This window comes from Trichosurus vulpecula, chromosome 1, assembly GCF_011100635.1.
Source record: "Trichosurus vulpecula isolate mTriVul1 chromosome 1, mTriVul1.pri, whole genome shotgun sequence".
In the NCBI taxonomy this organism is placed as follows: domain Eukaryota; kingdom Metazoa; phylum Chordata; class Mammalia; order Diprotodontia; family Phalangeridae; genus Trichosurus; species Trichosurus vulpecula.
This window is the reverse complement of record NC_050573.1, coordinates 319,532,526-319,604,614: the sequence shown is the minus strand read 5'-3', so window position 1 is coordinate 319,604,614 and position 72,089 is coordinate 319,532,526. Positions and strand designations below refer to the sequence as shown.

The window sequence follows — 72,089 nt, the reverse complement described above, 5'->3', positions numbered from 1 at the left end:
AGAGAAGCACGAAAAGATAATCAAGAAACGGAAATTGCAAGGGACTTACTAAAGTTGAACTGTTTTGTTTACATTCCTACATGGAAAGATGATGTGTATGATTCATGAGACCTCAGTATTAGGGTAGTTGAAGGGAATATGCATATATATGTATATGTTTATGTATATATATATGAGAATGTGTATGTATGTATATATCTATGTGTATATGTATGTATGTCTATGTATGTGTATATATATGTCTGTTTATATGTGTACGTATATATATGTATATATATACATATATATATATATGTAAAAGAGAGAGAGCAGATACAGGGTGAGTTGAAGATGAAGGGAAGATATCTAAAAGGAATAAAATGATATTAAGGGATGAGAGAGCAACATACTGAGAGAGGGAGATAGGGAGAGATAGAATGGGGTGGATTATCTCACGTAAAGGTGGCAAGAGGAAGCAGTTCTGTGGGAGGAGGGGAGAGGGCAGGTGAGGGGAGAATGAGTGAACCTTGTTCTCATCAGATTTGGCCTGAGGGGGAATACCATACATACTCAGTTGGGTATCTTACCCCACAGGAAAGAAGAGGAAGGAAGATAAAAAAAAATAAAAGGGGGGGGATGATGGAGGGGAGGGCAGATGGGGGTGGAGGTAATCAAAACAAACACTTTGGAAAGGGGACAGGGTCAAGGGAGAAAATTCAATACAGTGGGATGGGTTGGGAAGGAGCAAAATGTAGTTAGCCTTTCACAACATGAGTATTGTGGAAGGGTTATACATAATGATACATGTGTGGCCTAGGTTGAACTGCTCGACTTCTTAGGGAGGGTGGGTAGGAAGGGAATAGGGGAGAGAATTTGGAACTCAAAGTTTTAAAATCAGATGTTCAAAAAAAAAGTTTTTGCATGCAACTAAAAAATAAGATACACAGGCAATGGGGCATAGAAATTTATCTTGCCCTACAAGAAAGGAAGGGAAAAGGGGATGAGAGGGGAGGGGGGTGATAGAGGGGAGGGCTGACTGGAGAACAGGGCAACCAGAATATAAGCCATCTTGGAAGTGGGGGGAGGGTAGAAATGGGGAGAAAATTTGTAATTCAAACTCTTGTGTAAATCAATGCTGAAAACCAAATATGTTAAATAAATAAATTTAAATTTAAAAAAAATAAATAAAAGGAATACAAAATCGAAAAAAAAATATTGAACACAACATGCATTTCTGCTATAAATCACACCTGGTCATAGTGTATTATCCTATAGTTAAACTGCTGTAATATATTTGCTAATATTTTATTTAAAATATTGCCTTGACGGTGGAGTCAAGATGGCAGAGTAAAAGCAGGAACTTGCTTGAGCTTTCCCCCAAATCCTTCCAAACACCTGTGAAAGTGACTCTAAACCAATTCTAGAGCTACAGAACCCAGAAAATGACAGAGTAAAAAAAGTCTCCAGCCCAAGATGGCCTGGATGGTCACTGGGAAGAGTCTATTGAACAACGCTGGGAGAAGAGTAAAGTCCAGCATTGGCCGCACCAGCACCGACCGGATCATAGCAGACCATGCAAAACAGGCCTCAGGGCACTGAAATACTGAGCTGTGGTCATTGCTAGACTTCTCAAACCACGATTGCCAAAGACAACTTAGCCGGTCAATGAGAAACCTCCTTTGGACCTGGGTGAGAGAAGTGGATGGTCTGGACCCATGCCTGGAGTGTCAGAGATGATGCCAGTGGCAATGACAGCAGCAGTAGTGACTGCTTCTTGAGTTCCAGGCCCACAGAGAGTGAGGGTAGTCAAGTGGCTGATCAGTGTGGGATTAGAGGGATATTTGCTGGCACTGATGAAGAATTCTTTTGCTTTGCCCTGCTTGCATCTGGGTCACAGTTTTCAAAGTGGGTCCTGGGGTGAGAGGGAGCACTGGTTGGGGCAGAGCTTGGGGTGGACTGTGGAGAAGGAGTCCTCTTGGCAATTCCAAGGCAGAAAAAAGTGATTGAAGTCACTCACAGACTAGAGCACAGGGCAGGAGAGGAGTAAACATCTCTCCTTTGATCATACGACCTCAGAAAAACTGAAAATGTATATGTCCCTACAAGTTGCTCAGAAAACAGCCCTACGAAACCCCTGAAGCTTGAGACAGAGCAATCTCCGATTTGGCAGCAGAGTCATACCTTGACAAAGAGCTCAAAAGTCAAGTAACTCGCGGGAAAATGAGCAGACAGCAAAAAACCCTCAGACTATAGAATCTTAATTTGGTGATGAAGAATGTCAAAATATACACCCAGAACAAGACAACAAATTCAAAGATCCTACATCCAAAGCTTCCAAGTAAAATATCAATTGGTCCCAGGCCACAGAACAGTTCAAAAAAGGATTGTGAAAATCAAGTAAGAGAAGTAGAGGAAAAATTGGGAAAAGAAAAGAGAGAGATTCCAGTCCTGAAAAATGAGGCAAAAGCTTGCTAAAGGAGACCCTGCCCCCGAAACACTGAAGAACATAACACATTAAAAATGAAGTAACTCAAATGGCAAAAGAGGTCCAAAATGCCAATGAGAAGAATGCCTTAAAAAGCAGAATTGGCCAAATGGAAAAGGAAGTCCAAAAACTCACTGAAGAAAATAATTCCTTATAAATTAGAATGGAGCAAATGGAAACTAATGACTATTTGAGAAATCAAGAAATTATAAAACAGAATCAAAAGAATGAAAAATATGAAATACCTCATTGGAAAAACTGCTGACCATGGAAAATAGATCCAGGAGACATCATTAAAAAATTATTGGCCTACCTGAAAGCCATGGTCAAAAAAAGGTGCCTAGCCACCTTTTTTTTTTTCAAGAAATTATCAAGGAAATTGCCCTGATGTTCTAGAACCAGAGGCTAAAATAGAATTTGAACAAATGCACTGATCACCTCTTGGATAAGGTCCCAGAAGGGAAACTTACAGGAATACTGTAGCCAAATTCCAGAGTTCCCATGTCAAATAGAAAATATTGCAAGCGGCCAGAAATGAACAATTCAAGTACTGTGGAAACACAATCAGGCTAGCACAGGATCTACCAGCTTCTACACAAAAGGATTGAAGACCTTGGAATACAGTATTTTGGAGGTCAGAGGAGCTAGGATTAAAGCCAAGAATCACCTACCCAGCAAAACTGAATATAAAACTTCAGGGGGAAAATGCATTTTCAATGAAATAGCAGACTTTCAAGCATTCTTGATGGAACGCAGGAGCTGAATAGAAAATCTGATTTCCAAATACAAGAATCAAGTAAAGCATGAAAAGGTAAACAAGAAGAAGAAATCGTAAGGGACTTACTATAGTTGAACTGTTTACATTCCTACATGGAAAGATGATGTGTGTAATTCATGAGACGTTTCTCAGTATTAGGGTAGTTGAAAAGATATACATACACACACACACACACACACATTATATATATATATACAGAGAGACAGAGAGACAGAGAGAGACAGAGAGACAGAGACACACACACAGAGACAGAGACAGAAACGGAGAGAGATAGGGCATATGGTGAGTTGAATGTGAAAGGATGATATCTAAAAAATAAAATTTAGGAGTGAGAGAAGAATATATTGGGAGGAGAAAGTGAGAGATAGAATGGGGCAAATTATCTTACATAAAAGGGGGAAGAAAAGATGCCATAATGGAATGGAAGAGGCGGTAGGTGAAACGGAATGAGTGAATCTTACTCTTAATGGATTTGGAATAAGAAAGGAATAACATACAAACTCAATTGTTTTTCTTGCCCACAAGGAAAGGAGGGGAGAAAGGGATTAGAGGGAGGGGCATGATATAAGGGAGGACTGATTGGGGCAGGAGGTAGTCAGAAGGAAACACTTTTGAAAAAGGACAGGTTCAAAAGAGAAAATTGAATAAATGGGGTAAGGGACAGGATGGAGGGAAATATAGTTAGCCTTTCACAATATGATTATTATGAAAGTGTTTTGCATAATGATATGTATATAATCTATATTGAATTTCTTGGCTTCTCAGGGAGGGTGGGTGTGGAGGGAAGAAAGGAGAGAACTTGGATTTCAACATTCTAAAAGTGAATGTTATAAACTTTGTATATGCAACTGGGGCACAAGATATATAGCCAATGTGGTATAGAAATATCTCTTGCCCTACAAGAAATGAAGGGGAAGGGGGGTGAGGGTGGGAGGGAGTTGTGTGATAGAAGGGAGGGTAGACTGGAGAAAGGGGCAATCAGAATATATGCCAACTTGGGGTGGGGGGAAGGGGAGAGATGTGGAGAAAATGTGAACTCAAAATTGTAGGAAATGAATGTTAAACACTGAAAATAAATAAATTAATATTTTAAAAAATAATAAAATGTTACATGATTTTGTTTATTAGATAAATTGGTCTATAATTTTAGTCCTCTGTTTTGACTTTTCATGATTTCAGCATTAGCACCATATTTGTAACATATAAAAAATTTGTAGGACTTTGCCTATTTTTCACAGTAGTTTATATAGTATTGGAATTCATTGTTCATTAAATATTTTGTAGAATTCATTTCTAAATCCTTCTTACCCTGAATATTTTTATTTTGGCCTCTCATTGATTGTTAGTTCAATTTCCTTTTTGCTAAAATGTTGTTAATCTGAGCAAATTATATTTTTGTAAATGTCATCCATTTCACTTAGATTGTTAGATTTATTTTTATATATTTGGCAAAATACCTTCTAATTATTACTTTAATTTCTTCTTCATTGATGGTGAATTCACATTTAGAAAATGATGCTGGTCATTTGGTTTTCTTCTTTTTTAAATTGCATTAATGAAAGTTTTATCTATTTTATTTTTGTCATGAAACCAGCTCCTATTTTTAATTATTATTTCAATAACTGTCTTTCATTCAATTGAATTCATATCACCTTTGATTTTCAAAATTTCTAATTTGGAATTTAATTGGGGATTTTTAATTTATCTTTTCCTAGTTTTTTTTTTAGTTGCATACCCAATTCATTGATCTCCTCTTTCTGCATTTATTCATGTAAGCATTTAGAGATACAAAATTTTCCCCAAGAATTGCTTAGGCTGCATCCCATTAATGTTGTTATGGTGTCCCATTATTGTCATTCTTTTGATGAAATTATTATTTCTTTGATTTGTTTTTTGACCCATTCATTCTTTGTGGTTAAATTATTTAGGTTCTAAGTAATTTTTTGAGGTATCTTTCATGGCCTCTTATTGCATATAGTTTTTATTACATCATGATTTGAAAAAGATTGTTGTCTTTCTGCACTGGACTGTGAGGTTTTTATCCCCTAATACATGGAATTTTTTTTTTTCTGTGTAGGTGCTGTGTACTTCTCAGAAAAATAAAAAGTGCATTTCTTTCTATTCCTATTCACTTTTCTGCAAAGATCTATAATATCTAACTTTTCTAAAATTCTATTCACCTTAACTCATTTCTTGTTTATTTTGTAGTTAAATTTATCAGTTTCTGAGAAGCAGATGTTGAGGTCCCCACTAGCACAGATTTGCTATCTATGTTTTCCTGTAACTCACTTAACTTCTTTTCTAAGAATGTGGATGGTATTCCATTTGTTGCATTATTTGTAGTATTGATTACTTCATTGTCATTTTAGCCTTTTAGCAATGGGTGATTTCCTTCTTTCTCTATCTTAATCGAATCTATTTTTGGTTTTGCTTTGTCTGGCATTGATTGCTACTGATTTTTTTTTTCTCCAGCTGAAGCCTAATATATTTTGCTCCAGTCTTTTACCTTTACTCACTGTGTATCTTTCTGTTCAAATGTGTTTCTTATAATCAACATATTATAGGATTATGTTTTTTTTAAACAACTTCTGCTGTCCACTTCCATTTTATGGGAGAGTTCATCCTATCCATATTCACAGTAATGATTACCAACTCTCTCTCTCTCAATCCTATTTCTGACCCACTTATATACTTTTCTCTCTCCTTTCACCCTTTCCCATCTCAACAGTGTTTTCCTTCTCACCACTGCCTCCTTCAGTCTGCCTTCCCTTCTATCAGCCCCCCTCTGTTTTCTTTCCTCCTTTGTTCTCCTCCTTTCCTATAGGGTAAGTTAGATTTCTTTACTCAACTTAATGTGTATATCATTCTCTCTCTGAGCCGGTTCTGATAAGAGTAATGTTCTAACAATGCTAGTACTTCCCTTCTTCACTGTAATATGATAGGTCTTTTATGCCTCTTCATGTCATGTAATTTATGCTCTTCTGCCTCCCCCTTTTCTCTTCTTCCCATAGAATTTTTTTTCGCCACGTAATTAATTTTTGTATCACATCAAAGTCAACTTACACCAATACCCTCTCTCCATATATTCTTCTTTTAACTTCCCTAAGAAAAATAGAGTTATCAAGAATTAGAGGCATCAACTTCCCATTTTGGGCCATAAACAGTTTAACCTTACTGAAAAATGTACTTTTCTTCCCTGTATGACTTTCTAAGCTTCTCTTGAGTCTTATATTTGAAAATTTGTTTTTCTGTTCATCTCTATTCTTTTCATGAGAAATGATTAAAAGTCCCCTATTTCAATGAATATCCATCTCCTCCCCTTAGAAATTATGATCAGTTTGGCTGGGTAGCTGATTCTTCCTTGCAATCAAAGTTCCTTTGCCTTACAAAATACTATATGCCAAAGTGATGATCCTTTAAAATACAAGCTACTAAATCCTGTGTAATCCTAACTCTGGCATCACCATTTTTAAATTGTTTCCTTCTGGCTGTTTGTAATATTTCATCCTTGATCTCATAATTGTGTCATTTAGCTACAATATTCCTTGGAGTTTTCATTTTGGGATCTCTTCAGGAAGTGATCAGTGGATTCTTTCAATAGCAATTTTACCCTCTGGTTCTAGGAGACACAGGACAGATTTCCTTGATAATTTTTTGAAAAGTAGTGTGCCAGCTCTTTTTTTGATCATGGCTTTCAGGTACACCAATAATTTTAAAATTATCTCTCTTGGATCTATTTTCCCAGTTAAATGCCAATGAGGCATTTTACATTTTCTTCAATTTTTTTCATGCTTTTGTTTTTGCTTGACTGATTCTTCGTGTTTCATAGTCATTAGTTTTTATTTGCCCAATTCTATTTTTTTGATTCATTTAGTGTTTTATTTCTGCCCAGTTGTGTAAAAATAACTTCTAACATTTATTTTTAAAACCCTGAGTTCCAAATTCTATTTTTCTTCTCTTTCCACCTACCCTCACTGAGAAAGCAAGCAATTTGATATACATTATACATGTGTAGTCATGCAAAACATATCCATAATAGTCATGTTGAGAAAGAAAATATAGACAAAAAACTCGAGAAAAATAAAGTAAAAAAGTATGTTTCAATCTGCCTTAGTTCTTTCTCTGGTTATAGGTAGCTTTTTTTTTTTCATTTTAAGTGCTTCAGGGTTGTCTTGATCATTATGTATGGCTCAGAATAGCTAAATCATTCACAGCTGATCACCTCATAATATTGCTTTTATTTTGTACCAAGTACATTTCCCTTTGCAGCAACACAATGCAAGCCTTTCCATGTTTTTTATTTTTTTTTCTGAGAGCATCCTGCTAATCATTTCAAAGAGTCCAATACTACTTCCAACATAATCCCTCACAACAACTTTTTAAGCTATTGCCCAACTGATGGGCATCCTCTCAATTTCCAATTCTGTACTCCCAGATAATGGCAGCTATAAATATTTTTGTACATGTAGGTTTTTTCTTTCTTTTTTAATATCTTTAGGGATACAGACCTAGTAGTAGAACTGCTAGTTCAAAAGGTATGTATAGTTTTACACCACTTTGGGCATAGCTCCAAATTACTCTACTAGAATGATTGACAACCCAACCAACAATGCATTAATGTTTCATTTTTCTCACATCCCACCATCATTTGCCATTTACCTTTTCTGTCCTATTAGCCAATCTAAAAATGATGAGGTAGTAACTAGGAATTGTTTTAGTTTGTATTTCTCCGATTAATAGTGAATTAGAATTTTTTTTTTCATATGGCTGTACATAGCTTTGATCATTTCATCTGAAAATTGATCATTTTTTATCATGTGTCCATTGGGTAATGTCTCCTATAAATGGATTTTTATAAATTTGACTCAGTTCTAAATATACTTGTGAAATAAGGACTTTATCAGAGAAACTTGCTTCAAAATTTTTCACAGTTACTATTGTTAACTGTATATCCCTAAATTCCATTCCCTTACCATTTATTCTATTCTCTTTCTCTTTTCCATGTGTCCATCCTCAAAATTGTTATGCTTCTGACCACCCCATACTTCAATCTGCCATCTCTTCTATTAACCCTTCCTTTCTCTTATCCCCTTTCTCTCCTATTTTCCTGGACAGTAAGATAGATTTCTACTGGCAGAGCAGGTCTCATGGCACTGAATCGCTGGCAGATTTGAGAGTTGCCAGACTTCCCAACCCACAAATGTAAAAGAAAATTTAGTAGGTCAGTGGAAAAACTCTGTTGCATATGGGTGAGAGAAGAGCATGGTCTGGCCCCAGGCCTGGGGTGGCAGAGATGATGCCAGTACCAGTGGCAACAGTAGCTATTCCCAGAGCTCCAGCCTCACAAACAGTGGGGTAATAAAGTTGCTGATGAGAAAGGGAGTGCAAGGGTCTTTTTGCTGGCACAGAAGCAGGATTCTCTTGCTTTGCCCTACTTGCATCTGGGTCACAGTCCTTGCTGATGCTCCTGGGATGAGGAGGAGCACTGATGTGGCAGAGATTGTGGTAGCTGTGGAGAGGTAGTCCCCCTGGCAATTTCTAGGCAGAAAAGAGTGCTTGAGGTCACCCATAGAGCAAAGCACAAGCCAGGAGAGGAGTTAATACCTCTCCTTGGATCATATCACCTCAGAAGAACTGAAAAGTTACAAGTGCCTACAAGTAGCTCAGAAAACAGCAGCAAAAAACCTCTGAATCTTGGGACAGAGCACTTTCCTCTCTGGCAGCAGAGTCATACTTTGACAAAGAGCTCAAAAGTCAAGTACTTGGCTGGGAAAATGAGCAGACAGCATAAAAATACTCAGACTATAGAAACTTATTTTGGTGACAAAGAAGATCAAAATATACAGCCAGAACAAGGCAAAAAAGTCAAAGATCCTACATCAAAAGCCTCCAAGAAAATTAGGAATTGATCTCAGGCCACGGAAGAACTCAAAAAGGATTTTGAAAATCAAGGAAGATAAGTAAGAGGAAAAATTGGAAAAAGACCTGAGAGGGTTGCAAGAAAATCATGAAAAATAAGTGAACAACTTGTTAAAGGAGATGCCCAACAAATATTGAAGAACATAACACCTTAAAAATAGACTTGCAAAGATGGCGGCTGGAAAGCAGGAACTTGCATGAGCTCCCTGCCAAGTCCCTCCTAAAACCTATAAAAAATGGCTGTGAACAAACTCTAGAACTTCAGAATCAACAAAATAGTAGAGGGAAGCAGAGCTCCAGCTCAGGACAGCCTGGATGGTTGCTGGGTGAGGTCTATTGTTCACGGAGTTAGGAGCAGAAGGGGAGCAGAGCCCAGCATGGGCTGCGCAGGCCAACCAGACAAGCAGCTGGGCAGAACAGGGCCTACCACCCTGAATCAGTGAGCTGTGGCAGTTACCAGACTTCTCAAACAACAAACACCAAAGAAAACAGAGAGGAATTGCGAAACCCAAGAAATAGCAGAGGGAAGCAGGGCTCCAGGACAGGACAGCCTGGATGGTCACTGGGTGAGGTCTATCACACATGGAGCTGGGAGCAGAGGGCACCAGAGTCCAGCATGGGCAGGGGCAGAACCAACCAGACCAGGAGCTGGGCAGAACAGGCCCTAGTACCCTGAATCACTGAGCTGTGGCAGTTACCAGAAATCTCAACCCACAAACACCAAAGACAACAGGGAAGGTTAGTGGGAAAAGCTGCTGGGGACAGAGTGAAAGGAGTTCACAGTTCAGCCACCACCCTGGGGACAGCGGGGTTGTGCAGCTACAGAACTACAGCTGCAGGTCATTCTAGTCCGAGGCCCACCTGGTGGGAGCAATTAAGTGGACTGATCAGACTGGGAGTGTAGAGCCTGCTGAAGATCTGAGTCAGGTGGTCTGGGTTGGTGATTCTTGGGGAAGGAGGAGGGCTGGTGTGGCAGAGCCAGCTTTATAGAAATAGCTCTGAAAACAACAGCACATTCCATAAAACTTGGAATAAAGTACTCTTTACTCTGCAAGCATTCATACCCCGACAAAAAAATCAAGGGCTAAGTAAACTGGACGGGAACACAGCCAGGCAGTGAAAACGGACTCAGATTCAGTCTCAGACATTGGAATCTTTCTTTGGTGACAAAGAAGACCAAAACAATACAGATAGAAGAAGTCAACAAAGTCAAAGTGCCTACAACAAAAGCTTCCAAGAAAAACATGAACTGGTCTCACACCATGGAAGAGCTCAAAAAGGATTGGGAAAAGCAAGTTAGAGAAGTACAGGAAAATTGGGAAGAGAAATGAGAATGATGTGAGAAAACCATGAAAAACAAGTTGACAACTTGCTAAAGGAGACCCCAAAAATACAGAAAAAATACTGAAGAAAACAACACCTTAAAAAATAGATTATCTCAAATGGCAAAATAGCTCCAAAAAGCCAATGAGGTGAAGAGTGCCTTGAAAGGCAGAATTAGCCAAACTGGAAAATGAGGTCCAAAAATTAGATTGGAGCAAGTGGAGTCTAGTGACTTTATGAGAAATCAAGATATCATAAAACAGAACCAAAGGAATGAAAAAGTGGAAGACACCGTGAAACATCTCATTGGAAAAACCACTGACATGAAAAAATAGATCCAGGAGAGATAATTTAAAAATTATTGGACTACCTGAAAGCCATGATCAAAAAAGAGCCTAGATATCATCCTTCAAGAAATTATCAAGGAGAACTGCCCTGATATTCCAGAGTCACAGGGTAAAATAGAAATTAAAAGAATCCACATATCGCCTCCTCAAAAAGATGCCAAAAAGAAATCTCTTAGGAATATTGTTGCCAAATTCCAGAGCTTTCAGATCAAGGAGAAAATACTTGCAAGCAGCCAAAAAGAAATAACTTGAGTATTGTGGAAACAGAATCAGAGTAATACTAGATCTAGCAGCTTCTATATTAAGGGATCAAAGGGCTAGGAATACAATACTCCAGAGGTCAGTGGATCTAGGATTGAAACCAAGAATCACCTACGCAGCAAAACTGAGTATCATGCTCCAAGGCAAAATATGGATTTTCAATAAAATAGAGGACTTTCAAGCTTTCTAAGTGAAAAGACCAGAGCTGAATAGAAAATTTGACTTTTAAACACAAGAATCAAGAGAAGAATGAAAAGGTAAACAAGAAAAAGCAATCACAAGGGACTTATTAAAGTTGAACTGTTTTGTTTGCATTCCTATATGGAAAGATGATGTGTATGATTCATGAGACCTCAGTATTAGGGTAGCTGAAGGGAATATGCATAAATATATATATATATATATATATATATATATATGTGTGTGTGTGTGTGTGTGTGTATGTATATATGTATGTATATATATATACATGTGTGTAGGTATGTATGTATGTACATGTATATATAAATAGACAGAGGGCACAGGGTGAGTTGAATATGAGGGATGATATCTAAAAAAAATAAAATAAAATTAAGGGATGAGAGAGGAATATATTGAGAGAGGTAGAAACAGAGAGATAGAATGTAGGTAAATTATCTCGCATAAAAGTGCCATGAAAAAGCAGTTCCGTAGGAAGGGAAGAGGAGGCAGGTGAGGGGGAATGAGTGAATATTGCTTTCATCAGATTTGACCTGAGGAGGGAATACAATGCACACTCAATTGGGCATCTTACCCCACAGGAAAGGAGGAAGAAGATAAAAAAGGGGAGGTGATAGAAGGGAGGGCAGATGGGAGAGGAGGTAATCAAAAACAAACACTATCAATAAGGGATAGGGTCAAGGGAAAAAATTCAATAAAAGAGGACAGGTTAGGAAGGAGCAAAATATAGTTAGTTTTTCACAACGTGAGTATTGTGGAAGGGTTTTATATAATGATACACGTGTGGCCTATGTAGAATTGCTTGCCTACTTAGGGAGGGTGAGTGGGAAGGCAAGAGTGGAGAGAATTTGGAACTCATAGTTTTGAAATCAGATGTTCAAAAACAAAAAAAAAAAGGTTTTTGCATGCAACTAGGAAATAAGATACACAGGCAATGGGGCATAGAAATTTATCTTGCCCTACAAGAAAAGAAGGGAAAAGGGGATGGGAGGAGAGTGGAGTGACAGAAGGGAGGGCTGACTGGGGAATGGGGCAACCAGAATATACACCATCTTGGAGTGGGTGTGGTAAAAATGGGGAGAAAATTTGTAAATCAAACTCTTGTGAAAATCAATGCTGAAAACTAAATATATTAAATAAATTAAATAAATTTAAAAAATAGACTGACTTAAAACCCTGATAAAGGCCTCATATCTAAATTATACAGGGAAGTGAGTGAAATTTATAGGAATTCAAGCCATTCCCCAATTGAGAAATGGTCAATGAATATGAACAGGTAGTTTTCAGAGGAAGACATTGTAGATATCTATAGTCATATAAAAATGTTCTAAATCTCTATTGATTAAGAGAAATGCAAATTGAAACAACTCTTACATACCACATCTCTCCCATCAGCTTGGTTAATATGACAAAACAGGAAAATGATAAATGCTGGGGAGGATGTGGGAAAATTGGAACATTGTTCCATTTTTGATGTAGTTGTGAACTGATCCAGCAATTTTGGAGAGCAATTTGGAAATATGCCCAAAAGGCTACAAAATGGTGCATATCTTTTGACCCAGCAATATCACTTCTAGGACTGTATCTCAAAGAGATCACACAAGTGGGAAACAGACCATTATGTACAAAAATATTTATAGCAGCTTTTTTTGTGGTGGCAAAGAATTGGAAATCAAGGAGATGCTTATCAATTGTGGAATGGCTAAATAAATTGTGGTTTATAATGTAACGGAATACTACTGTGCTATAAGAAATGAGGAGCAGACAGACTTCATTATAACTTACAAAGACTTACACAGCTAATGCTGAGTGAGGGAAGCAGAACCAGGACATTATACATGATTACAGACACAGGACATCAGTAATGACTAACTTTGATAGATTTGACTCTTATCAACAATGCAAGGTTAAAAGACAGCTACAGAAGACTCACAATGGAAAAACCCATGCACATCCAGAGAAACAATTATAGAGTCTGAATTTAGATTGAGGCAAACTATTTGTTCTCTTTTCTCCCCTTCCATTTTGGTTTCATTTCTTCTTTCTCATGTTTCATTCCATTGGTTATAATTCTTCTTTGCAACTGGAGTGTTATGTAAATAAGTTGAATGCAAAGGTATAGGTACAAGCTACATTGTATTAGATGCCATCTTGTCAGGGAGGGGGTTGGTGAGGGAGGGAGAGAAATTTTGGAACTCAAAAACTTGTGGAACTGAGTGTTGTAAACTAAAAGTAAAAAATAAATTTGAAAAATTAGACTAGCCGAAATGGCGAAAGAGGTCCAAAAAGCTGATTAGGAGAAGAATGTTTTAAAGAACGGTATTGGCCATATGGAAAATGAGGTCCTAAAGTTCACTGAAGAAGGTAATTCCTTAAAAATTAGAACCAGCAAATGGAAGCTAATGACTTTATGAGAAATCAAGCAATTATTAAATAAAATCAAAAGAATGAAAAAATGGAAGACAATGTGAAAAATCTCATTGGAATAAAGCACGGAATTGGAACGGTATTGGAAAATACATGCAAGAGACAAAATTTAAAAATTTTTGGACTAAAAAAGCCTTGATCAAAAAAAGAGCCTTGACATCATCTTTCAAGAAATTATCAAGGAAAACTGCCCTGATATTCTAGAACCAGAAGGTAAAATTGAATTGGAAAGAGTGCATTAATCACCTCTTGAAAAAGATCCCAAGGAAAAAAAAAACTCCTAGGAATATTGTAGCCAAATTCCAGACTTCCCAGGTGAAGGAGAAAATATTGCAAACTGACAGAAAGAAAAAATTTGATTACTATGGAAACACAATGAGGATAACACAAGATTTAGCAGCTTCTACATTAAGGCATCCATGGACTTTGAATATGATATTTTGGAGGTAAAAAGAGCTAAGATTGAAACCAAAAATCCCCTTCCCAGCAAAACTGAGTATAATGTGTGAGGGCAAAATAGATTTCCAATGAAACAGAGGACTTTCAAGCATTCTTAATGAAAAGACCCAAGATGAATAGAAAATAGACTTTCAAATACAAGAATTGAGAGATGCACGGAAAGGTAAACAGGAAAGAGAAATTATAAGGGACATATTATAGTTGAAATCTTTACATTACTCTAAAGAAAGGTGACGTTTGTAACTCATGAGACCTTTCTCAGTATGACGGTAGTGGAAGGGAATATTCATATATATAAACAGAGGGCACAGGGTGAGTTGGATATGCAAATATGATATCTAAAAAATAAATTAAGAGGGATATATTAAGAGAAGGGGAAAGGGAGAAACCATATGGGGTAAATGATCTCACATAAAAGAGGGAAGAAAAATATCAGAGGAATTTTCCTTTATAATTTCTTGGAAGAAAGATGACGTCTAGGCTCTTATTTTGATCATGGCTTTCAGGGTGTCCAATAATTTTTAAACTATCTCTTCTTAAGTTATCTGTTTTCCCAGACAGTTGCTTTTCCTATATGATATTTCACATTGTCTTCTGTTTTTCTGACTCTTTTGGTTGCATTTTATATTTTCTTAATGGTGGCAGTACCCTGGCTGGTTACAGAGGTCTTAGTCCACAGACAGTAAGGGGATCGAACAACTTAACAGAAGATTACATGGTTCTCTTTGCTGGCTCTGAGGCAGGATTCTGTTAATTTGCTCATACTTAGATCTGTGTCCCAGTCCTGGGTGGCAGTCCTGGGGAAAAGAGGTGCCCTGGCAAAGCAGAGCTTGTGGCAGCAGGGAGAGAGAGCCATTCTCACAGTTCCAGGACAGAAAAGAGTGCTTGTGATCACTCACAGATCAGAGCACAGGCCAGGAGAGGAGTAAACACTTATCCTTTGATCATAGCACCTTGGAGGAACTGAAAACTTATAGTTCCCTAGAAGTATCTCTGAAAACAGCTGAACAGAACCCCAGAAATACACACTCCATATTGGAAGCAAAGTCCTATCTTAATAAACACTTAAAAAGTCAAGTATTTGGCTTGGAAAATGAGAAAACAGCATAAAAATCTCAGACTATATAATCTTAATTTGGTGAACATACAACTACAGGAAAACAACAGAGTCAAAGCTCCTACATCAAAAGCCTCTGAGAAAATATTAATTCATCTCAGGCAATGGAAGAGCTCAAAATGGTTTTTGCAAATCAAGTAAGAGAAGTAGAGGGAAAATTGGGAATAAAAATGAGAGTGAATGAAGAAAACTATGAAAAATGGCTCAACAGCTTGTTAAAGAAGACATAAAAAATACTGAAGAAGATAACACCTTAAAATATAGACTATCCCTCATGGTAAAAAGGTCCAAAATGATGTAGGAAAGGCTTGGGGATGGCTATGCTCCCTGCATTGATAATGTCTATAGATTTCTTTGTTGCTGTGATGGACTTGGTTTTCTGGTGTTGGAATAAATGTTTTGGTTCTGTCCTCCATGAAGAGAGTCTGTTATATTTTGTTATTCAGAGATATGCCAGTATATTCATAGCAGCCATAGCCACTCTGGTTGTCACATTGGTGCTACACTAATAACATCCCTACAATCTAACAACAAGTTACCAAGTATAGATAACATACTTTTATTCATAGTCTAACCTATATTTACTCTCATCCAAAAATGAAGACAGATGCTTATTGAATTAAGATGTCTTTTTCTGGCATATTTTCCTTTGATATTCCCCTGTGAAAGTTTTGTTTTTTAATACACACACATGTATATATATATATATATATATATATATATATATATATATATATATATATATATATATATATATGAGAGAAAGTTTTTTAAAATTCATTTTTTGAAATTTATTATTATAATTCCTTCACTTGAACTATATCATGTCATAACATCAAGGGAAAAAATGGTATAATTTAAAAACTTGAGGTCAAGACCTATGAGAAAAAGACAAAGTATCAGGTATTACACATCCAGGAAATGAGAAGTATATAAATTTAATTCATATTAACTTTGTGTAATCAGTCTTTTACACAGTAATTTTTGGTCAGTTAAGCACAAATCAATTAAATATTTCTTTTAAAAATAGTTAGAAAATAAGGAAAATGTAATTACACAGTAGAATCAGGACTTAGCTCAAAATACATAATGATTTCCAAGCAGTAGTATTTGTTATAAACTGCTGTTAGTTGATAAGAGAAGTAATATAATTGTCTTCTCTAGAAGACTCTAAAAATCAGAATAGTTTCTCATCAGTATAATAGTTTTCATTTGTGGTATTGCCTGAAGGCTGGCTGATGGTATTATAAAACCTTTCAATTTAGCACTTTGGAGAATTTTCAGCTTTCAGCTTTCCCATCAATGTCTAATAAAGAATCCTTTATCTGACCTTTATTATCTACTGATCATGTGAATCACTAAATGTTAATTGCTTTGAATTATTTAATTAAGTTGCATTCCATTCAATATAATAGTTAACATTATCAGTAGATTCTGAAGTTTGTACTCCAGATATTGGGAAAACGAATATAATATCTGATTGATAGAATAAAGATTTTTCATGCCCATATTTTGCAATTGCTTTTAACTTTTTTTGCATGACTTTTTGAAAAGGTAATGTCATTAAGTGGTAATCTATATAATTACAGAAACATCAATTCCTGTTTTTCTATTACTTTAGTAGACTTACCCACATTAATAGTGGTAGCTTTAGGCTCAATTGCTTCCCCTTTCTATTTTTAATTTAATCATCCTAGCTATAATGCTGAGTAAACATGGAAGTATGTGTTTTTTTTCTTCCTCAATCTCCTATTCATTTGCTTTCTTCCCCTACTACTCCACCATAAAATATAATTAGATGAAATCTTGCACTTCAACTCTCAGGAAAAAAAAAAAAACCTGCTGATTGTGACTTTAGTTTTTACTCAAGGTAAATTTGTAATTGACCCTTACGTGTTTCACTCCTTTATCCTTTATCATATTTCACACAGAAATATACATACATTATTTATGGATTTGTCTACTTAGAAAAGGGGTGGGCATCCTGTGCCCTTGAGGCCACATGTGGTCTTCTAGGTCTTTTAGTGAAGCATTTTGACTGAGTGCAAGTTTTATGGAACAAAGCCCCTTATTGAGGGAATTTGTTTGTCAAGTTTGGATTTTGTCTTGTTTAGACCAAAGGGCAAATGCACACATTCAAGCATGAGGACCATAAAAAGTGCTATAAGCAGGGATACTGAGTAAAATAATTTGGTCATTTGGTTCTCAGAAGGTCACTTTGCTCACTGAACACATTGAGTAAATGAATAGTTTCATTTTTCTGTTTCTTTATTTTCATCTTTAGAAAAACAGTAAATTTCTTGTTAACTTATAGCTCTAACAAAGTACTGCTCTTACTGTATATTTTAGGAAGCTGCAGTTTGACTTATTAGGGGTCTATAAGGAAAATAAGATCAATAACTTGTCACAGCAGGAGATGCTTTACTGTCTGCAGGATCCTATAATATACTACTGTGGATGGAAAAAAAAAAGTGATACTATTCTCAGCTTGTCTTTGTGCAATTGAGCAAGTTTCTATTAAAGCAAGTTAAATGAGTTTTCCTGGGAATGTAATGTCCAGATCATTAGGCATGAGTGTCACTTTGTAGTTACATGTTCATGTTAAGGGTACTTTCTAAATCCGGTTGCAGAAGATATGTTTAACATCTTGATTTATCTCTGACAATTTCCCCCTCGGCAAGTTCTTATATACAATCAATACATAGAGAATCTGCAAGGGAACAAAGACCCTAAGGCTACTAGAGTTTGGTAACAAAATGGCCTATGAAATAAGGCAAAATGCTTTCTTCTGTTATTGTCATGATACATTTTTTCTCCTTGGATTTTCCACTTGGCGATGTGGATGGGATATATTTGGCTTAGGATTTGTGTAAACAGATCAAAAATATTAAAAAGAGATCTGGGTGTTAATCATAATCCTTTAACTCTTACTGTCACCCTTTGTAATGTCTTCTTGATACTTTAATTGAAACTTTGAGTTAATCCTTCCTCAGGAGTACCTAAAATTTTTGTTTTCATTTCCAGAATTGGATGATTTTATACCTCTCAGATACACTGACCCAACTTTTTGCTAAAAAAAGTATACATGTTATGAAATCTGTCATTTTCTATTTTTTTGCTTCTCCTATAAAGTCTTCTGAGCCAACAAGAACTTTAAGAGATTCTGATATATAAATCACAATACAAAGGAAATGCCAGTTTTGATTATTTATTTTTTAATAGTGGAATCCTTATTTCAATTTTCTCTTTTTTACTAAACCTAAATTAAACTTTCAAGATAGCAGAATTCTTAATTTTACATATTATTGGTCCAATATGCTTGCCAGTATCATTGAGGGTATCCAAAACTAAATTCAAATGGATACAGAAGTTGTAATTAAGACATGTGACTAATAAAAGAGACATGTCAGTCACATGGTTACATATAGTAGGATAATCTATAAACAACCTTGATGCTACACTTAAACCAGTTGTCTTAAAGGAATTAAAAGATGTCTCCCTGAAGGTAGGGCAGATTATCTATGGATGATTTGTTGTTGTTCTGTTGTTCAATCATGTCTGGCTCTTCATGAGAGAGTATGGGTTTTTCTTGGCAAAGATATTGGAATGCTTTGCCATTTCCTTCTCCAGTGAATTGACACAAACAGAAGTTAAATGACTTGCCCAGGGTCACGTAGCTAGTGAGTGTCTGAGGCCAGATTTGAACTCAAGTTTTCTTGAATCCAGGCCCAGAGCTTTATCTACTCAGCCAGCTAGCTGTCCCTGTGGATAATTTACAGTAAGGCAATGACAAGAGCTCTACAAAATAAGTTGAGAAAAATGGGATTTGATCTGCCTTGTATTTCAGTAAAAATCGTGACCAGTAAGGCCATAGATTAATTGAAGCAATGGTTCATGAGTTCATAAACAATAGATTAGACAGGAAGACTGTAATTAAAACTACTATGAAAATTTGTGAATATAAAAGAAACTATCTAAATTTTAGTTTCTAGGATGGGTTAGATATGACCCTATCTGACCATGATAATGGCCTCTAAACAGTGATTTCCAAAGTGGAATCTGGGTCCCCTGGGGAAGTATGATCCATTACCCATCCCCAAGGGGGCATCTTATTAACTAACCAGAGTATGGTAAAATGAGCTACATACACTCTTCACAATAGTCAATTATGGGACTTATCTCCATGGAAGCAACATTCTTATCCTGCATACTGAGCCCACTCCAACCCTTCCTTTCACTGTGCAACCTCCATTCTGAACCATATTGCCTTTTAATTGTAACCTACACAATACTTAAGCATCAACCTATACAGGTGCTATTAGGAAAATTCTTCATCCACAACAAGTCTTGTTCCTTTCTCATTTTCTCTACACAATGAGCTGCAACTGTAGTCTAGTCCCTCATTACTTTTCACCTGAACTATTGTAATAATCTCACAATTATTTTCCTTGCCCCAAATCTCTTTCCTAATGTAATCTACCTTCCACACAATCCTGAAATACTTTTTTCTTTCTTTCTTTTTTAATATGAAATCTTTCTCAACTATTTTTTGATTAGATGCAAGTGCTCTAACAGTATTATTCTCCACCATTTTTCATTGTAAATGCATGGAAAGCCAACTTTTTCCTTCCATATTTCATTTATATTGGTCTTGCCCAATTAATCTACTTTCAAGGCACATAGGACTATTCTATTTCCAAACAATCTTATGCAATCTATCACCTGTGTGCCTTTTCTGATGTTGTTCAATATACCTGAATGTCTTCACTCTTTCCTTCAACTACTGATTATCTATTGATTGTTTAAAGCTCAATTCAAAATGGATATCTCCATTATTTTTTTCTTTTCCTACATTTTTCTTAGGGAAGGGTGAAAAAACAATTATATGAGACCTATTTTATGCCTGGAATTATGCTAAGTACCTTACAAATATCTCACTTCATCCTCACAAGAGCTCTTTGTGGTATATGCTATTAGCCCTATTTTATATTGAGGAAACGGAGGTAAATGGAGGTGAAGTGATTTGTCCACTGTGTTAAATCCACTGAGATGCCAAGGCACCTGCTGTAATTAGTAACCAGGGACAGATGATTCCTACATTTATATAACTTTCCTCTGAACTTTGAGCTCACAGCTCCAACTACCAGCTGGATTTCTCTACCTGTATCATTCATGGATATTTCAAACTCAACCTGCCTTTTAAGGTATACTTATATTTATATTGCTTTATATAGCTATATTTATATAGTTTTATGTAGCTATATTTATACAACTATATTTATATTTATATAGCTTTATATAGCTATATTTATGTAGCTTTTCCCTTAAATCAGGGATTTTCATTTGGCAGTCCATTTAGGGAAAAAATGTATTTTTAGTATAACTGATTTTCTTTGTAATTTTAGATATTTTCTTCTGTGCATTTGTGATAAGTTGCTGCAATCTTTTTTCTAACATTTTATTTAAAATTTTTGCATGGATATTCATTAAGGAAATTGGTCTATAATTTTCATTTCTCTGTTTTGACTCTTCCTGGTTTGGGTGTTAGTGCCATACTTCTGTCATAAAAAGAATTTGGTAGGACTCCTTCTTCACCTATTTCCCCAAATATTCTATAAATTATAGGAATTAATTGTTCTTTAAATGTTTGACAAAATTCACATGTAAAAGCATCAGGCCCTGGAGATTTTTTCTTAGGGAGTTCATTGATGGCTTGCTCAATTCCTTTTTTTTGAGATGGGGTTATTTAGGGATTTTTACTTCCTCTTCTGTTAAACTGGGGAATTTATATTTTTGTAGATATTAATCCATATCCCAAATGTTGTACAATTTACGAACATGTAATTGGGCAAAATAATTCCTAATTATTGTTTTAATTTCCTCTTCATTGGAGGTGAATTCACCCTTTTCATTTTTGATACTGGTAATTTGATTTTCTTCTTTCTTTTTTAAACCCAAATTGATCAAAGATTTATCAATTTTATTATTTTTAATAATTTGTTTTTAATTTTAATTTTATTAATCTCTCCTTTGATTTTCAGTATTTCTAATTTGGTATTTATTTGGGGATTTTCATTTTGTTCTTTTTTTAGCTTTTTCAGTTGCATGCTCAATTCATTGATCTCCTTTTTCTCTATTTTATTCATGTAAGCATTTAGAGATGTAATACTTCCCCTGAGGACTCCTTTTGCTACATCCCATAAGTTTTGGTATGTTGTATCATTATTGTCATTCTCTTAAATGAAGTTATTAATTGTTCCTATGATTTGTCCTTTGGCCCACTCATTCTTTAGAATTAGATTATTTAGTTTCCAATTGATTTTTAGCTTATTTTTCATGGTTCTTTATTACAAACAATTTTTATTGCATCGTAATCTGAAAAGGATGCTTTGACTACATCTGCCTTTTTGCACTGGATTGTGAGGTTTTATGCTCTAGTACAATGTCAGTTTTTGAGTATGTTCCTTGTACCGCTGAGAAAATTTATAGTCCTTTTTATCCCCATTCGGTTTTCTCCAGAGGTCTATCATTTCTGCGTTTTCTAAAATTTTGTTCCCCTCTTTAACTTATTTCTTGTTTATTTTGAGGTTAGATTTATCAAGTTCAGAGAGGGGGAGGTTGAGTTCTCCCATTATTATAGTTTTGCTGTCTATTTCTTCCTGTAACTCCCTTAACCTCTCCTCTAAGAATTTGCATGCCATACCACTTGGTGCATATATGTTAAACAATGATATTGCTTCATTGTTTATGATGCCTTTTAGCAGGATGTAGTACCCTTCCTTATCTCTTTTAATTAGATCCATCTTTGCTTTTGCTTTGTCTGAGATTAGGATTGCTACCCCTGCTTTTTTTTTTTACTTTAGCTGAAGCACAGTATATTTTACTCCAGCCATTTACCTTTACCCTGTGTGTATCCCCCTGTTTCCGATATGTTTCTTGTAAACAGCATATTGTAGGATTATGGTTTTTAATCCATTCTGCTATCTGCTTCCGTTTTATGGGAGAATTCATCCCATTTACATTCACAGTTATGATTACTTTCTGTGTCTTTTTATCCATCCTATTCCCCCCCTTTTATGCTTTTATTTCTCTCTTTTCCTTTCCACTTCTCAACAAAGTTTTGCTTTTGACTGCCACCTTCCTCAGTTTACCCTCCCTCTTTATTGCCCTCCCTTACTTTACCATTTTCCACTTGCCACTTTTTCCCTCCCTTTTGACCACCCTCTCCCTTTTTTTCCCTTTCCCCTTCTACTGCCTCTACTACAATTTAGATTTCTATGCTTATCAGGGTATGTTATTTCCTTCTTTAACCAGATCTGATGAAAGCAAAGCTCAAATACTGCTCTTCTCCATCCCTTCTTTCCCTCTTCTACAATATGTCTTTGTGCTTCTTCATGTCATATTATTTACTCTTTTCTACTACATATTATTCCTTCTCCCAGAACCATGACTTTATATCTCTTAATTGTATTTTTTAGCATAATATCAGTTATTTTATACTGATATCCACAGTCTATGAATATCCCTTTCAGTGGTCATAATGATTATACTGTTCTCAAGATTTATATCTATATCTATATATAACATAGAGAAAACTAAGTAATCCTATATAAGGATGTAATTAATCAGCCTTATTAACTCGGAGTTTCCCACCCCCTCCCCATTTATCTTTTTTATGTCTCTCTTGAGTTTTGTATTTGGAAATCAAATTTTCTATTGAGCTCTGGCTTTTTCATCAGTAATGTCTGGAACTCCCTTATTTCATTGAATGTCCATCTCCTTGCCCGGAAAATTATGCTCAATTTTGCTGGGTACTTCATCCTTGGTTGTAGTCCAAGCTCCTTTTCCTTTTGATTTCTCCTGTCTTTTAATATAGAAGCTGAAAGATCCTGTGTAATCCTGACTGTAGTTCCATGATATTTGAATTATTTCTTTCTAGCTGCTTGCAGGAATTTCTCCTTGACCTGGTAGTTCTTGAATTTGGCTATAATATTTTTGTAGTTTTCAATTTGGGATCTTTTTCAGGGGGTTATCAATGGATTCTTTTGATGACAATTTTACCCTACGGTTCTATGACCTCTGGGCAATTTTACTTAAGGATTTCATGGAAAATACTGTCCAGGCTCTTTTTTTTCATCATGGCTTTCAGGTAGATCAATAATTCTTAAATTGTCTCTCCTGGATCTATTTTCCAGGTCACTTGTTTTTCCAATCAGATATTTCTTGTTTCCTTCTATTTTTTTTCATTTTTTAGATTTTGTTCGGCTGATTCTTGATGTCTCATAGAGTCATTAGCTTTTACTTGCCCAATTCTAATTTTTAATGTTTTGTTTTCTTCCTGTATCTTCTCTATCTCCTCTTCCATTTGGCTACTTTTACATGAGACATTTCTCCAATTATATCTTTCTTTTCCTCAAGCGATTCCCTGATTTTACCTTTTTAAGATTTGTTTTCCTCATTGAATTTCTTTCCATTTTTTCTTTTACCTCCCTAATTTGGTTTTTAACGTCCTCCTTGAATTCTTCCAGTAATGCTTTTAGGTCTGGAGACCAGTTCACTTTCCCTTTTGAGGTTTCAGATGTGGGTGTATTGTCCATGCTGTCCTCTTCTGAATTGGTATTTTGATCATCCCTGTCTCCATAATATGAATCTATCATCTTTGAAAGCTTCTTGCTGTTCTTTTTCATAGTGCTTTTTTTTTCTTCTCAGTTTCTGAAGTGGATCTCCACTTCTGGGGCTCAGGGGGCTCTGTCCCAAGTTTCTTGTGTTGGGATCTAGCTTCATGTGCTATGGCCTCTGGTTTTGTGAGGTGTGGAGGAGGCGTGGTCTGACTGCTGGGTGGGTCTCCTCTTCCCCAGGACTGTTCTACAAAATGGCTGATCTCAACTCTTGTCTGTGCTGGTGTCTGCCACTTCCCCTGGCTGTGCAAAGCCAAGTCTGAGGTCCTGGAGTTGATGCTAGTTAGCTTCACCTCCTGGGACTCACTTACTCTAGTTCCGGAATTGTTTTAATTTGCATTTCTCTAAATGATAGTCATGTAGAGCATTTTTATATGACTTTAAATAACTTTGTTTTTTTCTGAAAATTGCTTGCTCCTATACTTTGAAAATTTGTCAGCTGGGGAACAACTTGTATCCTTTTAAATTGTATTCAGTTCTCTATATATTTGAAAAATAAGGATTTCTGTGGAGAAACCTGCTATATTTTTTTAGTCTAAGTTTTCTACTTTTCTCCTAATCTTGGCTTCATTTGTTTTGTTTTTAAAAATCAAAATTATCAATTTTATCTCCTGTAATCCTCCCTATATCTTGTTTGGTCATAAATTCTTCTCTTTTCTATAGATATGGTAAATAAACTATTCCATGTTCCCCTACTTTGGTTACAGTATAAGCCTGTATGTCTAAATCATATATCCATTTTGCCCTTTCTTGGTATATGATGTGAGATACTAGTCTGTACCTAGTTTTCTAGCTTACCTGAATTATAGATATCACTTGCTGATGTTGTTTCAAAGAGATGGTACTTATCATTGTAAGCAAAGCTCCATTTATTTTGATGTTTTCTAGTGTTTTAATATGACTGATTGCTGTATTTTGTTAAAATATTTTTATGCAATATAGATATTTGGATGATTTTTCTTAGATATGGTCAATTAAACTAATAATTCTTTTACATTGAACCAGACCTGCATTCCAGGTATAAATCACACCTTATTGTCCTGTATGATCTTTGTGATATATTGATTTAATCTCCCTGCTATTATTTTATTTCAAAATTTTGCATCACTATTAATTGGGAAAATTCATCTATAATTTTATTTCTGTTCTTCTTCTTCCTGGTTTAAGTATGAGTGCCATATCTCTATCATAAATGGAATTTGGTAGGACTCCTTCTTTGTTTATTTTTCCAAATAGATTAAATAATGTTACAGTTATTTGTTCATTAAGTATTTGGTAGAATTCCCTTGGGAATTCATCTGGTCCTAGCCAATTTTTCTTAGGAAACTTAATGATAATTTGATCCATTTCTTTATCTAAGGTCAGGTTATTTGAGTATTCTATTTCCTCTTCTGTTAATCCAGGCAAATAATTAATTTGTAAATATTCATCCATTTCACTCACATTGCTACATATATATCAGCACATAATTGGTCAGGATACATACTAATATTTGTTCTAATTTCATCTTTTTGATGCTGGAATTTAGTTTTCTTTTTTTAAATTAAAATAACCAATGCTTTATCTGTTGTGTTGTTTTGTAAATAAATTCAGCTCACTGTTTTATGTTTAATTTAAATGATTTTCTTACTTTCAATTTTATTAATCTCTTTGATTGAAAGGATTTTACATTGGATCTTTAACTGGGGATTTTTGATTTATTCTTTTTTTCTAGTTGCATGCCCACTTCATTGATTTGCTACTTCTCCCCTTTGTTCTGATATAAGGGTTAAGGGTTATAAATTTTCCCTAATTATTGCTTTGGTTGCATTACATAAATTTTGGTATGTTATCTCATTGTTGTCATTCTCTTTAATGAAATTATTTATTCTTTCTATGATTTGTTCCTTAACCCACTCATTCTTTAGAATTAGATTATTTAGTTTAAATTAACTTCTAATCTAGGCTTCCATGGTCATTTATTAATGTATTTTTATTACTTTATGATCCCAAAAAGATGTACTTGATGTTTCTGTCTTTCTGCATTTCATGGTAATTTTTTTATGTCCTAATACATTACCAGTTCTTGTGTAAGTGCCATGTACCACTTAGCAAAAAAAATATTTTCTGTCGCCATTCGGTTTTCTCCAGAGGCCTATCATATCTAACTTATCTAAAATTTTATTCATGTCCTTAATTTTTTTCTTGTTTATTTTTTGGTTAGATTTATCTAGTTCTGAGAAGAGAAAGTTGAGGTTCCCCAGCACTTTGTTTTATCCTCTATTTCCTCCAATAAATCATTTAGCTTTTCCTTAAAGTATTTGGATGCTATACCTTTTGGTGCATATGTGTTTAGTATTGCTATTGCTTCATTGTGTATGGTACCTTGGGCAAGATATAATTTCCATGATTATCTCTTTTAATTAGGTTTGGTTTTCCTTTTGTCTTGTCTGAAGTCATCATTGCTTTCTCTGTTTTTTTTTTTTTTTACTTTCACTAAAGCAAAAATAGGTTGTTCTCCAAGCCCTTACCTTTATTCTGTGTATCTCTCTGTTTCAGGTCTGTTTCTTGTAAACAACAAACTGTTTTTAATCTACTTTGCTATTTGCTTCTGTTTTATGAGTGAGTTCATCCCATTCACACTCACAGTGATGATTATTACTCTGTATTTCCTTCCATCCTGCTTTTTCCCCTGCTTATTCTTCTTTCTCTCTCATTTCGCCCTGTCCCTCCTCAAAAAGATTTTGCTTCTGACCACTGCCTCCCCAATTATCCTTTCATTCTACCACCCTTCTTCTACTGCAATCCCATTATTCCTGATTCTCTATAAGGTAAGGTAAATTTATATACCCAACTGTGTGTCTATATTATTCCCTCTTTCATCCAATTCTGATGACAGTAAGGTTCAAACATTGCCCATCACACATTCTTTTACCCTTGAATGTATGAATTCTTTTGTGCCTTGTTTAAGTTAGATAATTTACCCCATTCTACCTCTCCATTTCCCTTTCTCCAAATATATCCTTTTCCTTAACCCTTTTCTTGTGAGATAGGAAGGAAAGAAGGAAGGAAGGAAGGAAGGAAGGAAGGAAGGAAGGAAGGAAGGAAGGAAGGAAGGAAGGAAGGAAGGAAGGAAGCATTTCACCCATTTCCCTCTGGAGATCGCAGATTGGACCACAATAGGTCCCTACCCAAGCTCCACTTAATGGCTCTATTTTTGGCCCTCCTGGCTCAGACTGAATGTCAATAGTAACTGTTTCTCTTTTGACTAGAAATCCTTAGAGTCTTTCCCTGCCAGTTTGATTTTTTTAAATTAAAGAGGACCTCCCTTGACTCACTTCTTTAAGAAGCCAGTTCACTGAATGAGCATTACCTCTGTCAAAGTGAAAACCCGAAAAGGCCTTAGCCTAAAAGGGCTAGGGTCTCTCACTGCATTCTGAGCCATTTCCAGTCATGCTGATGAATGTCTAGCCACTGGACCCAGATGGTTCTGGAGGAGGAATTGAGGCTGCTAACCTTGCACAACCCTCCCTCACTCAAATCAAAGTAATGGCAAATCATGTAATCATTTCCCTTATGACATGGTCGTCTTAAAAATTGAAGGATAAACACAAGAATAACAATTTTTTTGTAAATCATCTCATCCTAATCAATTAACACCCATGCCCTCTGTCTATGTACATCCCTTTTAACTGCCCTAATAATCATTAAGTTCTTAGGAGTCAAAAATATCATCTTTCCATCTAGGAATATAAACAGTTTAATAAAATAGAGGATTTTCAAGCTTTCTCAGTGAAAAGACCAGAACTGAATAGAAAATTTGACTTTCAAACACAAGAATCAAGAGAAGCATGAAAAGGTAATCGAGAAACGGAAATTGCAAGGAACTTACTAAAGTTAAACTGTTTTGTTTACATTCCTACACGGAAAGATGATGTGTATGATTCATGAGACCTCAGTATTAGGGTAGTTGAAGGGAATACGCATATATAGATATAGATATAGATATAGATATAGATATAGATATAGATATAGATACATATGTTTATGTATATGTATAAGTGAATGTGTATGTATGTATATATCTATGTGTATATGTATGTATGTGTATGTATGTGTATATACATATATACTTGTGTTTATATATATATATATACTATATATATTATATATATATGTAAAAGAGAGAGAGCAGACACAGGGTGAGTTGAAGATGAAGGGAAGATATCTAAAAGAAATAAAATGAAATTAAGGGATGAGAGAGCAACATACTGAGAGAGGGAGATAGGGAGAGATAGAATGGGGTGGATTATCTCGCATAAAGGTGGCAAGAGGAAGCAGTTCTGTGGGAGGAGGGGAGAGGGCAGGTGAGGGGGGAATGAGTGAACCTTGTTCTCATCAGATTTGGCCTGAGGGGGAATACCATACATACTCAGTTGGGTATCTTACCCCACAGAAAAGAAGAGGGAGGAAGATAGAAAAAAAAAATAAAAGGGGGGGGATGATGGAGGGGAGGGGAGATGGGGGTGGAGGTAATCAAAACAAACACTTTGGAAAGGGGACAGGGTCAAGGGAGAAAATTCAATAAAGCGGGATGGGTTGGGAAGGAGCAAAATGTAGTTAGCCTTTCACAACATGAGTATTGTGGAAGGGTTATACATAATGATACATGATACATGATACTTCTTAGGGAGGGTGGGTGGGAAGGGAAGAGGGGAGAGAATTTGGAACTCAAAGTTTTAAAATCAGATGTTCAAAAAAAAAGTTTTTGCATGCAACTAAAAAATAAGATACACAGGCAATGGGGCGTAGAAATTTATCTTGCCCTACAAGAAAGGAAGGGAAAAGGGGATGAGAGGGGAGGGGAGTGATACAGGGGAGGGCTGACTGGGGAACAGGGCAACCAGAATATATGCCATCTTGGAGTGGGGGGTAGGGTAGAAATGGGGAGAAAATTTGTAATTCAAACTGTTGTGAAAATCAATGCTGAAAACCAAATATATTAAATAAATAAATTTAAATTAAAAAACATGATATCTAGGCTTTTTTATCATGGCTTTCAGGTAGTCCAGCAATTATTAAATTTTCTGTCCTCAATCTATTTTCAGGCCAATATTCCCCCAATCAGCTACTTCATATTTTCTACTATATGTATATATTTTTTTTAAAATTTATTCTTCTCTTTGTAGATGTTTCAAGGAGTCATTAGCATCCACTTGCCCAATTCTAATTGTAAGGCATTATTGTCTTAAGTGAGCTTTTTTTGACTTCCTGTTCCTTTTTGCCAATTCCAGTTTGTGAAGAGTTATTGTCTTTAGTGATTTTTGTACCTATTTTTCCATGTAGCTAATACTGCTAATTAAAGAGTTCTCTTCAGTGAATTTTCTAAATCTGCTTTCCATTTGTCCAATTCTATTTTTAAGGTATTATTTCCCTGAATATTTTTGCACCTCTTTTACCAGCTGTTGATTCTTTTTTCATGATTTTCTTGCATCACTCTCATTTCTTTCCCCAATTATTCTTCTACTTGATTCTAATTAATTAAAAAAAAAAACTCTTCCAGAGCCTGAGACCAATTCACATTTTTCTTTGAAGATTTGCATGTAAATGCTTTGATTTCACTGTCTTCTTCTGACTTCATATTGATCTTCCCTCTCACTATAGTGACCTTCCATGGTGTTTTGTTGTTTACTCATTTTCCCAGCTTATTTATTGACTTTTTAACTTTACATTAAAGTTGGACTCTACTCCTGGTCTTGCTGTTCTACTGTCTTAAGCATCATGTTTGTCATGCTGCTGTGTTTTTACAGGTAGTTCTGGTTGTCTGTAAGTTTCCAGTTTTTCAGAGGTGTTACAAGCTAGTGGGAGGTGTGGTCACTACTCATATGGCCTATGTCCTGGTTGGTGGTGGACCACAACCATGTTTTTCCCTCTTTGAAACTGTTTTCAGGGTTCCACTTGCTAGTGATCCTAATCGCCTTGGGACTGCTGCATGAATGGTGTATGGACAATGGAACAGATTCCTGCCCCTAGTGCCAGCAGAGTGTCCTTTGTAATCCCCTTCTGACCAGTTTTCCAACTCAGTCTTTGGGCTGAGAGCTTCAAAAACTACTGCAGCAGCTGATTCAATAGCCCCAAAGTCCTCCTACTAGCTTGTGGGGCCTGCAGCCTGTACTGGACTGTTTCCTACTCTCATCCCAGTGGGACACCTTTCCTGCCAACACTCTAAGTTTGTCTTAAGCTGGAAAATTGTTACACCCCATCCTTTTGTTGGTTCTGCCATTCCAGAATTCATTTTGATGCATTAGTGTAACTTTGTTTGGAGAGGAATTTGGAAATACTCAGGTGAGTTCCTTCCTTTACTCTGCCATCTTTGCTCTGCCCTCCTAACGTTGTTTTTTCCACCCAAAATGTAAGGTCTGATTACCTTAGTTCCCTACTCAATAAACTCTATTTTTTTCTACTGACTCTAGGATCACTAATGGTATTGGCTTTATTTCAACATTTTAAAATTGCTTTTTCATATAAATTTTAAAATATGCATAATCTTAGTACATGTAATTTTAAGTAAATCTGCATATATTTTGAGGAGATGGTCAACCTTTTTTTTCAATTGATAGGAGTATATAATCAAGATTTTGGAAACATGTGGTAAATTTACATTAAACTACAAATATTTATGATAAAAACATGTATGGTCCTTGTATCTAAATTCCAAAAGAGAAACAACTGCCACAGATATTATATTTGAATCTTATAAACTATATTTCTAGGATATGGTTTCCAGAATATCGCTAGTTATGACAACAACAAAAAAAGAATCTTTAAGGAATGCAGTAGTATAATCCTTGGAGCTTTTTATCATTTAGTGTCAGTACCCACAACATTTTCATGTAATGGAGCATGCTGATCGCAACAGAAGTTACCCTCTGACTTCAGGAAAGAAATTTGGTGACCCCTTAAAAATGATCTAAGAGGCATTGCTATGGAAAAATACTTAAGCTTCTTTAATGGTTAAACGACTATTTTTTTCTTTTATACTTAAGAAGCTCACTGGTGGGCTTTGAGTTAATGGGTTGAGGAAAGTGAAATAAATACTCATATTTTACTTAAAACCAAAGATGTTACTGCCAGTCCTCATTTTTCCCATGTGTCTTTTATGGACTATTCTCTAGAATCCATTTAGAAGAGAGGAATCTGTGAAATAACACCACTACATCCTGTCTCACACAGGGGTGGTGCATATCAGACAGGAAAAGAGAAACCTAGGCATCAGAAGTAAAATTTTACTTCTATCCATGATGGCATGAAAAATCTAAGATCAGGAGGATGTTAGCTGTGCCTGATTCATAAAAACATGATTGCAGCCAGATATACTTCCCCTCAAGTGTTTTTAGTACCATGAAAGATTAGGTAAAAGGAATAAGTAAACCTGAAGGCAAATTTTATATCTTTCTCAGCTTAGAACTGATTGCATCTTCATGCTATGCTATTGTTTACCCTCCTCCTATCTTTCATCCTTTTCTTCAGTAGAGAGGGAAAATGAAGTCCAATATTTCTTACAAGACTTTCAAAAATGCACAAGGAATATATTGTAGATTTTTTTTTCATTTAAATTAATCTACTACTCTAAAAGAGGCATTTGATAATAAGTGACATTCAGCTACTGATTATGGTTTAATATTGCCTCTACAAGATATGGGTTTCAGTAGGGGATAAAATAAGAAGTAGGGAAAAGCATAAAGGAGAAGCAGATATGTTAATAAAGTTGTTAAAATAATTAATTCATGTACCAAAATGATCATGTTCATAACATTCAATGAGATGTAAGTTTAGAGCTGTACAAAAGGTGAAGATGGAAAATAATTTCAGTGATATACTGACCTTTATTTGGATGGTTATAGCCATGTTGACAAGTAACAAAGAAAAAAAATATGGTGTGCAGGCAGATGGACATTTATTTAATATGTAATTTAAAAAAATTCCATCTTTCTGCGATTGTTGAAAAGTACCCATCTCCTTCTATTTCTAAATTGCTAAATGATTAACTTCCCTACTCAGTTTGCCAATATGAATTATTTTTCTACATTTACCTTTTTTCTTCAAGTTTTCTTAAATTTCTTGTAGATTTTAGAAAGACACATATGGAAAAATACTTTGAAGAAGATCCAAATTCTGAAGAGATTTTGTGAATGTTGGAATCAAAATTTCCATTGTGAGCTAACAGATTAAAGATATTTGGGACAAGGGAAGAATATGTCTTTTATCATAGCATACCGAGACTCTCTTCAACAGTGATGGCTTTCTAGCAACATTTTAAAAATGTTTGCTACAATAAATTTCTTCACGTCGCTTCAGATTTAAAACCAAGCCCCAATGTGTGTGTGTGTGTGTGTGTGTGTGTGTGTGTGTGTGTGTGTGTGTGTGTGTGTGTGAAACTTTCAAAGGCACTGGGGAAGAAAATGGCTATTATTCTATTTTGTTTCATGCAAACGGGTAAGGATGATTTCTCTAAGAGGAAACAATAATTGAAGTAACAACTAGTTTGCAGGAAAATTAAGAATAGGGAGATTGTATTTTATAAAGTAAATCACTTTAATTAAAAAAGATCTTCATGGCCTACTATTGAGCTGAATACCCTGTATCACTAGATAAATATTAATTGATTAAAATGTAGAGTAATTCTCAATGCCTGGTCAACATGTTGTTTGGACACTGAAAGGTAACTATTTACCTAGAGTACAAATGATATATCATAGGACCCAGTTTTTTTCAGTGACATAAAGACCTGATATTTGAGCATGTGGCATACATAGTGTTCGACTTCAACACATTGCAAACTGAAGATATACGTTATGGAACTTGGACAAAGGTAATCATAATGACAAGAAAATAACAAATTTAAGGCAACAGTGATTAGACTGTGGATGATTTTTTTTTCCATTTTAAATGTTCCAAATATTCTGAGCAAGGGAGCAGAACAAATGCTTGTGAAGGCAGGAATCCAGAAATATTATTTTGGGAAAAGTTACAAATTCTGGTAATTGCTGAAAGGGTACAGTCATATCCTCAGTTAATAAATGATATAGTGACTTGAAATTATAAACAACAGAGGCTTTTCCTTCAGGATGCTTATCACAGAAACTAAACTAAGAAGAGAGACAGTTGTTTAAAGAGTTACCTATAGATGAGATCCTTAAAATATCATGTTTATGAACTGAGATTATAAATCTACTACCAACCAGAAAGCTATGGCTGCTATTAAGGAAAAAAGTAAAAAGAAATAAGACTGATGCATTCTTGATCTCAAGGAATATGCTTAAATTTGAATAATGTTCCAAATAAATATGTCATAGAAGTTTATTAAATTGTTACTGACAAAGCTATATATGAATAAGGCATTGTCCTCAGTATTTTCTTCTTTTTTCCTCACTCTCTTTCATGATTATCTCATTGACTTCTATGGGATTTAATGATCATCCTTTTTTTTTAGATTTGTCCCATTTTCTGAGGTTCAGATTCTTATTTTTAACTCTTCCTAGGCTATCACTGCCTGATTATTCCAATGACATATTTAATTCATTGCTTTTATTGTATTTGTTTGTATTTCTATTTGTTTTTTTTTTATTTGACTTCTATCCCACAACCCTTTATGTCATATTTGAGTCTCCTTTTATTTCAGGCTTATCTATCTCCAGTTAACTATCCTAAAAATTTTACCATATACATTTTTAACATGTTTTCCTTCCTCTCTTCTCATCACTATCATAACATATAACCCTGGTGCCATCCACTTGGACTGTTTCAATAACTTTCCAACAAGTTTCCCCCCTATGCTGTTCCCCCTCCAATTAACAAATTACATTTATGCTATACTTGCCTTATTTACATGTGTCTTGTCATACAATTCCACAAGAAAAAAAAATCCTTACCGGGCTTCCTATCAAAAACTAAGTTTATAATCCTTAATCAGAAAATCAACATACTCCCTCCTCAGGTGTCATCCTACTTATTCAGTTTCATATCATAGTACTCTCTTGAAAGTACTGTGGTCTGCAGCCAAACAAAATTATCAATTAATAAACATGTATCGGATATACAGGATGATCTGAATAAGGTACTAGATTTGAAATCTAAAACAGTTGATTTCTCATCCCAATTTAGAAGTTTATGTATGACACTGACAAAGTCTCTTAAATCTTTTCTGTTTCTTCACATATTCAATGTAAAGTTTGGACTCAATAGCCTCTCACATCCTTTCAAACTCTAAATCAAATTTATAATGCAATATTTCATGCAATGTGTTAGGTGATATAAATACAAGGACAAAAGTAAGAGAACTGCCGTGAAGGATCTTATATTCTTCTAACCTTTCTTCACAACTACTTCAGTTTCTACCTGGTGCTTTTGCATATAGTTTTCTCCACATGCCAGTCCACCCCACAAACCCTTAGCCTGTTTATATTGAATTATTATCCATCATTTAAATAATAACTCAAATCCCCAAGCTCCTCATGAAATCGACACCATAATTAGCTAATTTCCTTTTTTGTGTCTGATATGGCATTTTGCCTCTACGTATCAGCACCAGTACTACATAGTATATAGCATAATTATATATGGAAGCTTCCTATTCCTTTTCTATGTTGTAAACTCTATAATAGTTTCATCTATCTTATCAAAAGCTTCTATCTCCCTCATGTTTTAGAACATTGCTATAAACACAGTAGGTACTTAAAATGTTTGTTGAATTTATTAATTATATATATTACTATTATTATTAATACAGTTTTCTTGTGAAATGCATTAAATATTTTTGGGGTACTTACTATATGCTGAAATCTGTGTTAGCAATAGGGATACAAATAATAAATAGCCCCTTCTCTCAAGAAACTATATTAAAATTAGATGAAATAACTCATAAAGAAGAAATTATTTTTCATGGAAGATGGAAAATAGAAACATCAATGTAGCAAGGTTAAGGTTAAGTCCCCAAGGTCTTTGATGAGGACTACAAAGTCAGATGTTATCTAAAAGAATACTCTCAAGAAGAAATTTTCCTTTTGCCAACAGACAACCTGATAGCATAATACAACCAGACTCCACATTGGGTAGCAATGCCCTTCCCCTTCTCCAATACACAATTCTTATTTCCCCATTGCTATCAGATTCTGGACTAATATTGCATACTGATCTTCTTCTTTTCACATTTGTACAATCTAACCCAGAGTTTTTCTCCATTCTAACACTTGGATCCTATATTATGTTGCAAAGAACCATTGTTCGGGGAGTATTTGTCTTGCCATTGCTTCTCAGGTACCTGTTTCTTTGTGAGTCTATTTCTTTCCTTTTAAATGTACAGACTGCAATTAGCTAAAACAGAACACTCAAATGAATTAAATCCAAAGAAATAGAAACTGGGAGGAAAGGAGTAAAACTATTAGACACATAATTCAAATCAACACAGTTCAATGGTTATTAAGCTACAAGATGAACTGCTACTGACTAGTCTCAAGCACATGATTAAGTAAAAAAGTCATCAGAGTCATCAACTTCATACAATTCAATCATGGTCTGCACTAACTGAACCACTACATTGATCAAGTCAGTAATGTTTGTGTTTATCAATGTGTCAACTTTGTACTGATATTGTACACACACATACACACACACACCCATGTGTGTATACATACATACCTGCATACATATATACACATATATAGGTATAGATTAAAAAATTATATACCATAAATTCAAGTGGATACACTTCCTTCCTGCCTTTCCATTTGAAAGAAGTGTGCTGACATAGAGTAGTGGAAATTAAATCAAGTCAGTGGAAGAACAATCCCCCATAACCTAGACTTTTTTACACTCTAGATGATCAGGAAACAATATCAGTGGCATGAGCCCAGTTCACCAGGCCAATTAAGTTTTGTTCAATTAAGCTAGGTTAGGTTCAGATTCAGATTCATGCTGGCAATAAAGTACACTCCCAACAGAACAAAGTTTTTATTGAAAGACAGGGGAAATACTCTATTAACCTCTCAACCACATTATTTAACAATTCCTACTACACAGTTAATGCAGTGACAAAGACAGAGACATAGACACACAGAGACAACACCTGCTCATAGGACCACTGCCACGCAAGGTTTCTCCAATCTGGGGAATCCCTGTTTTCTACAAATGCAGCAACAACAACAAAGGACACACACATGACATACAACATATACTTCATGTTTAGCACCTGCACCCAAAGCTTCTTCAAAGCTGGGGACCCCCTTTACCTCTTCCTTGGTTGGTCCTTCTGAACATAGCCCCAGGCAAAGCATCCTTTCTGTGGGTGAGGTTTCTCCAGCATGACAGGAGTTATTTCCTATCCTTTGTCTTAAGAGTTTCCTGCTCTTTGTTCAGGCCTGTCAGCCTCCAAGCGGGAGAGTCCAAAGTTTACTAAAGGGGCAGGGAGCTTGACACATATGTGCTGGGCTTATACTGTAATATGGAGGATCTTCTCTAATTATTTACCATTCACGTTTCAAAGATGATTTCCTTTCCCCTTTATGAAGAAATTAATACAAATATTGCTTCTACCACAATAGGTTGTAGGGAGAGATATGAAAGGATATAATGTTTAGAGAAAAGGATTTTACAATTCTTCATGATGATAGTAATGGTGTTACGAGTAATGCCATTGTAGTCTTACAGTATGTAAGCTTCCTCAAGGCCAGGTCTACTTCATGGGATAACCACAGTGTTTTAAATTTAGAGCTTGAATGGAATTTAGAGGATATCTAATCCAACCTCCTCATCTTTCAAATGAAGAAACTGAAACCCAGAGGTCTTAAACAGCTTTCCCAATGTTTTATTGAATAAATGCCAAAACCAGTATTCGTATCCAGATCCTCTGACTCAAAGTCCAGTTCTCTTTCTATTATACCATACCCTGTCTCGTTTATGTCTTAATAATCGAGTAACTAGAATAGAGCCTGATGCACTCCATATCAATTACTAAATGCTTTTTGACTGACTGATCAACACTGTGTCCATGGGTATGCCCACTTCTGTGTATGGCTGAAGTGGAGTAAATCTGTAAGTTTTGTAAATGAGAAGTTTGAACAATTGTGACACGAGTACATTTGATGGTACTTAAACATGTATATTGATGTCTCCAAACATGAAGGCAGTTTGTGGTAGAAGAAAGACTTTAAGCTAGGTATTAAACTCCTTGGGGAAAGAAAAAGAATTATCTGAAAATTTTACATATTCTAATGGGTTCTAGATTGGGTAATAAACATGAAGTAAATCATTAAGTAAGAGAGTTTGCTCAATGATGGTATCAAATAATAAGTCTGAAGACTATAGTAAAAAAGAAATACCATTATTAATCTCCTTAAAATAGTAGTGTGTTAGAGGTTTTGAGAGTAGGCGATCCTAGCACTGGAGAGGGTGTTCATTAGTGAAATAATATGGGAAATAAAATTTATTAAGAACTACTATGTGCCAAACATTGTGCTAAGTATTAGGGATGCAAATAGAAAAGCAAAGCTCTCAGATATCAAATAACTCACATTCCAAATGGGAAGACAACAAATGTAGAAGTGCTCATACTGTGAACTAGATCATGAAGTATCCAGATATCTTTGAGTACAAGGAGAAAAAAGAGTAAAAGAAGAATAGGACTAAGATTAAGATACTTTTCTTAAAAAAATACAATGGTGGTGTGACAGTAGATATAGTCAGTTGGGATTTTGGAACCAGACAAACCAAAGTTTGAATGCAGCATCTGACACTTGTCAGCTGTGTGACCTTGAATAAGTTACTTATCCTTATTCAATTTTTTTCAAAAAAAAATAAGAGTACTTATAACATCAGCCTTCTGAAGCTGAAAAAAAATAAAAGTACAGGGGAGGGGAGGAAAGGAAGAAGGGATAAGAATTTATAGAGTACCTTTTATGTGCCAGAAACTGCGCTAAGTGCTTTAGAACTATCACCTCATTTGATTCCCACAACAACCTTGAGAGGTACACACTGTTGGCTATCTTCACTTTTACAGTTGAAGAAACTGAGATAAATAGAGTTTAAGGGTCTTGCCAACAACCCACAGCTAGTCCATGTCTGTGGCCCAATTTGAATTCATGGTCTTCCTGACAAAGTAATTAATTAATTAATTGATTATATCAGTGCTTTTACATATGTTGTTAGTTTCTGCATCTAGTAGGCTTCCAAACCTTGTCTCCAGGCATTGAATGATTAAGAGAGGTTGTGGCAATCTTCTGGTGATATATAGCCTCTGAAAGATTCCAAATTCTGTCCCTTTTGAAAGTCTGTTTTAGTCTCATAGTCTTATAAGTGGAGATGGAGAAGGAGGGATAAGGGGCACATTTCAGGAAGAATTAGAACCTCCAAGGAATGTTGTTTGAGATGGCAGTATGGAGGGAGTAGAATAAGAAGAAGCCTAAAAAATCAGTTTTCTGGAATATTATTATTTTTTTATGAAAATTCAGCTAGAGTCAAGCATTTTAATAGGAAAATAGATAGAAGCATGAACTGTAGGTAAAGCCGTTAGATTATTTTTTAGCCTACCACTTTTTTTACAATGTATAAAGTCATGTGAGGCCCTTATTCCTTATTATTGTACCAAGGGTGCTCTGAATATCTGTCCCAGTCAGGCCTGATATGGCTTCCCTCATGGTACCCTGAAAGGTTTGTGGATATTTCTTTTCTCCATCATCATCCAGAGCTCTGACTAGTCTTGTTCCCTCTATTTTAAGGGGACAACAACTAGCAATCAATTTCATTTGATCATTTGACTTTGATGGACTTTTTGTGAGGTATATTTACTTCAAAGGTAGAGCAACAACCAACATAAAGAAATTTCTGTTTGAAGGGAGCATGATTTTCCCTATACTACCCAGTTCTAGAATGGAGAAGGGATAGAAGCATCAAAATTTACTTCAATTTCTATGTACCATTGATCCCATAAATTAATGTCCCTACACAGTATAACTGCCAAATTGATCCTCTTGCTGGGCTGGATCTTGGAAACCACTCCCAAAAATAAAGCCTTGCTTTTGGAGGCATCAAAGATGTGCTGGATGAAAGCTATTCTTTCTTACTCTTAAATTCCTATGTTGTACTCCCTTGGCCTCTGAAGCTCTGAAGACTGAAGACTCCACTTAAGCACAACATTGTGTTTAGAGTCATCACTCCACTGGGGTGCAACTTATGATAATGAATCTAAGAGCAGCAAAAAGGAAGTAAGTGAAGCTGACAACCCTCTTTAAATTCCTCCAAAGCTAATCAGAGAGACTCCTCTTCACCACAGTGTTTACTGATTGGAAGTTACCAAATGTCATTGTGTATTCCAGTTTCTACAAGGCACCTCCCTTAACTATCATCATAATTTAAGCAGAAGATAGCTCCCAGACCCATAATGTGGAGAGTTGCTGTCCCAAGGTGGTAGAACATGAGCTAGATTCCCATTTCATTAGCTTACTTGAAAATAAAAGAAAAAGAAAGAAGAAAGTTGACAATGGTCTTCTAGAAGCTCAGATTTCTCTCACCAGCCCTGGGAGGTGAAAAGAAATCACAGACCCTCTTTTGCATACTCTTCCCCATTTTAATCCCCAGATGTCAGTGCAAGAAAAAATATAATTTGAAACATTTTAAGTTAATGAATCAAATACTCAAGGAAAATTTTGAACAGTTTTTTAATTTGTAGTGGCTCTTTGTGAACTTATTTGGGATTTTCTTATCAAAGATATTGGAATAGTTTCTCATTTCCTTCTCTAGCTCATTTTACAGATGAGAAAACTGAGGCAAATGGGCTCAGGTGACTTGCCCTGAGTCGCACAACTAGTTAAGTGTCTGAGGTCAGAATTGAACTCAGGGAGATTAGTTTTCCCTAGGTTAGTCCCAGAACTCTACTTACTTACCACCTAGCTGTCCCAACTATCATTGAGAATGGAACCAGCAAAATATGAAATTTTAGAGTTTAGTAACCACATTGATTTTCTGAATCTCAGAGGCTATGGTTACTAGCATAATTCAGAGTTGAAGAGAGCAATACGTGAAAATAAAAATCATTTAGAACATCAATGAATTAGGTAATCCTATCTATACTGAGGAGGCTGAGACAAAGTTACAATATAATCAAAGGAGTACTAATAAATGTCCTTTGACCAACAATATCTTTTGTAACTTTTTTACTGAACTGTATACAAATAATAGGGTCTGGATTTGTGATTTTATTAACATAAGGAATTCTCAGGTGGGGAAACTCCTACTAATACAGATTGAAATCTTCAATCCAAGTGAATATTGTCAAGATACCTGAGACATTAAGTGCCTTCCCAGTGTTACACAGAGAGTGTATGTGGGAGGTGGAAACTGAACCCAGATCTTATAGGTTCTATAGCAAGCTCTCTACCATGCAATGATACTTATCATTTTTTGAGCTACAAGCCATATAATAATACTGTTAAATGGATCTGTTCCATTGTCAAAGCAATTATGTTGGACATATTTTCAATTTATCACCCCTGGAGGAAATATTCTGAAACTCTAAGTAAATTTTAAATAATTTTGCATAGTAATTTTATTATAGAGCACATTTGCTTTTTAACCTTTAAGAAAAGTAAATTTGGGGAGGGGTGGAGCCAAGATGGTGGTGTAGAAGTATGGACCTGATAGAGTTCTTCCCCCCAAACTCCTTGAAATACCTGTAAAAACGATTCTAAACAAATTCTAGAGCACCAAATGCCACAAAATGACATTGTGAAGCAGATTCCCAGTCCAATAAAAACTGGAGGGTGGACAGGAAGGGTCTATTGCACCCTGCTGGGAGTGGAGCACAGCCCAGCATGTGCCAAGCTGGCACAGAGAGGACTGAAACAACCTCAGGGCACTGAATCACTAGCAACTGCTGCTATTCCAGAATTATTAATCCACAAGCACCAAAGACAGCTTTGAAGGTCAGTGTGAAAAGTCTAGCCTATGGGTGAGAGGGGAGCATGATCCCTCCCTCACCCTAGCCCTAGCCCCAGCCCCAGAGTGGCAGCAGCCACTGCTGCAGCTGCACCTGCTTTTGGAGCTCTAGTCCTACAGATGGTTAGGTAATCAAGTGGCTGATCTGGGTCACAGTCCTAGATGGTAGTCTTGGGGCAAGGAGGAGCACTGCTGTGGTGGAGCTTGTGATAGCTGTGGAGAGTCATCCTCACAGTTCTAAGGCAAAAAAAAGGAGTGCTTATGGTTGTTCATAGACCAGGGTGCAGGCCAGGAGAGGATTGGACACCTCTCCTTTGATCACACCACTTTGGAGGAACTGAATATTTACAGGTCCCTAAAAATATCTCTGAGAACAGCTGCACAAAACCTCTGAAGCTTGGGGCAGTATATCCTCCACTTAACAGAGAGTTCAGGGGTCAAGTAACTGAGAAAATGAGCAAACAGTGGTAAAATAAGACTATAGAAGGTTACTTTCTTGGCAAAAAGCTGTTTTCTTATATTTTTAGTGATGAAGAAGATCAAGGCATGCCACCAGAGGAAGACAACAAGGTCAAGACTCCTATATCCAAAGCCTCCAAGAAAAAGTACAAAATTGTCTCAGGCCATGGAAGAGCTCAAAAAGGATTTTGAAAATCAAGTAAGAGAAGTAGAGGAGAAACTGGGAAGAGAAATGAGAGTGATGGAAGAAAATCATGAAAAAGAGTCAACAGCTTGCTAAAGGAGATCCAAAAAATGCTGAAGGAAACAATCCCTTTAAAAATAGAATAATCCAAATGACAAAAGAGGTCTAAAAACCCAATGAGGAGAATGCCTTAAAAGGCAGAATTGGCCAAATGGAAAAGGAGATCCAAAAGCTCACTCAAGAAAATAATTCTTTAAAAAACAGAATGAAGCAAATGGAGCTAATGACTTTATGAGAAATCAAGAAATTATAAACAAAACAAAAAGAATGAAAAAAGAGAAGACAATGTGAAATATCTTGTTGGAAAAATCACTGATCTGGAAAATACATCCTCGAGACATCATTTAAAAATTATTGGACTACTTGAAAACCATGATCAGAAAAGACCCTAGATATCTTTCAAGAAATTGTCAATGAAAACTTCCCTGATATTGTAGAACCAGAGGGTAAAATAGAAATGGAAAGAATGAACTGATCCCGTCCTGAAAGAAACCCCAAAAGGAAAACTCCTGGAAATATTGTAGCCAAATTTTAGAGTGCCCAGGTCAAGGAGAAAATATTACAAGCAGCCAGAAAGAAACAATTCAAGTGTCGTGGAAACACAATCAGATTACACGAGAATTAGCAGCTTCTACCATAAGGGATCAGAGAGTTCAGAATACGATATTCCAGAAGTCAAAGGAGATAGGATTAAAACCAAGAATCTCCTACTCAGCAAAATTGAGTATTATATTTTGGAGAAAAAAATGGAATTTCAGTGAAATAGAAGACTTCCAAGCATTTTTGTAGAAAAGATCATAGCAGAATAGAAAATTTGACTTTCCAACACAAGAATCAAGAGTCACATGAAAAGGCAAACAGGAAAGAGAAGCCATAAGGGACTTATTAAAGTTGAACTGCTTACATTCCTACGTGGAAAGATGATATCTGTAACTCAAGAGACCTTTCTCAGTATTAGGGTAGTTAGAGGGATTATATGTGTGTGTGAGTGTGTGCATGTGCGTGTGCGTGTGTGTGTGTGTGCATGTGTATGTACACAGAGGGCACAGGGTGAGCTGAATATGAAGAGATGATACCCCCAAAATAAAATTAAGTGTTCAGAGGAATGTACTGGGAGAAAGAGAAAAGGAGAGGTAGAATGTAGTAAATTATCTCACATAAAAGAGGCAAGAAAGGGCTTTTACAGTGGAGGAAAAGAGTGGAGAGGAGAGAGGGAATAAGTGAGTCTTATCTTCACTGGATTTGGCTTAAGGAGGCAATAATATATGCACTCAGTTGGATATGGAAATCCATTTTACCGTACAGGAAAACAGGGGAAGAGAACAAGAAAGGGGTGATAATAGAAGGAACAGGAGATGGAGGGTAGGAGAAATCAGAAGCAAACACTTTTGTGGAGGGACAGATCAAAGGAGAGGACAGAATAAGTGTAGGTTGGGACAGGGTAGAGGATAATATAGTTAATCTTCCACAACATGACTGTTATAGAAGTATTTTACATGACCACACATGTATAACCTATATGGATTTTTTTGCTTTGTGAATGAGGGTGGGTGGGGAGGGAGGAAGGGAGAGAGTGTGGAATGCAAGGCTTTAAAAATTAATGTTAAAAATTGTTTTCACATGTGACTGGGAATTAAGATATACAGGCAATGGGGTATAGAAATCTATCTTTCCCTACAGGAAAATAGAAGGGAAGGGGATAAGAGAAAGGGGTGGGGGCGCAATAGAAGGGAGGGCAGATTGGAGGAAGGGGTAATCAAAATGCACATTGTCCTGGGCTGCAGGGGAGGGAGAGATAGGGAGAAAATTTGGAATTCAGAATCTTGTGGATAGGAATCTTGAAAACTGAAAACAAATTTTAAAAAAGAGAAAAAAAGCAAAGTAAATTTGGAGTATACTTTTAATTACACATCCATTTTTGAGGATATTGCTTACAATGATTTTCCAGTAGTTAGAAATGATATATTCCTTTTCTTTTCCGGCTTGTGTGGAGTCAGTCGTTTGGAAGTGTTTTCGGCGCCTCTTGGACGGGCCCCCAGCAGTCAACAAGCAACAGAAAGGATACATAGAGTTACTCCGAAAACTGTATGGCTACCGCTTGGATTACCATGAGAAAAAGAGAAAGAAGGAAAGCCGAGAGGCTCATGAACTTTCAAAGAAAGCAAAGAAAATGATTGGTCTAATGGCCAAACTCTACCATAAATAGCGTCATGCTGAGAAGATTCAGATGAAAAAAGACTATCAAGATCCCGAAGAAGAGAAATACCAAGCGAAAGAATGACGAAGAAACTCCCCAAGGGGCAGTGCCTGCATATCCGCTGGAAAGAGAGGGACAGTCCCGAGCCAAAGTACTTTCCAATATGATTAAATGGAAACAGAAAGAGAAAGCTGGTAAATGGGAAGTGCCCTTGCCAAAAGTTCGTGCCCAGGGAGAAACAGAAGTATTAAAGGTTATTCATACAGGAAACAGAAAGAAGTCTTAGAACAGAATGGTTACTAAAGTCTGCTTTGTTGGGGATGGCTTTACTCGAAAACCCACAAATAAGATTAAAAATCATTAAAACTCCTCACACAGGTAGAGAAGAAAGACTAGTAGAATCAATCAACAAATAAATATTTGTTTAATTCCTTCTAAGTTCCAGGCACTGTCTTAAAGCACTGAGGATATAAGAAGAGATAAAGGAGAGCCCCTGCCCTCAAGAAGTTTTCAATCTAATGGAGGAGAAAGCACACAAATACATTGAAAGCATGCTATATACAGGACAGAGAATAATTAACAGAGGGAAGCCTCTAAAATTATGATGGCTGGGAAAGACTTCCTACGGAAATGGGATTTTATTTGGGACTTGAAAGAGTTGAGGTTTTAACATAATGGAGGGAAGGAAAAAGCCTATATAATAAGTTTTCCTTTTTCTCTCCCATCAATTTACATAGCTATGCATCCTGCCAAAATAAAAGTCATCGATCTCATGGTATTTCTATGTGATCCTAAGCTTTATTCCTTCTTTCCTATGAGAAGAAACAAAGAATTCCCAGGCTTGTTAAGCTCTCTGAGTATATGTATATGAGATAGAAAGAAATATAAAAAATAAAAGGAGAATAAGAACAAATTAAAATCTAAACTGAGGAATAGGTTATAAATTTACTCATATGTACATGTAGACTAGGCCCTAAATTACTCATTCCACGAAGTTTGGACAATATCAAATACAAGAGGATAATAGGTCAAACAAAATCACAACAGAGAGTACTAAAGTTGTCAGCATTCATATAATGTTCTGTATATATCAGTTTCACTTGAATGAACTAAGAACATTGTTTTGTCCAAAGGACCCTTGAATTCCAAAGCTCTATGTTTGTTAATACTCTAATTTAAACTACATTTTGTCAGCTTTTCACTGAAGTTATAAGTGAATATATACTTAGAGTTCTATGCTTCCAAATTACTGTTACTGTTTCAAATTTATTTCTCTACAAATATGAGTATGATTTTTCAAAATCGAGATTTCCATTTCTTTTTCTTCCTTAGGATGTCCCAAATACTGGGTGTCAGTAATAATGATAGTATGCTGTGGCTATCAAAGCTTGTAGAATCAATTACTATCCTTCAGCATGTGAAATATTGCGGTTTATGAAAGGAAAGGAAGGATTTCTTTTTCAATTTTGTGTTGATACAGTTTCGCTATATTAAAGGGACCAGTTATTGAAATCTAAATTGTATATCATTCTAACATTTTTATGGATTATATTAGGATCCTTTCGATTATTTCTGTTTTTTTAGAACATGTTATGTTTTCTTAAATGTCAAATCATCACTGACCACATCACTACATCTGCATACTATATTTTGTGTAATGAGATGTTACCTAGTAGTCAATGACATACCACCACTGTCTCAGTTATTGCTTCCCTTTGTATTCACAGGCAAAAATAATTTCAAAAATAATAACTCAAGCACTCCAGTGTTGATTATAATTGCACAGTCTGTTCTGAAAAATATTATTGAGTCTAGTTTTCTATTGCTGTTAATTTTTTCTAAAAAAATTAATACTTCTGGTAAGGGCAGGATCTAATTAGATTCCACATCAGTCAATGAAATTGGAAACTTCATTCAAATATAAATCATACCAGTTTGGGAATACAGAACCTGAATGAACAGATGTGCTGAAGGGGTGTGTGTGTGTGTGTGTGTGTGTGTGTGTGTGTGTGTGTGTTTGTGTGGTGTGTGTGTGTGTGTGTTTAGGCCAGCACAATAGGTATTAAGAAACAAAGTCATTTGTGTAATATAACCACACTCTGCCTTAGAGTTGACTTCACCCAAGTGAGCCCATTACATATTTTTTGGGGGGAGCATATGTTTCAGAACATGAACTTTAATGTACAAATTTTACAGCATTTTTGCAAAGTAAAATGGATGTTTAATATGTTGTGTTGGTTGAGTTGCAGGTTAGTATCACTATGAATAGTGAAATGAATAGGAGCAAATTACTGTTTATGATCTAGAACATATATTAGAACTTTATACTAAGCATTTTAATTGACTAGAGGAACTTCAGGGCAGACTTAGCATCCATCTGTCGTAAACAACACAAATTGCCAACAAATAATTTAGCATTAGGTTTCCTGTGTTCTTGCTGTGTGCTATATGAAACAGTTTCTTCTTTATTTACTCCAATTGTGACATAAACAGCACCACCTCTACTCATGCACAGCTACTATGCCAGGCCAGTTGGAAAAGCATACTCACATCTATAAGTCATTATGTCTAAGGACAGATTGTGAATTAGAGATACCAGGGACACCACAGATGGAAAATGAAGTAAAATGAATATTCCTTCTTAAATTAGCACCCAGCATATTGTCTGTAAGTACTTTGATGGACTGGCAACCTTTTTCAAAATATCATTCATAAATATGTCCCAAAATTAAAAAAAAGTCCAAATATATTTTCATATAGTAAATTCATTTGTTAAGTATATTAAAGGCAAGTGCTCATTTGGCTGAATCCATATTCGCTTTATCCAATTACATGATTGGAAATTTTTTATTCTTATGTCTGAAAGGGATTCTTTGAATGTAAAATAAATAATTACACCTTATTGTACTAATGAGAGTTAGTATTTTGCCTTGTGATTGAAATTATTTTGATGGAGTAAAACAGCTGATCTAATGACATAATGTATGTATAATTTTTCTTTTATAATCTGTGACTCAATTACCAAATTCTCCATCAAAACTGAGTAGATTAAATGCTGAGGTGTGACTCTAAAAATCACAACTTTGAGGACTTCCAGAAGCCAAGATGGCAGAGTAAGCAGTAAATCATTCTTATTGTCCCTTATTTACCTCTAAAAATACCCCAAAAATAGCCTCACAGAAAAAAAAAAAAATCCAGAACAGTATGGAGAGCTGTAACACAAGGAATAGCAGTCTCTCTGCATTAAAAACTTGAAGGATAGTCAAAAAAATTCTGTTTCACTTGGGTAAAAATGGGAGTATAGTCCACGATGGGAGTCATTGAAGCAAGCCAGCAGCAAGCCCAACTTAGCAAAAGAGTGGGACATCCTGAGCCCTGGGGTAGCACAGCAGGCAAACAACAAAACAGTACTCCCCATGTGTCTTAGTATAGCTGGGGGAACTGGCCGACTCCAGCTTGGAGCACAGAAATGTGTGCCAGTACATCCCCAAGCAGGTAGGCATTCTCCAGCAGCCAACTTTCCCATGCATCAGTTTAGTCACAAGAAAAAGAAGAGAAACCCCACCTGGCCTCAGCATATGTCAGACAATACCACTAGTACTTCAGCTCAGCTACAGGTAAACTCAACTGCCAACTCCAGAGGGCCCAGCACACAAAGACAGTGACCAGGCCCCTGACCCCAAGAACCAGAACCTTGAGATACTGACCTCTTTTCTCCAGCAAGAGAGCCCAATTTTAAAAGCCAGGAAACAGACAAACAAAATTAGCAAAATTCAGAAAAAAACACTGACCATAGAGAATGATCATGGAAGATCAAACTACAAACTCAGAAGAGTACAATATTATCAATATACCAACATCTGAAACCTCAAAGGGAAATATGAACTGGTCACAAGCTCAAAAAGCATTCTTGCAATAGTTCAAGGAAGATTTTTAAAGTCAAATAGAGGTAAAAGAAAAATTGGTAAAAGAAATGAGAAGTATGCAAAAGAGTCAATAGGGGGTGGAGCCAAGATGGCAAAGTGAAGACAGGGACTCATGTGAGCTCTCTGTCAAATCCTTTCAATTACCTTTAAAAAGTGACTGCACACATTCTAGAGTAGCAGAACGGACAGAGAGAGAGAGAGTGAGGAAGATTTCCAGCCCAAGACCATCTGGAAGGTCAATCAGAAAGGTCTATTATACCAGGTTGAGAGAGGAGTGCAATCCAGTAGGGACCACACCAGCACAGAGCTGTTCCCAGCAAAGCCAGAGCAGGCCTCAGGGGACCAAATTACTGGCAACAGTAGCAGTTTCCAGACTTCTTGTGCCACAGATGCCAAAGACAACTTAGAAGGTTAGCAGGAGTGGTCTTTCAGACCTAAGAGTAGCACAGTGCAGGATAGGCGCCACTATACAGCCCTGACCACAGTAAACCCGGAGCAGGCCTGGGAGTGACTGAATTGCAAGTAGCAATGGTGGTGGTGGTGGCAGCAGTGGTGATAAAGGCATTGGCTGCTTCTGGAGCTCTCAACCCACAGACAGAATGTTTAAAAGTCAACCACTTCAACTTCCAGGAGCAAAGATGGGAGAGTAAGCAGTAAGTCACTCTCACTTTCCCTTATTGATCATGAAAAACCCAGAAAGATAAACATAGGAAAAATCCTAGAAGAGTGGAGACAGCAGAAAGATTTGGTGCATGAGTCTTTTAGATCAGAGGACTAGGGGGATTAATGGCAAAAGTCCCTCATGCAGTGGCTGAAGGGGATCAGTACAAGATAAGAGGCATCCCACCAAGCCAACAGCAATCCCCACCTCAGCAAACCAGCAGGAGATACTGAGCCCGAGAAGCAGAGAAAGATTTTAAAAGCCATAAAAAGGCAAACACAATGAGAAAAAAGAAAATAGAAACAAAAGTGAAGATTATAGAGTATTATTATGGTGACAGAGAAGATCAAAACAAAAATGCAGAAAAAGACAAAATTGTCAATATACCCACATCAGAAACATTGAAGGGGAATAGGCACTGGTCTGAAGTCCAAAAAGCCTTCTTAGAAGAGCTCAAGAAGGACTTTACAAGTCAAATAAAAGAAAAATTGAATAATTCCTTTAAAATACAATTGACAAAATGGAAAAAAAGTCCACAGAAGAAGACAACTGCCTAACAAGTACAATTGACCAGATGGAAAAAGAGGTACAAAAGCTAACTGAATGAAACAATTAGAAATATATCACAAGAAGAGGGACAAAAACAAATTAGAGTGAAGGGAAAGAAGGGAGAGAGATGAGCATTGTGTAAAACTTACTCTAATTGCATTTAGCTCAAGGATGGAATTATTATAGTTAGGTATAGAAATCTAACTTGCCTATAGGCAGTAGCAGGGGAAAGAGGAAAGAAAAGAGAATGGGTGGATGGATAAAGCTTTGCTTACTTGATTTTGAATAAAAAGAATGAAGAAAAGAAATTGAAGAAGCCATTAAGGAACTCCCTAGGAAAAAATCCCCAGGGCCTGATGGATTTACAAGTGAATTCTATCAAACATTTAAAGAACAATTGTTTGGGAAATAGGTGAAGGAGGGGTCCTACCATTTTTAATGCTACAAATATGATACTGATAAATAAACTGCGAAGAGGTAAAAAAGTAAAAGAAAATTATAGACCCATTTCTTTAATAAATATAGGTACAACAATTTAAATAAAATATTAGCAAAAAGATTACAGGAACTTATCATGTGAATAACACACTATGAAAAGGTAGTGTTGTACCAGAAGCGAGCGAGACACACCACAGAGTATAAGTTTTAAGTGGAGAATTTATTAGCCGGCGGCCATCGGGGTACGGCACCACAAATCAATGGCAAATGTGTTGGGGTGATGGCTTGGCTTATATAGGATATGGGGGTACAGAGTAGGGGGGAAGAGGAACAAAGGTCCTGGCTGATCAAAAGATTCAGTCAGGTTATCGTACTAGTGGGATAATCTCATTTACATTCCTTGGTGGAGTCACAGAGTCCCAGGGATATCTCCCAGGAAGGGTCTATCAAGTTATCTCTTAGTGGGATGGTCCTATCTATTGACATTCCAGGAAGGAACCAAGGAGTCTCAGGGATATCTGCTAGACAGGATCTGCCAGGTTATCTCTCAGTGGGATGGTCCTATCTATTGACATTTCAGGAAGGAGCCATGGAGTCCCAGGGGGTTTGCTAAATACCAAAGATATCTGAATCCATTCTTTCTGGGGGGGCTTGTCAGTAGCTAGGGGTTACTCAGGGGTTCCTAATTTTCCTTGTATTACATTCCCCACTTTTTTCTTCATGGGAATTTCAAATCCTTGAAAAAGGAACGACCTGATGGGGCATAGCAATAAAATTAGGAGGCCAACCAAAACGCTAAGCAGGGGTGACAATAAAAGGAATGCTAGGTCGTTGGCCCCAGGGGAAGGCCAGACCTAATTGGAAGACTCAAGGAGAGTCCAAGGAGCCTCCCCAGGTACTGCACTCCAGAAATTTTTTAAAAATGGTATAAAACATCCCACATTTCCCAAAACATCCCACATTTCCCCCTTTTTGGTCAAAGGCAAACTGAAAGTTTCGCCTAAAGACCAATTAAAGGTATGGAAAAAAAAACTCTATTTTCCACAGGGTGAAGTTTTAAAATCCCTATCTAGGTGGAGTCAGGTTTTCCCTTTTCTGTATTTGGACATCCCCAGGGATGGGCAGAAATTGTAAACTAATTGTAAGTAAGCAGAGGGAACATAATAAAAGTTCAGGAAAAAACAGTCTTGGGAACACAAAGACGCAGAAGGGAAAAAAGCAGATCTTTGCTCAGGTTCTGGTTCCGGATCCCGTGAGAAAGCCGTCCGCGTCTGGTGCTGTCCCTCTCAGGCTCTTGGAACCGCAGGGCGAGGTCTTCTATAGGCCCAGATGTCCACTCCTCACAATGTTCATTTAAAGCAGTATTTTAAAATCCCAGATGCCTGATTGTAGTTATCTGGTCCCTTGATAGTAAAAGAGAGTTCTGCTTCTCTGGTTCAGATCTAGAAATTCTAGGCAATTTTAACTTACTGTAACTTACAGATACCTTACAAAGGGGATATATTTTCACCTGTACCACTATCTTATACAATTTTCTTGTATTAGCATCCAAATTTAAGATCTTATTACCAAAACACACCTAACAGCTCGAATTTCCAGAATTGATAAATTTTTAGAGCCATTCATACACATCTGTACATAATTCTTAGGGGAATCAATCAATTGCCTTTTTTCAAAATTCACTATCCCTTCCTTTTATTAGACATCTATCATATTACATCTTTGCCTTATTTGCTTTGCCTAATCATTTTCCCCTTTTGGAGGATGTTATCCCTATATTATTTCAATGTTTTGTTTGGTCATGAACCTAAGTTAAAATTGTAAGCTGTATCATACCTGTATCCTATTATAATAACTCAGAGATATTTCAATATTCATCTATCTATTACCTAACAGATTTAGCATAGTGCTTACAAAACTTCTTAATAATTTAAATTTGCTATGAAAGAAACGAGGGACTATGTAATAGAAGGAAAGAACTTCCTTAGCTCTGTTTGATTGCAGGCACCAGTCATATCTGATAGCCAATCTTACAATCACCAGGTGCTGAAAGCAGGGCTTAGGTGTAACCAGGTGGGGACTTTCCTTTTCAGAAAGGAAATAGCAGAGTTGGGAAATAAAGTCAGGAAGATCCTACCTAGGCTGTGTCCAAGGTCGTCTTCACGACTGCTCCCAGGCAGACCCACCTAAAAAATGCTCAGCTTGTAACACCTGGTGTGCCATTACCGGCTTCATGTGACCTAGTCCTGTAATCAGAGCTTAAGATAATATTAAATTGTAGTCCCATAAAATCTTAAATAGCAAATAAATATCCTTCAGATAAGACTGCCCAAATTTTATTGAGCTAATAATTATCAAATCAAGCTACATAACTTTTCCATCTTCTAAATACTTCCTCACACTCATCTCCAACTTTCTTTGACCATCTGAAACTATCATTCTCGGGACAAGAGAGGCTTAGCTAACTCCCATTTGTCCCCAAACTTTCTTATCTGCCTTTCCTATTTTCCCTCAACCTTAATTCACCTTTCCAAATCTTTCAAACCTAGTACTAAGTCTTCTTTACATTTCAACCACAAGACAAAACAACTCATAAGTTAGTACTTTCATTGTCATAACTGTGTATACTGGAATCCCATTCCAGCTTCTTAAACACACAAAGACACAAAAAAAGGGGATTTGTTTTTCGCGATAACTCATTCTAAAAGAAGGAACACTTATTAAAAATATCTGCCATCTCACCTCCCCCCTGAGGGTGGGTTCTTCTCCATCAGATGGCAGACTTCACTAATTAACTACTAGGCCAAACCCATCTCAAGTCTTAGTCTAATCTTATCAGTTTTTTTAAGAAGGTTGAAGGCTTCTTGACCCCTACTGTCCTCTTATTGCTGCCCCTCTCCTTTCCTTCCCTTCTGACAGGTGGGCTAAGGTGAAATTCTTTTCTTCTTATCTAAACTAAGGGCGGGGAGGAGTAAGGAATTCAGACTGTCGTTTGGAACCTCCTTACTCAAAAAAAAAAAAACTTGAATAAGACATTGAATGGGCCCTTCTATAGATAAGCATCAATTCTAATAATTCTAATAAGGATTTTTTTTTTATCCAGATGTTAAAAGGCATGCTCGCTAAACTTTCCTGAACACAATTATTTAGAAGGTTTTAAAATGATAGACATCTCCTTTTTCCTTAAAGCAAATTAACCCTTAAATGCTGGGATTCATTAACTAAGTTGGTGCCAAATGTCCTCATTCTCAAATATTGCACAGAATTCCTAGACATTGCAAAGTTCCTTAATCAAAAAGTGTTATAATGGGAGGACACTTAATATCTATAAATTACATACTCAATTAATTAGCCTTATCACAATAATAAGGTTTACCAGGACTTGAAAAAGCTTTTTTTTTTCATAAGAATTCCTCTACACAGAAAACCACACAAGATTGATAAGAATTCATGACTAGATGGTTTCAAAAGTTCTTGTTCCAGTTAACAACCTCATCTTAACTAACTACGATTCTCAATCTAACAACATCCAGATTATAAGAGAATTATTCTCTAACAGCACAGGTAATGCGATGTTAACCAATTTGTATATAATAACAAACTTAGAAATAAGTACACCGCAAGCAATTATCATGTATCTAAAACTTGAAACAGATTCCAATTAATTACCAATCTAGTGATCATAACTGAGTTGGATAAGCAAATCAAATCTGATTCATAACCACTAGTGGTAACATTTTAATTTCTAAGGCCCAATACTCTCTGCATTGTAAAAGATTACCACATTTTTTAATATTGCTGATACATCTGTTTGTCACATTACACAATTTAGAAATGTACCAGAGCCCTAAACATAATTATGCATTTTAAAACTTGAAACAACCCTTTTATCAATTTAGGTGATCACATTTCTAAATCTCCTTGCACGGAGAATCTTTCATATCATTATTTGAAACTATAACTTTAAATCACCAGATATATTCTCATAATAGAAAACTTTTTCACGCAAAAAGTCTGTTCTCATGGTTAAATATCAGTATTATTAATTATTTACTTGTTATAACCACATATAACAGTTCCAAATTTTATCACATCCCTTTAAAAACCCAATTCACATATATCAAAATCAGATTAAAATTGCTATAATATCATTTCTTACCACACAATGGTCTTCTCAAATTTCACAATCTAAGAGAATTTTGGGAACACAATGCAAGTTTAGAAATACAGAAACAATAATTTTCAGATGACGTCTATTGCATTTCCAGATACACATATAAAAATTATTCAGCTTATTACTTTTGGTATTATATATTAATGTATTAATATATAATACATGTATCACATATACTAATACATTAACATCCCAAATACACTTTATTTAGCTGTATATTCTTCAGCACCACTACCTCTGGTCCAGGTATAGGAACTTTTGCCTGGCCATGAATGAATTTATGAAAGAAAGAGAAACTTAATTTTGTTCCAAGCTTCATCTTATACAAAAATGCCTAAAAGGATTTTTTCGGACTCCCAAGAGCAGGAAAAAATCCCTTTTAGTTTTCTAAAGGGGCTCCTCCCTAGGTAGGGCCTGGCAGCCCCTTGAGGGCAAGGAGCCTACCCTTCCAAGCACTAACTAACCAGCCCTGTTTCTTTACAAGTTTCCTTTAGCTTCAGCTCTGATAACCTTTCAATGTGGAGGGTGGGGGAAGGGTGAGGCCAGGAGCAGCACATGGCAGCCAAGAGGAGCACATGGACTCCTGACTAGACAGGTAATCTCAAGCTGCTATTCTACAACCCTCCTAAATTCCTTATACAGGTTTTCTATCTCTCTCTTTCATAAATTTACCTTTTAAACTTTACCACAGGGACGGGCTACAAAGGTACTCAGGGGCACAGGACTGACTGTCAGTCTGTGACTTTCTATCCCTCTCCTCATTGCCCGGTGGGGAGGGCGATTTAAGTTTTTCCCTACAGTTCTCCTGCATTCTCTACTAATCTGATCCGGGAGAAGAGGAGTTTGATTTAACTGCTCTAACTTTTACTGCAGCCCTAGTGAAAAGATCTCAATGATTGTAATTCAGGTAAACTTCACCCCTTGCTCACTCCCAAAAACCTCTTTTGTACTTGAATCTAAGGGAATCCGGGACTAAGACAAATGCGAGAGTCCCGCTGAAGACTATAACTGAGGTTTTAGCCAGAAGGCATTCATTGGGAGGAGATGTTTCCAGCAAGAGTGAGCTCCTGGAATGGATTTACAATTTCAGGAGTTCTTTCTTCCCAAATTCAACTAACCAATTTCCAAACTTTTTAACAATTTAAAACCCAGAATTTGCCAAATTTTAACCCATTCCCGTAGTTCCACGCTGGCCAAACGGGAGCCACAAGGAAGGGAGTCTGTTTCCCTAGTGGCAGCCTGATATCTCTGGCTGCCTAAGTTTCAGATTTTTTTAACAAAACATAGACATTTCACAATTGACACAGACACGCTAACAGAGACGAACTCAAAACACAACAAAGTTCACGGTGTGGATCGAACTGAAGGCTAAGCAGGCCCCCTCAGAGGAAAGATTTCCTCCTCAAAGATACGACCCCCAATCTCTCTCACACCTCCAACACAAAACAGAGACCAACAGCATGGGCTAATTGGAGGCTAAACAGGTCCCCTCAGAGGAAAGAAGATAAACCAGGTTTCCTCTTCAAGGAAAACACCCCAATCTTCCCACACCCAACACAAAACATATAACCAATGGCATGAGTTAACTGGGGCTAAGCAGGTCCCCTCAGAGGAAAGAAAATAAACCAGGTTCCCTCTTCAAGGAAAACACCCCAATCTTCCCACACCCCAATAGGAAGGGTGGCGTCCCAGCTTCCTAGCTCTGTACCACAGCCTCGTCAGGGTTTAGCATGGTATCAGAGACCCAAATGGCTAGCCCCAAACCAGAAACCAAACCAGAAAAACCTTACCTCTAGAGGTCTACAAAACCAGAATTCTCCGTAGGCCGAAAAGGGACAGGTCAGCAAAGAGTCCATTCTCCGAGACCATCACTCCACATCAGAGTCCTAGGAAAAGAAATCCCCAGGAGCCGGCCCTCTGAAGTGAGAGAAGGTGGATCGGGGGCAGAGACTCCCTGTTGAGGTCCAGAATTCTGTGTGTGTCTCCAGGGCGGTAACACGAAATACCGCCACATCTCGCTGGGGCCTCCAAAATGTTGTACCAGAAGTGAGCGAGACACACCACAGAGTATAAGTTTTAAGTGGAGAATTTATTAGCCGGCGGCCATCGGGGTACGGCACCACAAATCAATGGCAAATGTGTTGGGGTGATGGCTTGGCTTATATAGGATATGGGGGTACAGAGTAGGGGGGAAGAGGAACAAAGGTCCTGGCTGATCAAAAGATTCAGTCAGGTTATCATACTAGTGGGATAATCTCATTTACATTCCTTGGTGGAGTCACAGAGTCCCAGGGATATCTCCCAGGAAGGGTCTATCAGGTTATCTCTCAGTGGGATGGTCCTATCTATTGACATTTCGGGAAGGAGCCATGGAGTCCCAGGGGGTTTGCTAAATACCAAAGATATCTGAATCCATTCTTTCTGGGGGGGCTTGTCAGTAGCTAGGGGTTACTCAGGGGTTCCTAATTTTCCTTGTATTACATTAGGAATGCAGGGATCGTTCAATGTTAACAAAACTATCAGAGTAGATTGCCATAGTTGTTGACTACTGCGACTTGTGTACCTAACCTACTCCATTGATCCACCACTGTTTCTTAGCCAGTACTGTGTGGGATGAGTGAAGACCTCTCATAAAAGGGAACAAATTAAATAAATAGAAATAAGTAGGATAGTGAGTCCCATTTCTCTACTTAGATATTTTCCTTTCTGTAAAGCCATTTCTCTACTCAGATGTTTTCCCCTCCACAAGCTTAGCTAGTGACCGTAAGGCCCCCGAGGTTAAGAACAGGTCCTGTGTATTTACCTAATGGCGAGAGGCCTGAAAGAAAGAAGGGTTGAGGTGAATAAGTCAGCAACCATAAAATTCTCTGAGGATAAGGATAAGACACAGGATACTCACCCCCTGTACATTGACCCCAAAATAAGAGAACCTCCGTTTGGGGAAGAATGGATGAAAAGCCGAAAAGCCAGGTGCAATATAGATGTGCAAGATTAGCTAGGTATAAGAATGATGGGAGGCAAGATGTAAGGATACTGGGGATATCCACCATAGCCACAGATGTGAAGATGAGGTAACTAACAACTAATTCCTGCCTGTCACCGATAACCGAACTGTTTGTTTAATCGTCATCGTCATTGTTATTAAGACAGATTTACTACCTTGAGATTGATAGTAGAATGAAACAAGAATGGTGGGAAGTTTATGACTGTCACCTGCTTGTCAAAAATAACCATACTGTTTGTTCTTTGCCATTGTCCCTGGGTAGATTTATCGCGTCTAGATTGTACCCTCAAAGCTTACGTCTGCAAGCTGAGAGGAAGGAGGTTGGGAGGGGGAATTGTGGTTAGGGACCTATATAAACACCCCAATTTTCTGTGTCCAGCGTGCTCTGACACTGAGAGGACCCCCAGTCCTTTCAATGTCCGGGTTGCCCTTTCCTGCAGGATCATAATAAAATTTCCTTTCTACTTTCACCTTGAGATGCCTCTGTTGTTAATTTTTGGATTCGTAAAATCCATCCCACACAGTACCAAAAAGTTTTGATGACTGCTGCTTTATAGTACAGTTTAATATCCGGTATGGCTAGGCCATCTTCCCTAGAATGTTTTTTCATTAATTCCCTTGATATTCTGGACTTATTTTTCTTCCAGATGTATTTCATTATTATTTTATCCAGTTCTGTAAAATAATTTTTGGTAGTTTGTTTGGTATGACACTGAATAGGTAAATGTATTTAGGTAAAATTATCATTGTTATTATATTAGCTCAGCCTAATCATGAGAAACTGATGTTTTTTCCATTTATTTAGATCAGACTTTATTTGTGTGAAAACTATTTTGTAATAGTGTAATACAAGGAAAATTAGGAACCCCTGAGTAACTCCTAGCTACTGACAAGCCCCCCCAGAAAGAATGGATTCAGATATCTTTGGCATTTAGCAAACCCCCTGGGACTCCATGACTCCACCAAGGAATCTCAATAGATAGGACCATCCCACTGAGAGATAACTTGACAGACCCTTCCTGGGAGATATCCCTGGGACTCTGTGACTCCACCAAGGAATGTAAATGAGATTATCCCATTAGTAGGATAACCTGACTGAATCTTTTGATCAGCCAGGACCTTTGTTCCTCTTCTCCCCTACTCCGTACCCCCATATCCTATATAAGACAAGCCATCACCCCAACACATTTGCCATTGATTTGTGGTGCCGTACCCCGATGGCCGCCGGCTAATAAATTCTCCACTTAAAACTTATACTCTGTGGTGTGTCTCGCTCGCTTCTGGTACAACAATAGTATTCATATAGGTGCTGGGTTTGTCTTGGCAGGTAGACTCTCAGATATTTCATAATGTCTACAGTAACTTTTATAGTGTCTACAACAACTTTAAATGGCAGTTATCAGAGGAAGAAATTAAAGATATCTATAATCATATAAAAATGCTCTAAATCCTTATTGATTAGTGACATGCAAATGAAAATAACTCTTAGGTACCAAATATAGCTCATCAGATTTGCTAACATGACAAAACAAGAAAATGATAAATGCTGGAGAAGATGTGGGAAAATTGGAACATTGTTACATTGTTGGTGGAGTTGTGAACTGATCCAACATTCTGGAGAGTAATTTGGAATTATGCCCAAAGGGCTATTAAAATGTACATACCCTTTGGCCCAGCAATACCACTTCTAGCGCTATAGCCCAAAGAGATCATACAAGTGCGAAATGGACCAATATGTAACAAAAATATTAGTAGCAACTCTTTTTGTGGTAGCAAATAATTGGAAATCAATGGGATGCCCATCAATTGGGGAATGGCTAAACAAATTGTCGTATATGAATTTAATGTAATACTCGTGCTATAAGAAATGAGGAGAAGATGGACTTCATAATAACCTGGAAAGACTTATATGAACTGATGCTGAGTGAGGGAAGCAGAACCAGGAGATCATTATACATGATTACATACACATGGTATCTGTAAGGACTAACTTTGATAGATTTGGCTCTTCTCATCAATGCACGGTTCAAAGACAGCTCCAAAGGACTCATGATGAAAAAAAGCTATGTACATTCAGAGAAAGGATTATGGAGTGTGAATGAAGATTGAGGCAAACTATTTGCTCTCTTTTTTACTTCTTTGGTTTCATTTCTTCTTGCTCATGATTCATTCCATTGGTAATAATTCTTCTTTACAAGTGGACTATTATGTAAATAAGTTCAATATGAAAGTATACCTAGAACCTACTTTGGATTACATGCCATCTTGTTGGAGATGGTGGAAGTGAGGGAGAGAGAGAAATTTTGGAACCCCAAAACTTGTGGAACTGAGTATTGTAAACTAAAAATAAAAAAAAATAATCTTGTGAATGAAAAAAGAAAACTATCAGCATAACTGACCACATCAACAACAAAACTAAAAGAAAACATATGATAACCACAATAGAAGCAGAACAACTTTTTGATAAAATACAACATGCATTCCTACTAGAAAAATACCAGGGAATGTAGGATTAAATGCAGTCTTCCTTAAAATGATAAGTAGCATTCACCTAAAAGCATCAGCAAGCATTGTATGTTGTGGGGATAGCAATGAAGAAATATAACTATTACTGTTTGCAGATGATATGATGGTATACTTAGAGAATCCTAGAGAATCAACTAAACTACTTGAAATTATTAATAACTTTAGTAATGTTACAGGATATAAAATAAACCAGCATAAATCATCAGCATTTCTGTAGATTAGTAACCAAACCCAACAGATAGAAAGAGAAATCCCATTTAAAGTTCCTGTAGACATTACAAAATATTTGGGAGTCTACCTTCCTGAACAAATGCAGGAACTATATGAACACAATTACAAAAAATTTTCAAACAAATAAAGTCAGATCTAAGTAATTTCGAAAACAGCACTTGCTCATGGGTAGGCCAAACTAATAAATGATAATGACAAATCTACCTAAATTAATTTACTTATTCACTGCCATACAAATCAAACTACAAAAAAGTTTTATAGAGCTAGAAAAAATAATAACAAAATTAATCTGAAAGAACAAAAGCTTCAGAATATCAAGGAAAATAATGAAAATAATAAGTAGGAAAAATGGCCTAGCTTTGCCAAATATTAAATTGTATTAAAAGCAGTAATCATTGAACATACTTGGTAGTGTAAGGAAACAGAGTGGCAGATCAGTAGAATAAGTTAGGTACTCAAAACACAATAATCAATGACTATAGGAATCACATGTTTGATAAATGCAAAGACTCCAGCTTTTGGGATAAGAACTCATTATTTGACAAAAACTGCAGGGACAACTGGAAAAAAATATGGCAGAAAATAGGTACAGACAAACATCTTGCATCACATAAGAAAATATAGTCAAAATGGGAACACAATTTAGATATAAAATTTAGATATATTATAAGCAACCTGGAAGAGCGATAAATAGCTTGCCTGTCAGAATTATGGAGAATGGAACAATTTATGGCCAAACAAGAAATAGAGAACATTATGAAATGTGAAAAAGATAATTCTGATTACATTAAATTGAAAAGTTTTTGCACAAACAACACCAATGCAACCAAGATTAGAAGGGAAGCAGAAAATTGGGAAAGAATTTTTATACCTAGTATCTCTGATAAAGGTCTCATTTATAAAATATACAAAGTGCTGAATCAAATTTATAAATAAACAAGTCATTCCCCAATTGATAAATGGTCAAGGGATACAAACAGGCAGTTTTCTGGTAAAGGAATTATAGTTATCTATAGTCATAAGAAAAATGCTCTAGATAACTATAGATCAGTGAAATGAAAATCAAAACTACTCTGAGGTGTACCAAACCACACCTATCAGATTAACTAGCATGACAAAATACGAAAATGATTAATGTGGGAGAAGATGTGGGAAAATTGGAACACTGTTACATTACTGGTGGAGTGGTGAACTGATCCAGCCATTCTGGAGAGCAATTTGGAACTATGCCCAAGGACTATAAAAATATGCATAACCTTCGACCCAGCAATGCCACTCCTAGGGCTATATCCCTATATGGGGCTATATCTCTCTTTCTCTTCTTTCTCCTGGTTTCTCCTATTGGTTCTAATTCTTCTTTACAACATGACTAATGTGAAAATAGTTTTAATATGAATGTATATGTAGAGCCTATATCAAATAACACACCATCTTGGCATGGGGAGAGGGGAGAGATAGGGAAAAAAATATGGAACTAAAATGTTTTAAGTGAATGTTGAAAACTAAAAATAAATGTCTAGAGTTAATAAAATGAGAAAGAGAGAGAGTTAATAGCTTGAAAAAAGAAAGATCAAAATTAACTGAAGAAAATAACTCCTTATAAAGTACAATTATATGAATGGAAAAAGAGGTACCAAAATACAATGATGAGAAATCCTCCTTAAAATGTAGAATGGGCCAAATGGAAGAAGAGGTACAAAAATTAACTGAGAAGTCCCTATAAAATAGAATTGGTCAGATGGAAAAAGTGATATGAAAGCTAATTGAAGAAAACAATTTATTAAAAATTAGAATTGGGCAAGTGGAAGCTAAAGATTCAATGAGACATCAAGTATCAATAAAAAAAATGATGGATATGTAAAATACATCATTGAAAAAACAAGTGACCTGGAAAAATAGATCCAGGAGAGATAGTTTAAGAATTGTTGGTCTACCTGAACACAATGATCATTAAAAAGAGCTTGGATAGCATTTTTCAAGAAATTATCAAGGAAAACTTCCCTTAGATCACAGAAACAGAGGTTAAAATAGTCACTGAAAAATACCCCAATCACCTCCTTGAAAAAAATTCCAAAATGGAAACACTTAGGAATATTGTAGCCAAATTCCAGAATTACCAGGTCAAGGAGAAAATACTGCAGACAGACAGAAAGAAACAATTTAAATATCATCTATCCAAAGTCAGGATTATGCAGGAACTTGCAGCTTCTACATTAAAGAATAGGAAGACTTAGAATATGATATTCTGTAAAGGAAAGGAGCTTGGATTACAACCAAAAATCAACTACCTAGAAAAACCTAGCATAACTTTTTTGGGGGGAGGAGATGGACATTCAGTGAAATAGGGGATTCTGAAACCTTTCTGATGAAAAGACCAGATGTCAATAGAAAATTTAATCTTCAAAGAACAGACTCAAGAGAAACATAGAAAAGTAAATAGGAAACAAAAGAATGTTACTCAATTAGACTAAACTGTTTACATCCCTACATGAGAAGATGATACTTGTAAATCTTGAGAAGTGTATCTTTATTATAACATTTAAAAGCAGTGTGTATATAGGCAGAAGGTGTGGGTATAAGTTGACTTTGAAGCAATTATAAAAATAAGTGATTAATTAAGGGGCAAAAAAAAGATTGTATAAGAAGAAGCTGAAAAGAGGAGACAGAAAAGCATAAATTACATAACATGAAATGGCAAAAGACCTATTACAAGGGAGGGAAAAATGAAAGGGATGTGAAAATTGTTTTAAGTGCTACTCTCATCACATCTGTCTCAAAGCAGGAATAGCATAAACAGTCACTTGAGTACAGAAAAATCTCTTACCCTTCAGGAAGTAAGAGGAGTAAGGGGAAAAGGAGGTGGGTGCATAAAGGTGTGAGCAGAAGGGAAGGAAGATATAGTAGGGAAAATATGAAAGAAATGGGAGGGGGGTTGATAGAAGGGAGGTGAGATTAAGGGATGTGTTAATCAGAAGTGAAACACTAGTGAGGAGGAAAAGGGAGGAAGGAGAAACAAAAGCATAAATGGTGGGGGCGGGGGAGAATAGGATGGAGACACAGACACAGATACTAATCATAACTGTGAATGTGAATGGGATGAACTTTCCCACAAAATAGAAGTGGATGGCAGAGTGGATTACAAACCATAATCCTAGACATATGTTGTTTACAAGAAACACATTTGAAGCAGAGGGATACATAGAGAGTAAAGGTAAAAAGGCTGGATAAGAATATATGAAGCTTCAGCTGAAATAAAAAACACAACCAAAAAACCCCCAAACAAACAGGGGTAACAATTCTGATCTCAGATAAAGCAAAAATAAAAATAGATCAATTTAAAAGATATAAGGAATGAAACCACATTCTGTTAAAATTTACCATGGACAATGAAGTAATAACAATACTAAACATAGATGCACCAAGTGGTATAGCATGCAATTTCTTAGAAGAGAAGTAAAATAACTTAAAGGAAGACATAGATAGCAAAACTATACTAGTGGGGGACCTCAACCTCCCCCTCTCAGAACTAGATAAATTTAACCACAAAATAAACAAGAAAGAACTTAAGGAGATGAATAAAATCTTAGAAAAGTTACATATTGCATACCTCTGAAGAAAATTGAATGGAGGTAGAAAATAATTTGCCTTTTCTCAGAAATACATATCAATTACACAAAAATTGGCCATGTAATAAGGCATAAAAATGTCTCAATCTGATGCAGAAAAGCAGAAATATTAAATGCATCATTTTCAAATGATGATTCAGTAAAAATGACATGTAAGAAAAGGCCATGGAAAAAGAGACTAAAAATTAATTGGAAACTAAGTAATTGAATATTAAAGAATGAGTAGGTCAAACAATAAATTATAGAAACAATCAGTAACTTCCTCCAAGAGAATGACAATAATGAGAGAACATACCAGAATGTAGGGGATGCAGCCAAAGCAGTTCTTAGGGGACATTTTGTATCTCTGAAAATTTCTTGAATAAAATAGAGAAAGAGGAAATCAATGAACTGTGTATTCAAATTAAAAATAAAACTAGAAAAATAAAAGTCCCCAATTAAACACCAAATTAGAATTCTGAAGAAAAAAAGGAGAGAGATTAATTAAATAGAAATTAAGAAAATTATTGAACTTACAAATAAAACTAAGAGCTGGTTTTATGAAAAAAACCCAATAAAATCAATAAAACTAGCTATTTTGATTAAAGAAGAAAACCAAATTACCAATAACAAAAAATGAAAAGGGTGAATTCATCAGTAATTAAGAAAAAAATAAAACACTAACTAGGAGATATAAGGTAGAAATCTATGCCAATAAAACAATATCAGGAATACTGTCAGCATAATTGACTGTACCAATAACAAAATTAAGAGAAATCATAGGTTTATCTTAATAGGTGAAGAAAATGCTTTTTTTAAATGAAAGACAACACCCATTCCTATTTAAAAAAAACATACTAGAAAGCATAGGAATAAATGGAGTTTTCCTTAAAATGTAAGTACCATCTGTATAAAACCATCAGTAATCATTTTATGTAATGGGTAAAAGCTAGAAGCATTACCAGTAAGATTGGGTGTGAAACAAGGATGACCATTATCAACACTGTCATTCAATATCACACTAGAAACGTTAGCTTTATGAATTAGAGAAGAAGGAGAAATAGAAGGAATTAGGCAATGAACAAATAAAACCATCACTCTTTGCAGATAATATGGTGGCATACTTAGAGAATGCTAGAGAATCAAACAGTAAACTACTTGAAAAAATTAATAACTTTAGCAAAGTAGTGGGATATAAAGTACACCCACATAAATCATTGGCATTTCCATGTCTCACTAACCAAGCCCAAAAGCAAGGTATAGAAAGATAAATTCCATTTAAAGTTACTATATACATTATGAAACATTTGGGAGTCTACTTGCCAAGACAAACCCAGGAACCATATTAACACAATTACAAAACACTTTTCAAAAAAATAAAGGCAGGTGTAAATAATTAGAAAAACATCAGTTGCTCCTGAATAGGCTGATATAATACAATTCTATCTAAATTAATTTACTTATTCAATGCCATACCAATCAAACTACCAAAAATTAGCCAAGATTAAAAGAAAAGAAGAAAGCTGAGAAATAATTTTTACAGCAGTGTCTTTGATAAAGGTTTAATTTCCAATTATACAGAACTGAATCAAATCTGTAAGAATACAAGTCATGCCCCAATTGATAAACGTTTAAAGGATAGCAACAGGCAGTTTTCAGATAAACAAATTCGAGCTATATGCAGTCATATGAAAAAAAAAAAACAACGCTTTAAATCACTATTGATTAGAGAAATGCAAATTAAAATAACTCTGAGCTACCACATCTATCAGATTGGCAAGCGAGTGAAACAGGAAAATGAGAAATGTTAGAGAAGATGTAGGAAAAGTGTTATCCAATGCATTGTTGGTGGAGTTGTGAGATATTCTGGATATTTTGTTCTTCCAGATGAATTTTGATATTAGTTTTTCTAGCTCCATAAAATAATTTTTGGTAGTTTTGTTATTATGGAACTGAAGAAATAAATTGATTTATGCAGCATTGCCATTTTTATTATATTACCTTGGCCTACCCATGAGCAACTGATGTTTTTCCAATTATTTATATCTGACTTTATTTAGGGGAAAAGTATTTTTTAATTATGTTCATATAGTCGCCGGATTTGTTTTGGCAAGTAGACTCCCAAATATTTTATAATGTCTATAGTAACTTTAAATGAAATTTCTCTTTCCATCTCTTGCTGTTGGGGTTTGTGAGAAATATATAGAAAGGCAGATGATTTCTGTGGGTTTATTTTATATACTGTAACTTTGCTAAAGTTGCTTATTATATCAAGTAGTTTTTTTTTTACTTGATTCTCTAGGATTCTCTGAGTATGTCATCATATCATCTGCAAAGAGTGATAACTTAGTTTCTTCTTTGCCTATTATAATTCCTTCAAATTCTTTTTCTTTCCTTATTGATAAAGTTAATGTTCTAGTACCATCGTGAATCACATTAGTGATAATAGACATCCTTGTTTCACCCTTAATCTTATTATAAATGCATCCAGTTTATCTGATTACATATAATGCTTGCTGATGATTTTAGGTAGATGCTACTTATCATTGTAAGGAAGGCTCCATTTATTCCTACACTAGCCAGTGTTTTCAAAGGAATGGGTTTTGTATTTTGTTAAAAGCTTTTTCTGCATCTATTGAGATAATCATATGGTTTCTGTTAGTTTTATTGTTGATACAATCAATTATTCTGATAGTTTGACTAATTTTGAACTGACCTTGCATTCCTGGCATAAATCCTACCCAATCAATGTCTATTATTCTTGTGATAACGTGCAGTAGTCTTTTTTTGCGAATATTTTGTTTAAAATTTTTGCTTCTAAATTCATTAGGGAAATTGGTCTACAATTTTCTCCTTCTGTTTTGGCTCTTCCCTGTTTAGGTATCAGTACCATATTTATATCATAAAAAATTTTGGTAGGACTCCTTCTTCACCAATTTTCCCAAACAGTCTATATAGTATTGGAATTAATTGTTCTTTAAATGTTTGATAGAAGTCATTTGGAATCCATCTGGACCTGGAGATATTTTCCTATAGAGTTCATTGATGGCTTGTTCATTTCCTTTTTCTGACACGGACTTATTTAAGTATTTTACTTCCACTTCTGTTACTCTGGGAAATTCATATTTTTTGTAAATATTCATCCATTATACAAAGTTTATGAACTTTATGTGCATATGATTTGGCAAAAATATCCTAATTATTGCTTTAATTTCATCTTCATTGGAAATGAGCTCACGCTTTTCCTTTCTGATACTGGTAATTTGGTTTTCTTCTTTTTAAAATCAAATTAACCAAAGGTTTAGCAATTTTTTTAGTTTTTTTTTAAACTAGTTCTTAGTTTTATTTATTAATTAAATAATTTAATTAATATCTTCTTTGGTTTTCAGCATTTCTTTTTTTTTTCTTTTTTTTAAATTTATTTATTTATTTTCAGTTTGCCACACATGGTTCTATATAGTTTGGAGTTCCAGATTTTCTCCCCTCCCTCCCCAAGACGGCATGGAATCTCATATAACTGTCATGTATGACTTCGCATTGAATAATCTATGCACTAGTCAAGTTGTGGAGAAGAATTTTGACCTATGGAATGAATCATGAGAAAGAAGAAACAGAAACAACAACAACAACAACAAAATAAAACAACCCAAAAACAAAAACAAAAGAGAAGCAAAAAAGGCGATCATGCAGTGCGCCTCGCTCTGTATTCAAACTTCACAGTTCTTTCTCTGGATGAAGATAGCATTCTCCATCGTGAGTCCCCTGGAGTTGTCCTTGCCCCTTAGGTTGCTGAGAAGAGCACAGTATGTCAGGGTTGGTCCTCACGGAATCCATATATCTATGGCTGTGCACAACGTTCTCCTGGCTCTGCTCCACTCACTCAGCATTATGTCGTGTAGGTTTTTCCAGGTTGTTACGAAGTCTGCATCATCCCCATTTCTTATGGCACAATAGTATTCCATCACCTTCATATACCACAGCTTGTTCAGCCTTTCCCCAATTGATGGGCATCCCTTTGATTTCCAATTCTTGGCTACCACAAAAAGAGCTGCTATAAATATCCTTGTACATATGGGTCCTTTTCCCGCTTGTGTGATTTCTTTGGGATAAAACCCTAGAAGTGGTATTGCTGGGTCAAAGGGTATGAACATATCTATAGCCCTTTGGGCATAGTTCCAAACGGCTCTCCAAAATGGCTGGATCAGCTCAGAACTCCACCAGCAATGCAACAATGTTCCAATTCCCCACATCCTTTCCAGCATTTATCATTTTCCTGTTTTGTTATTTTAGCCAATCTGACAGGAGAGATGTGGTATCTGAGAGTTGTTTTGATTTGCATTTCTCTAATCAGTAGTGATCCAGAGCATTTTTTCATATGCCTATAGATAGCTTTAATTTCTTCCTCTGAAAATTGCCTGTTCATATCCTTTGACCATTTCTCAATTGGGAAATGGCTTGTATTCCTATATATTTGGCTCAGTTCTCTGTATATTTTAGAAATGAGGCCTATATCAGAGACACTAGTTGCAAAGATTTTCTCCCAATTTTCTGCTTCCCTCCTAATTCTTGTTGCATTGGCTTTTTTTGTGCAAAAACATTTCAATTTGACATAATCAAAATTATTCATTTTGCATTTTGTAATGCTCTCTATCTCTTGTTGAGTCATGAATTCTTTACTTTTCCATAAATCTGATAAGTAAACTATTCCTTGCTTTCCCAAATTCCTTATAGTATCAGCTTTTACTCCTAAATCATGAACCCATTTTGACTTTATTTTGGTATATGGTGTAAGATATTGGTCTATGTACAGTTTTTGCCCTACCATTTTCCAATTTTCCCAACAGTTTTTGTGAAATAGTGAATTATTAGCCCAGAAGCTGGCCTCTTTGGGTTTATCAAAGAGTAGATTGCTAAACTTGTTGATTTCTCCTACTTGTGTACCTATCCTATTCCACTGATCCACACCCCTGTTTCTTAACCAGTACCAGGCAGTTTTGATGACTGCTGCTGTGTAGTACAGTTTAATATCTGGTGTGGCTAAGCCACCTTCTCTAGTATGTCTTTTCATTAATACCCTAGATACTCTAGACCTGTTGTTTTTCCAAATGAATTTTGTTATTATTTTGTCCAGCTCAGTAAAATAATTTTTGGTAGTTCGATTGGTATGGCACTGAATAGATAGATTAATTTAGGTAAAATTGTCATTTTTATTATATTAGCTCGGCCTAACCATGAGCAACTGATATTTTTCCACTTATTTAGATCTGATTTTATTTGGGTGAAAAGTGTGTCATAGTTATGTTCATATAGGCCCTGGGTTTGTCTTGGCAAATAGACTCCCAAATATTTTATAGTGGCTACAGTAACTTTGAATGGAATTTCTCTTTCTATCTCTTGCTGTTGGGCTTTGTCAGTAATGTATAGGAATGCTGAGGATTTATGCGGGTTTATTTTATATCATGCAACTTTGCTAAAGTTGTTTATTATTTCAAGTACTTTTTTACTTGATTCTCTAGGATCCTCTAAATAAATCATCATATCATCTGCAAAAAGTGATAATTTAGTTTCTTCTTTTCCTATTCTAATTTCTTCAATTTCTTTTTCTTCTCTTATTGCTACAGCTAATGTTTCTAGTACCAAATAGAATAATAGGGGTGATAATGGACATCCTTGTTTCACCCCTGATCTTATTGGGAATGCATATAGTTTATCCCCATTACAAATAATACTTGTCGATGGTTTTAGGTAGATGCTATTTATAATTTTGAGGAAGTTTCCACTTATTCCTATTCTTTTTAGTGTTTTTAATAGGAATGGGTGTTGTATTTTGTCAAAGGCTTTTTCTGCATCTATTGAGATGATCATATGGTTTCTGCTAGTTTTGTTGTTGATATGGTCAATTATGCTAATTGTTTTCCTAATATTGAACCAGCCTTGCATTCCTGGAATAAATCCTACCTGGTCATACTGTATTATTCTCGTAATGAGTTGCTGCAATCTTTTTGCTAATATTTTATTTAAAATTTTTGCATCAATATTCATTAGAGAAATTGGTCTATAATTTTCTTTCTCTGTTTTGACTCTACCTGGTTTGGGTATTAGTACCATATTTGTGTCATAAAAAGAATTTGGTAGGACTCCTTCTTCACCTATTTTCCCAAATAGTCTACAAAGCATTGGAATTAGTTGTTCTTTAAATGTTTGATAGAATTCACATGTAAAACCATCTGGCCCTGGAGATTATTTCCTAGAGAGTTCATTGATGGCATGCTCAACTTTTTTTTCTGATATGGAGTTATTAAGAAATTTCACTTCCTTCTCTGTTACCCTGGGTAGTTTATGTTTTTTGTGGATATTCATCCATATCTCTAAGGTTGTCAAATTTATGGGCATACAATTGGGCAAAACAATTTCTAATTATTGTTTTGATTTCCTCTTCATTAGAGGTGACCTCACCCTTTTCCTTTTTGATACTGGTAATTTGATTTTCTTCTTTCTTTTTTTTTAATCAAATTGGCCAATGTTTATCAATTTTGTTGGTTTTTTCATAAAACCAGCTCTTTGCTTTATTTATTAATTCAATAGTTTTCTTGGTTTCAATTTCATTAATCTCTCCTTTGATTTTCATTATTTCTAATTTGGTATTTAATTGGGGGTTTTCAATTTGCTCTTTTTCTAGCTTTTTCAGCTATATGCCCAGGTCATTGATCTCCTCTTTCCCTATTTTATTCATGTAAACATTTAGGGATATAAAACTTCCCCTAAGAACTGCTTTTGCTGCATCCCATAAGATTTGCTATATTGTTTCATTTTTGTCATTCTCTTGAATTAAGTTATTAATTGTTTCTCTGATTTGTTCTTTGGCCCACTCATACTTTAGAATTAAATTATTTAGTTTCCAATTAGTTTTTAGCTTATTTTTCCATGGTACTTTATTAAAAATGATTCTTATTGCATCATAATCTGAAAAGGATGCATTGACTACTTCTGTTTTTTGCACTGGATTTTGGGGTTTTATGCCCTAGTACATGGTCATTTTTTGAGTATGTGCCATGTACTTTTGAGAAGAAAGTATATTCCTTTTTATCCCCATTCAGTTTTCTCCAGAGTTCTATCATATGTGCCTTTTCTAAAATTCTGTTTACCTCCTTAACTTTTTTCTTATTTATTTTGAGGTTAGATTTATCAAGTTCAGAAAGGGGGAGGTTGAGGTCTCCCAATATTATAGTTTTGCTGTCTATTTCTTCCTGTAACTCCCTTAACCTCTCCTCTAAGAATTTGTATGCCTTACCACTTGGTGCATATATGTTAAGCAATGATATTGCTTCATTGTTTATGGTGCCTTTTAGCAGGATATAATGTCCTTCCTTATCTCTTCTAATTAGATCTATCTTTACTTTTGCTTTGTCTGAGATTAGGATTGCTACACCTGCTTTTTTTACTTTAGCTGAGGCACAATATATTTTACTCCAGCCTTTTACCTTAACCCTATGTGTATCCCCCTGTTTCAGATGTGTTTCTTGTAAACAGCATATTGTGGGATTATGGTTTTTAATCCATTCTGCTATCTGCTTCTGTTTTGTGAGAATGTTCATCCCCTGCACGTTCAGGGTTATGATTTCTATCTGTGTCTTTTTCTCCATCCTAATTCCCCCTGTTTATGCTTTTATTTCTCCCTTTCCCCTTCTCAACAAAGTTTTGCTTTTGACCACCGCTTTCCTCAGTTAACCCTCCCTCTTTATTCACCTCCCTTATCTTACTGTTACCCACTTGCTACTTCTCCTCTCCCTTCTGTCCACCCCCCTCCCTTTTTCCCCCCTTACCCTCCCACTTCCTGTAGGACAAGTTAGATTTCTAAACTTATCAGGGTATGTTATTCCCTTCTTGAACTAGATCAGATGAAAGTAAAGCTCAAATACTGTTCTTCTCCCTCCCATCTTTCCCTCTACTATAATATGTTTTTATTCCACTTCATTTGGTGTAATTTACCCTTTTCTACTACCTCCTTTCTGCTTTCCTCACAGCCCTCCCTTTATATCTCTTACTTATATTTTATATCTTTACAACAGTTAATTTATAAAGGCATTCACAACCTACATATGTCCCTTTCAATTGTCATAATAGCTGTACCATTCTCAAGAATGACTTATATATGTCTATATGTATATATAAAAAACATACATAAGATGATATAATCCCACATAAAGATGTAAACAACCTCCCCTTATTGGTTAATAAGGTTTGTGTGGTTTTTCCCCCAGGTTACCTTTTTATGTTTCTCTTGAGTTTTGCATTTGGAGATCAAATTTTCCATTGAGTTCTGGCCTTTTCATCAGGAACGTCTGGAGTTCCCTTATTTCATTGAATGTCCATCTCCTTGCCTCAAAAATTATGCTTAGTTTTGCTGGGTAGTTGATCCTTGGTTGTAGTCCCAGCTCCTTTGCCCTTCGAAATATCATATTCCAATTTCTCCTGTCTTTTAATGTGGAAGCTGAGAGATCCTGCGTGATCCTGACTGTAGTTCCAAGATATTTGAATTGCTTCTTTTTAGCTGCTTGCAGTATTTTCTCCTTGAGTTTATAGCTCTGAAATTTGGCTATAATATTTCTTGGTGTTTTCAGTTTGGGATCTCTTTCAGGGGGTGATCGGTGAATTCTTTCAATGACTATTTTGCCCTCTGGTTCTAGGACCTCTGGGCAGTTGTCTTTGATAATTTCTTCGAAGATACTGTCAAGGCTCTTTTTTTCATCGTGGATTTCCGGTAGACCAATAACTCTCAAATTGTCTCTCCTGGATCTATTTTCCAGGTCAGTTGTTTTGCCAATCAGATATTTCACATTTTTTGCTATTTTTTCATTCTTTACGTTTTGTTTTATTACTTCTTGATGCCTCATAGATTCATTAGCTTCCACTTGCTCAAGTCTAATTTTGAATGAGTTAGTGTTTACATTTTGCTTTTGAGTCTCCATTTCCAATTGGTTGATTTCACCTCTCAGGGTGTCCTTTTCTCTCTCTAGATTCTCAATCTTCGTATCCTTTTCGCCAATCTTATTCTTTAGGGACTTGATTTCATCAGTGAATTTTTTTTCCATTTTTTCCATATTTTCTTTTAGCTCCCTAATTTGGTTTTTAAAATCCT

The 72,089-nt window shown here is 35.9% G+C and overlaps 1 pseudogene; it reads left to right on the top strand.

Annotated features, from left to right (window-relative positions):
• Window positions 1–43,596: 43,596 nt before the first annotated feature.
• On the top strand, window positions 43,597–50,033 carry LOC118837725 (annotated as a pseudogene).
• Window positions 50,034–72,089: the final 22,056 nt, after the last annotated feature.